Genomic DNA, 72089 nt, shown 5'->3' on the forward strand with positions numbered 1-72089 from the left:
CACCTTTCGGGCGAATTTAGAAGGATTCCCGGACCTGCCAGGATGGCTACGTTACACTCAGCGCACTCCCTGGCACATGGCTTATCTCTACGGATGCCCGACAGAGCCTGGCAGACAGGTTATAGAGGTAATGAGACAGGCATGTGTCACTCTTTGAGATATCAGGGATGGCATCCACTGGAGCACCGTTTTGTTTTCTCAGGTGACTGCCTACAATAGATACACTTTTGAGACTGTGAGGGAGAGGATCATCTTTAATATTCGTCTTGGAACAGGTAAATTACTCCCAGATATAATCTGAAAGGAACAGGGCATTATGGATTGGATCCGTTTAGAAGGAAAATTTGGGGCAGAAGGGAAGGAGAGGCCTCCTGGAATTGGGGATGGGCTATGGGTGGAACATCAAGTAATTAAAAATTTGCCAGCAAATACATTGATGCTAATTATGAAATACCAGCCCCGGCCTTGGATGGTATTTTACCGGCTAGGATAGTAAAATATTTGGCAGGTAGCAATCCTAACCTGGACCTGTCCATCTATGACATTACCTGTATGGGTGGGGTGGTATATACGTAAATAAACATAGACAGAAAGGAGGAATCAGGTGAATAATGAAATATATCTTAGAATTACATTTTCTTTCATTACTAAAAGTTTTATATTTGGGTTTACAAAGCCTTTAAATTATACCTAGAAGTTTTTTGCCCCATGCATTGGACCAAATGTGCCTTGCATCCACATTATAATGATTTCATTTTCCCTTCACTATGAAGATTTCCAGACACCATATCAAGCTGAACTCCTGATCCGGGATTGGGACGTTGAAGAGCTTTTACCCTCCAAAACTCAGTTTGATGTCAAGGCACCTCTTCAGGACGAGTGGGGTTCCCAGAGACTGACTGTCATTAACATCTCATCAGCTCTGGATAAAGGGGGCCGAGTGCCGCTTCCACTGCCGGGGCGTAAAGAAGGGTGTGTGTTTTGTATTCATTTTCAATAACAATGTGTGAACTGGTTTCAGTAGAGGTTGCCTTCTACGTCTTTTTCTCTTTGCTTTTATTAGTAGGCAAAGACAATGGGAAGAAGGCAGCAAAAATGCACCCCCTGCTACTTGCTGGGTCAGTTCATTGCAGCCCTATTATTATAAATCATATAGGAAGAGACAGGAGAGGGAGAGACAGAATAATCTGAGACTCATTGGGATTGTGGGCACAAAGTGATTCAGAGATTTTGCCCTTGACATCAAGAAAGGGGGTCATTCAGAACTGTCGATATAAAGAGTGCTGAACGGTAATCCCTCTCTTTCCCCAGATATGATCTATTAAGAGCTGATTCTATTAAGATTAGTCACTGTAATCTGCTAAAGTGGAAATCATGGTAAATGTTGCAAATAATACACAGTCATGTTTATTGTATCCCCCCCATTAGTTAACCGCAGCAGAAACCTGACTCAATTGCCCCCCACTGAGCTTCTAACGATTCAGTTAGAACACATTCTGCCCTCTAGCTATCGGCCACAGCAGCAGCAGCAGAACATTTGGCTTTTCCCTCACTAATTCTCATTTATCAGGATTTCTGCAGAACAGTGAGACCCAGGCCTACCGAATTTACATATGGTATAGTACATACTGCCATAGTATATCTGGAGTAACATTGTAATAATATACTGGCGGTTTTAATCCATAACACAGGGTCACAATGCCCTAATATACTGGGAGACACTGGGCTCATTTATCAACACTGGGCAAATTTGCCCATGGATAGTTACCTATAGCAACCAATCAGCGATTAGCTTTTTAAAACCAGCTGCAAGTAGAACAATAAATGCAGAAATCTGATTGGGTGCCATGGGTTACTGCCCAGTGTTGATAAATGACCCCCACTGTGCCCCAATATGCTATAAGTAAGGTTGCCACCTGGCCAGTATTTTATCAGCATGGCCAGTAAAAATTATGGTTGATCCCAATGTTATTAATAGGGGAAAAAGGATAAATATATAGGAAGGTCAGTGATCCCAATGTTATTAATAGGGAATAAAGATAAATATATAGGAAGGTCAGTGATCCCAATGTTATTAATAGGGAATAAAGATAAATATATAGGAAGGTCAGTGATCCCAATGTTATTAATAGGGAATAAAGATAAATATATAGGAAGGTCAGTGATCCCAATGTTATTAATAGGGAATAAAGATAAATATATAGGAAGGTCAGTGATCCCAATGTTATTAATAGGGAATAAAGATAAATATATAGGAAGGTCAGTGATCCCAATGTTATTAATAGGAATAAAGATAAATATATAGGAAGGTCAGTGATCCCAATGTTATTAATAGGGAATAAAGATAAATATATAGGAAGGCCGGTATTTGTTTCCAGAAAAGGTGGCAACCCTAGCTGTAAGACACTTGTTCATAGAACATCACTGCACCATAATACACATATTAAATATAGCCCCAAGAATCAGTATTAACAATTATTTCCAAACCTAATATTTACCTACCCAGCCATTAAAATCCTTACTCTATGCTAGCTTTTCTTTCTAGGCTCATGGTTCTTTCCCTGTTTTACTTGCTAACCCAATAGGGTGTACATTAAGGTGGGCTCGGATGTCCCATTTCCACAGTGTCTGCTGGATTCCCAGAGCCCTCGGACCAGACAATATTGTAAGGAAGGACAGAGGCCACCCGTCCTATGCAACAGTCGCCTGAGAGACTTTCAGATAGATTGGTGCAACATCAGCCTGGTGAGTAGCCATTGCTGGTCTTTATTTATCCACTAGAGGGAACCTGAAGCCCATGTTGTACTACAGGGACGCATATAGTCTGCAGATCTGTATACAATGATAAAAATTACTCATTTTGTTTAGAAATGTGTTGAAATACATATAATGGAAATAGAATACATTTACAGATTATTATATATACTGTACCCTGGCTTGTGTAACTGAATACTATAGATCAGTGATCCCCGACCAGTGGCTCATGAGCAACAAGTTGCTCTCCAACCTCTTGGATGTTGCTCCCAGTGGCCTCAAAGCTGAGTGGCCTCAAAGTTTTAGTTGCATAAAAACCAGATGTACGGCCCAACAGAACTTCTTATATGCTGTCAGTCCACACAGGGGCTACCAAATAGTCTATCACAGCCCTTATTTGGCACCCCTGGGACTTTTTTTCATGCTTCTGTAGCTCCCCAACTATTTTTTTTTTTTTTTTTAATATTATTTTTTATTTTCATGAGAAAAAAAAAGACAAATCATACACAGAAATGGTGTCAAGACTGCAAGTACTGGGAATGTCCCAGCTCGCAGGATGAAAATGCAAAGATAATGTTCAGTATTGCCTTGAACCATTTAACAACAACAATAAACAATGAACATTAATATCACAGCCTATGAGTTTACTGTCATTCGTGCATTGCATTGATGTAAACCGTAAATTTGGGTATAGGGTAGGTCGCAAGGTGGGTAATTGGTGGGAGCATATACAATAAAAGCCCATAACAAAAACTATCATACACTCCATGTCATTCCCGTTCTGAATAAGGAAGGAGTTATCACCTGGGTGTCACATTTCCATAGGCCATCCATGGGGACCAAATTTTATTGAACTGCTTTTGAGAGTTTGTTTTGAAACTGGTCATTTTTTCCAAGACTAATACATTGTCCAGTTTGACTTTTACCTTCTGAAAGTCTAGTAATTGGTGATTTCCAAGAAGATGCAATGTCCCCAACTATTTTTTACATTTGAATGTGGCTCATGGGTATTAAAGGTTGGGGACCCCTGCTGTAGATAAAGGGCCCTCACATAGATTAATGTTCCCACTGCCCCAACTGGACCCAACCCTGCCCCACTGTTATACATTGTACATAAGGAACCACAACAAGGCAAGTGACACCAAGTTGTCCTAATGGTTAATCTTCTTGGTTTGATCAGCTTCGCAAGAGTTTGGTTTGTTAGGTATAAAACAGGGTTGTAACTCAAGGTTACTAGGTCCAAATCCAATTAAACTTCATGAATAAGACAATAACTCTTAGGCAATTACATAGTCATCTTCCACTATAGTTGAGGACTATAGAGTACAAACCAAGTACTACAGAGAAAGAGAGAGACGAGACTGAAAAAACTTTTTTTTTTTTGTAGAAAAACCAAATGTACAAGGCAAGACATGGAAGCTGCAGGTTCTGTCAGTGATAATTACTGAACCATCAAAAGAACTAAATTACAGGGCTATAAACCTCATGGAGGAACACTGTAATTCACTTAAATAAACAACATGCAGGAGGGAGGCCAGTTCTGGGAATGGAGTAGGCAAAGGCACACAGAAAATATGACCTAACATTCAAAACATATACTAAAGCAAAGGGGACATTTCCCTTGTTATGAATATACACAGGTTAGAGAGTGTGTCTGATTGAAACCGGAGTCTGCTATTTTTCTTACATATTCATGTTATTAAATCTTAAAATGAATAATTTGGTCACTTGCAGTACTATGTATCACCTGTTGGCGGCTGCATATACATTGCATAGGAAGCAACAGTTAAGTTTAACCATTGGGCAGGTTGAGGACGTTATAAATCAGATGGAGGGTCCTATTTAAGTTTTAGGGTTTCATTAGGGTTGACCCCTTTCTTGTTAAAATTTAGGCTGCATCAATAGGGGAGGGGGGCATGGCCATGAGAGTCAGTGTGATAATGGGAGTGGATTGGTGATGTGATGGCGGTAGATCAGACCAACTGGACAAAAAAGTTGTCAGAAGTTGGAAGCTGTATTGGAAGCTGGGTGCCTGTACATGTTTTACTCTATAATAGGGAAAGTCACCACGTTGGGGGACTTTTTGGGTTTGAGACCTTTAGTGGCCAAATTAGGTCAGTGCTTTCCTACTTCAAAGTTAAAAATAATGTTGCATGAGTCATCATACAATTGATAGAATTCACCTCAAGTCTCAGCCTACTTTGCCTTCACGTATCCACTGCTTTGGGTCCCTCTTAAAGTTAGAGAACCCCTAACTAGGTGGGACTGGCACAAGAAATGTTATAGAATTCACCTTAAGTCACAGCCTACCTGACCTTCAGGTAGCCACTGCTTTGGGCCCCTCTCAAAGTTAGAGAACCCCTAACTAGGTGGGACTGGCACAAGAAATGTTATAGAATTCACCTTAAGTCTCAGCCTACCTGACCTTCAGGTATCCACTGCTTTGGGTCCCTCTTAAAGTTAGAGAACCCCTAACTAGGTGGGACTGGCACAAGAAATGTTATAGAATTCACCTTAAGTCTCAGCCTACCTGACCTTCAGGTATCCACTGCTTTGGGCCCCTCTCAAAGTTAGAGAACCCCTAACTAGGTGGGACTGGCACAAGAAATGTTAGCCCTCATAACAAACGAGTGTGCAATTACTCATAGTGCTCTTCTGATCAATTTTGCAATTTACATTCATTACTTTTTCCAGTTTTCAAGATATGAGCAGTTTTGATTGAGATGATTCTTCTCTGTTGTTATCTAAGCAGGGCAACGTTGGAAGACGTTCCTTCTTCTTATGACCAGCAGATGGTGCTGTTGTTTCAGTTTTATTACATGACCAGTGTAAATACTGCTTACATTTTAAAAACTGGCAAAAAGAACTCAGAAGTGCACCCTGAGCAATTTTCCATAAAGTTGTATAAATTTATTTTTTTATTCACAAACAGCTGGATGGTATAATGGAAATAGAAATTGTAGAACTGTGATTTTTTTAAAAAAAGTTTTGTATACTTACAGACTGATGGCTCTGGAACACCGATTCCTGTGCCTCCGGAACGGGGTTCCGGAATTTTGAAGGGAGAAGGTGAATTTAACCCCCCATCAGAGACCCTGGAAGAAAAGAACTACCTCCCAGATTACCTGCTCACCCTTCTGCTTCCCAGCTTACTGGCTCTGCTGCTGTTTGTGCTGCTCTGCTACATCATGTGCTGCCGCAGGGAAGGAGTGTAAGTAGTGCCCAGCCAGGCCCGGACTGGCAATCTGTGAGTTCTGGCAAATGCCAGAGGGGCTGCTGTAAGATGCCATATACAGTCACTATGGAGTGGGCTGGTGGGGAGCTGGCTGGGCCTCTGTGTACTTGAAATGCCAGGGCCTATTTTGACTCCTTTGGGTACTCACATAAAGGGATGGTTCACCTTTAAGTTAACTTTTCGTATGTTATAGAATTATAGAATTATTATCTCCATTTTTAAAAATAGTTTTTGCATTATTTGCCTTACTTTTCTGCCTCTTTCCAGATTTCAGAATGGGGTCACTGACCCTGGCAGCCAAATGAACTATTGCTTTGCTAGGCAACAATTTTATTGTTTTTAGTTATCCTTCTATTCAGGGCCTCTCCTACTCACATTCCTATCTCTTATTCACACCACTGCCTGGTTGCAAGGGTAGACTGGACAAAGGAAACCAGATAGCTGCTGAGCCGCTGAACCAAAAAGCGAAATCATTTAAAAACCATGAAAAATGAAGACCAATTTCAAATTGTCTCAAAATATCACTGTCTACATCAGACCAAAAGTTCTTTTAAAGGTGAACTATCCCTTTAAAGGGCACCTGCTGTCAAAAAAAACAAAGGTGCGAGCCTGCACTCCAGTTGGGGGTTACAAAAAAAAATTGCCCCCACCAGCACTAGGACAATCGCAACGGGAGGGAGCTCCTGGTGCGAGCAGCCATGTTGGTAAGAGTGCACACGCATGTGCAGAATGAGCCAGTTGTGACATTCACTCATTATGTGCATGTGTGTGCCCCAACTTGGCCGCTAGCAACGTGAGCTCCCTCCCAGTGTGGATGGCCTAGCGCTGGCAGGGGACAATTTAAAGAAAAAAACTACTGTTATCCACAACCAGAGTATGGGCTCGATTAGCCCGCCCCTATGGTTGGGGATAATATTTTTTGGCACCAGGTACCCTTTAAAGGAGAAGGAAAGTTGTTTCACACTTGGGGTGCCAAATGTTAGCCACCCCCAAGTGAAAGTATTGACTTACCTGAAACCCCAGGTGGTGCTCCTATCAGCAGAAAACTGCACCGGCCCGGGGTTATTCCAGAGAGCACCATGGAGCGATCCTGCTTCTTCTTTCTTCAAATTTCCCGGGGCAGACGTATGCGCAGAAGAATGAAATGGCCAACTTTTTAGTTAAAGTTCGGCTTTTCGCTCTAATTTCGCATGTGCAGCCACGAGAAGCAAGAGGAAGACGGAAGAGGATCGATCCGTGGTGTTCGCTAGTATAACCCCGGGCAGTTTTCTGCTGATAGGAGCACCGGCACAGGGTTTCAGGTAAGTCAATACATTCACTTGGGGATGCCCAACATTTGGCACCCCCCAAGTGTGAAACCACTTTCCTACTCCTTTAATAACAGTGGTCAGATTTTGACTATCATTGTTCTACCTACAGTTGGCTAAAATCCCTAAACACTGATTTGCTTTGTTTGCTGTGGGTTAGTACTTAGGTGTAGGTTTGCCCTCTCTAGATTAATGGCAATTACAATCTCTTTCCTTGCCAGTATCTTGCTTTTATATTCAGCCCCTCTATCCCCTACCCCTGACACCATCTCCCTAACACTATCTCACCGTTATAGCTCATTCCTCTGGCACCATTTTTCCTTTTTATACACAATATTTTATAATGCTTTTCCACAAGCAGAAACACAGTGTTAGAGGATATGGGCAACATGGCCGCTACCCCTGTGTGTGTAGGTACCGGGCAAGAACGGCCCGACTGTGACAGCAAAGAAAACATTATGTGTGTCTGACATTAACCCTCCTCTACCATCTTGCCCCACTATACAGTTTTTTTAAAGATTTCTGCTGAGGGCGACAAATAGTATAATGTGTGTAGCAGCAGAGAGAGAGAGAGGGTTCATATGTGCCAGTGTTTATATATGTGCTGGTGTGTGTATATGCATTTGTGTGAATGTCCAGTTGTGTTGGTGTATGTATGTGGGTGTGTATATGCTTGTGTGTATATGTGCAGGTGTGTGAATGCACAGTTGTGTTGGTGTTTGTGTGGGTGTCTATATGCTTGTGTGTGTAAATGTGTGGGTGTTTATGCATTTGTGTGTATATGTGCTGTTGTGTGAATGTCCAGTTGTGTTGGCGTTTGTGTGTGGGTGTGTATATGCTTGTGTGTGTATATGTGTGGGTGTGTATATGCTTGTGTGTGTATATATGCAGGTGTGTTTATGCATTTGTGTTGGTGTGCGGCTGTGCAGTTGTACATACACTACAGGGAAGGACAAGACTCACTGCAGTTTTAACTGTTTTTACATTTTTTTCTATTTCAGGGAGAAGAGAGATGAAGTCACTACAGAGTAAGTCAACGTGTGGGGCCCCTGTATATATAGATATATGCTCTTTGCTACTTTATGGCCATTAAGAGTTTATAAGACTCAGGTGCCATGAGCAGAATTATTATCCTCATCTAAAACAATGAGTAACACCATATGTGTGCGTCTGTGTGTGCAGCTCTTCTGTCCCTCACACAACTGAAGCCTGTCAGAGGACTTCCTCTTCCTGTTTCATATGTACTTCCTGGAAAGAAACTTTATTAGTCACACGGAAACAGAAACAAAACAAATTAAGGGCACGGGGCCAAAAACAAAACAACACATTTGTTTAACTCACTTCACCAGCGATGGGTAACTTATTTCTTAGCGTATTAATATATTTTAGCTGTGTGATGGGTGGTGCCAAAATGATTTTATTAGCAGTTCATTCATACGAATGGGAGCAGATTTGATTGCCCAGGAGACTGTAATGAAATAGTGCCCCCTTTGTTATTCATTCTGTAGCTTTTTATTCATACAATGCCGTCAGTGTACAGCAATTACTCATAATGAGTGTGTTACAGAAATATACACACGCAGAAGAACCCCTGCCCAAGAGCTTACAGTCTGATTACAATTATACACACGCAGAAGAACCCCTGCCCAAGAGCTTACAGTCTGATTACAATTATACACACGCAGAAGAACCCCTGCCCAAGAGCTTACAGTCTGATTACTATTATACACACGCAGAAGAACCCCTGCCCAAAAGCTTACAGTCTGATTACAATTATACACACGCAGAAGAACCCCTGCCCAAGAGCTTACAGTCTGATTACAATTATACACACGCAGAAGAACCCCTGCCCAAGAGCTTACAGTCTGATTACAATTATACACACGCAGAAGAACCCCTGCCCAAGAGCTTACAGTCTGATTACAATGAGGGATACAGTTCCTGAACCATTTGAAAACATGATTTGTTTTGTACACATATTTGCACTTTACATTCTGTATTCCTGGGCTCCCTGGCTTCCACAGAGTCTGCTGTCTGTTATTTATTATTTTATGCACCAGCAGATACAGTAGAAAGTTATAAGAAAGGGTCGGGTGCCCTTGAGCAAGGGAAGAACAGACAAGATTACTGGTTACTGATTTGCTTTCTCTTATACTTGTGTCTTGCAGCATCCAGCTTGTTCATCATCAGACAGTCTTCAACAACACGGAAGAGCTGCGCCAAATGGCCTCCAACAGGGATGTTCCCAGGCCTCTCTCTACTCTGCCCATGTTTAATGTGCGCACTGGGCAAAGAGCGCCCCCCATGCAGCTCTCAGAGGACAGCGCTCATGTTCCCCTTATCCTATCACAGCAGTGAGTGTTACTGATTCGTGGCTTGGGCAAAACATGTACTTTGGGCTGACTCGGGCAATCTCCAGTTTTTGTTTTGTTATTGGTGGATTAAAGGGGAAACTCCATGTCACTTGCCTTGTTCTCTAAGACCCCCCTTCTTTTTCTCTCCCAGGTAATCAGAAAGTCAGGAGACATCGGCCAGGGGACATGCGGTGCAGCCAGAGATCCCTGCTTTTTATAGGATTGTTGGTTGTAAGGGCAATAAGACCTCATTGGATGGAAGCCCTTAATTTAGATTCAGATATATAGTAAATGGCACATTTTCCCCCATTAATATTTTGTCTGCAAAGGATTCTATTATTCTCGGTGTTCTTTGTAACACTGCCTCTTGTATTTCCCTATTGCTGTCTCTCTCTCTTCCAATATGAGTCTCTCAGACTCACTCTCCCTTCACTCCCCCCATTCCTTTTTTGTTTCACCGTCATGCCTTGTGCTCCTCAAACATGACTCTCTCAGACTCCCTCTCCCTTCAGCCACTCACAAGCACTCTCCCTCACAATCATATAGCACAACCCTCTCATTCTACCTTCTCTCTTCCCAACATAACTATCTCAGACTCCACCACCCTTCAGCACTCTCCCCGTTAACCCAACAAAACCCTCTTGTTCCACCATGTCTCTCCCCAACATAACTCTCTCAGACTCACTCTCCCATCAGCTTCTCACAAGCACTTTCCTCGTTAACTCAAACAAACCCCCCTTGTTCCACCATGTCTCTCCCCAACACGACTCTCTCGCTCTCTCTCTCCTCCATGTTCTCAGTACACCCCTATTGCTCCACTGTCACTCACCCCTTCATTCTCTCTCTGTGGTGCATTGGCAGATGACATTTTCAAACCTTTGTTTTTCTCTTTAATCTGCCCCTTTCTGTGCTTCCTAGTTCTTCTGCCATTGCTGTCTCTTTAAGTTCCTCTCTGCATCTCATATTCCTTCTATCCCTTTTAATCCTTATATTTTACTCTGCTCCACTCCCCCCCATTCCCAGTCTCACTGGCTCACTCACCTTTCTCCTAGCCTCTGTTAATCCCTCCTACGGCTTGGCCAAAGGTTTAAAAATTACTTTATTATAATAAAATAAATACAAGTTAGTTGTATATTATAGTTACATTAGGATCTAGACATGAATCCCAAGCTCTTGCAGTACTACAACTCCCAGCTTACCTAGCCAGCAAGCAGACCCGGATTTATGGGGAGGCCACCAAGGCCCAGGCCTAGGGTGGCAGGTTTTTTGGGAGGCGACATGCTGCCCCAACACACCCACATTGATTCAGAAACACTGGGGATATGATAGCTTTTAAAACATCCAGTTCACCAATCCCCATTGCTCCGGTCCTGATGATAAAAATTGGACCAAAGAAAACAGAGGGGATGGGGCGACAACGACCGTGGCCCTAAGGGTGCCCACTATGTAAATGCGGCCCTGCCAGCAAGTGATTGCTAATGAATACAGACATTTTAGCAAGTATGATACAAATGAGGAGCAGTGTGAAAACACCATGGCCATGGATAGACCTTAGACATGTCTAGAGGCAATCTGATCCAAGCTGATGTATTTTGTCTATTGGGAAGTGCCCCTGAGGGGCCCGAATGCCATTTTCCAATGATTTTAGCACAAAGCACCCCAGAAGGCTCCACCTAGTGGCAGAATGGGCAATATGTAAATCAAAAAAAATGTTTAGTATAAAGGTACATAGATATGCTAACAATGGGCACAATATCCAATTAAATACAAAATATTAATCAAAAAAGAAGAAACAGTAGACACACTTTATTGTAATAGGGAAATTGTTCTGGTTCTGCTGGTACTGGGTCTTAAGTTTCCCAAGGTGAATTTCAAGCATCCAATATTGTCTTTCTGAAATGGTAACACCTTGTTCAGGGCTTTTAACCACCCAGTTGCCCTACATGAAAATAAATGTAGGTCCCCTAAACCCTCAGGAGCTGATCTGCAAACATAGACACTGAGGGCCTGACTGGACCCTCTTTACTCCTGGGTCCCCAGTGGTCACATGGTCCGCTTCCCCATATTGTTACAACCCTATTAGCCCTGTATAAGATTAGTTTATTATAATAATAATAATAATTTATAATATAACATTAGAAGGTAAAAATCTAATCATCCCTGAGATTGGGGCTCCCACATCTCTAATTTTGGCCAAGCTGAGGATGCTGGGATTTGTAGTATCAGCTAAAGCCATAGAATGGTTATCCTTGACCAACAGTTGGTTAAGATTCAGTCTCAGTGTCCCCCGGCCCCCCACCTCAGTCTCCTTTCCTGTTTATATAAGGGCCCACTCTCCCCAGCACAATACACACTCTGTTTTATATACAAAAAGCCCATTTTGTTTGCAGTGTGAGAAATCAGAAGGCGACATAGTGAGTGTGTAAGCTCATATCCTGAATGCAGCCACACGGAGCGTGGGGTCAGCAGACCCCTATTCTTTTCATCCTTCCCCAGCCAAAGGCAACAGCAGCTCCAGTGTGCCAATAAACATTTTAAAGGGAAAGTGACTATTTTCTTTATATGCAGGTTTACTTTAGACTATGGACATGGATACATAGCAGGATTTATTCCTATGCTCCGGGAGCTGCCATACTGGTTACTCTGTTGCAGTTAAATGAGAAAGGTTTTTATTTTTAAATCAAGAATGAGTGTCCCTTGTATACAGATCACAGTGACACAAGCATTTAGATAAACTTAAACACTCACACATACATTGAGATACATGTACACACTCATTGATACACAGGCACACTCACAAGAAAGGCTTGCACACTCGCTCATACAATCACAGATACTCTGACACACTAACCTATAAACTTACACATTCGTTAATACACTCCCAGAAAGACTTACACGCTCCTAGATACCCTTTCACTTTCACAAATAAACTTACACACTCACAGATACAACACAAACTAACACATACTCTGACACACACACACACAAGCTCACAGATACACTGACACACTCACGGGTACACTGACACACTCACAAATACACTGCCACACTCATATATACACTGACACACTCATAGATAGAATGACACACTCACAGGTACACTAATACACTCACAGATACACTGATACACTCACAGATACAATGACACACTCACAAATACACTGACACACTCATAGATACACTGACACACTCATAGATACACTGACACACTCATAGATACACTGACACACTCACAGGTACACTGACACACTCATAGATACACTAACACACTCACAGGTACACTGATACACTCACATATATACTTACACACTCACAAATACACTGACACACTCACAAGTACACTGACACACTCATAGATACAATGGCACACTCACAGATACACTGACACACTCATAGATACACTGACACACTCACAGGTACACTGACACACTCATAGATACAATGGCACACTCACAGATACACTGATACACTCACAGGTACACTGACACACTCATAGATACACTAACACACTCACAGGTACACTGATACACTCACATATATACTTAAACACTCACAAATACACTGACACACTCACAGGTACACTGACACACTCATAGATACACTGACACACTCATAGATACACTGACACACTCACAGGTACACTGACACACTCATAGATACACTAACACACTCACAGGTACACTGATACACTCACATATATACTTACACACTCACAAATACACTGACACACTCACAAGTACACTGACACACTCATAGATACAATGGCACACTCACAGATACACTGACACACTCATAGATACACTGACACACTCACAGGTACACTGACACACTCATAGATACACTGACACACTCACAGGTACACTGACACACTCATAGATACAATGGCACACTCACAGATACACTGACACACTCATAGATACACTGACACACTCATAGATACACTGACACACTCATAGATACACTAACACACTCACAGGTACACTGATACACTCACATATATACTTACACACTCACAAATACACTGACACACTCACAGGTACACTGACACACTCATAGATACAATGGCACACTCATAGATACACTGACACACTCACAGGTACACTGATACACTCACATATATACTGGGACACTCACAAATACACTGACACACTCATAGATACACTGACACACTCATAGATACAATGACACACTCATAGATACAATGACACACTCACAGGCACACTGATACTCACACATATACACGGATACACTCACATAATCACTCATAATACTCATACACATAAGAAATATCCATGTGCCGAGCAGATAATTGATATGTGGGTTCACCGTTACATAAATCTGCCCAGTGTTCAAATGAAATGTGTAGATCTCTTTCCATCCTCCTGCTTCAATATCAGAGGCCAATTGAGACATAATACTTGTGACCTCTTACTAAAACAACCTTTGCATTGGACATACCAATTATTTTTTCTTCTGTTCCAATAAATTTGGCCCAAAAAAACCCATCTCCAGATCTTCCACCAGAAGCTCACTGCAATTCTTCATCCCCCTCTGTAGTACTGTAGGTGGTATAATCCATAGGAATTGCTGAAAACAACTATGTAGCACCGACGCAAAGCACTGTGGGAAACTGTCTGTAAGAGCAGTGCTTCCTAAATCAGAGCAGAGGGGTGGGAACGTATCTCCATCAGATTATGGAAGATGAAGGTCCAACAGCCATCCAATAGAAAATGCCATGAATCCAGCATACAGTAGAATGGTTTAGCCTTCATTTGTTGATTTGTCAAAATCATAGGACAGCCTCCCATAATAGGTGCTTTGTGTGTATTTATATATATATATATATATATATATATATATATATTGCACCCTGTTGGCCCCCAACAACATTCACTGCATGTGATGTGCCTTGTATCTCAATGCTTTTTTCATAATAACTCCTGGAATTTACTCCATGACGTAGGGGCTGTGACTGCCTTTCTCTGTTCTGTGCCTTATGGGTGGGTTTCTTGAGACCCCCTTCCTCTGTCCTTGCCCCATGCATTTTCTTTGGTGAAAGCTTTCCCTGTATTTGCCCTCAGGTAAGATCTTACTCTGCAAAGTGAGAGCTGCCACCATCTTTCCCCGAAGATTTAGATAAGATTAAACTCCAGTGGAAAGCCTTCTGCTTCTGGTGGGTAGGCTCCCCAAACAAAAATGGCACCCACCTCCACTTGCACCTTTCCCACTGTTGTGTGTGGGTAGGTGCCTTGCTCCCCTGCAATGGGTCCTACGAGTACCTTCCCCTATATTGTGTAATGTGGGTAGGCGCAGAGCAGAATTGTGGTTGCCTTTACCCATTCCCAGGCTGTTGTGATGCTTGTCCCAGTATGGAGTCCTATGGATGATTTCTCCATTCACCAGCATCAAAGGGTCCTGTGGGGGCTTTGCTCCATGTAGTCGTTGTTCCTCAAGTTAAGACCCTTTGACTTTTCATGGGACTTTTTCAGCCTTCATATTCCATCTTGAACTGGAGCTGTGGGATGTGACGGAGCCTGTGTCCCTTACCCAGCTGAATTTCACGTAATTTTCCATTCCTGTGGGTTACTCTGGCTGTACAGACGGAACCTTCTCTTCTTCTCTCCTCACACTCCCATGCTGGCACTGGCTTCTCAGATGTGCTCAATCTGAGCATTTTTCACCTTCTTCTGATGTCATGACGAGGGGTGGAGTCCAGGCCACAATGCCCCCATTATAACGTGTATCTGAGTCCATGTGTGTTTGTGTATTGACACTGTATATATTATGACTGCTAATCTATGGGTCTCCTCTATACAATCTCTGAAGATCACACAGAGGCCACATTGTTCTCACCATATGGGGAAGTTCATAGGTCACAGACTTAACCCATACCAGCCTGTCCTTAAACATTTCAGGCTGCAAAATGATTTTAAACAAAGAGTTGTCAGCACATTCTACCCCATTTGGTAGTGACTTTAGTTGTGAAATCAACCCAATATCACAGCCTAATGAATTCATTCTGCAATCTGTCCCAGTCTGGAAGAGGCAAGGAAATAAGAGAGAAGGAGAGTATGGAGCAGACGGAGACTCAGGCTTAAGATTTACAGAATACTTTGCTTGACCAAGCTGAGATTATTAAGGCTCTCGCACAAGAAATAAACCTGGATTTACAGCAGGACACGTCACAAATCCCAAACCTACACGCCTATATTGAAATTGCTCAGCCAAAATGACTTCCCACCTCTAAAGATGGAGATAACTTTGTGCGTGCCACATTTCCGCACTTAAGAAAGCAACAGTGTATCTTGGAGAAGTGAAGTCTGGGAATGGAATAGTCTCCCTACAATGGATTCCATTGACCTCATAAATGGGTCAGAATTTTAAAAACTGCCCAACTCTGGTAAAACCCTTACCAGAACACAATTGTCACAATGCAGAAAGAAGATCAAGATGGTGACGTATATAGCTCCCTGCCAACCTGTGTCCTTTTAGCTATTATCATACAGCCCCAGAGGAATGGCTGAATTTGATTTTCACCACCCTGGGCGCATTTAACTGATGGTGCCCCTTCAATTCTGCTACAAGATCGGAGCATGTGCATTACCGACAGGCCTGGACTGGGAGTCAAAATAGGCCCTGCCATTCCAAGTATGCCGAGGCCCAAACAGCCCCCTACCAGCCCAAACAGCCCCCAACCAGCCCACTCTATGGTAACTTTCTATGGAACCATACAGCAGCCCTTCTGGCATTTGCCAGAACCCACAGATTGCCAGTCCGGGCCTGATTACCGACAATGTACAGCTCATATACCAGTCCGAAGAGATGGTCTGCAAGATATTTCCCAGATTTTGCTTCAAGTGTTTGGCAGGGTGCAGAGAGTGTGCATTTAGGAGCAATTAAACATTTTGCCTTCTAGCCCCTTCCCTTGAAACTGCAACTGCCCAATGAGTATTTATACAGTAGATAGAGAGTCAAATCTTAAAGACAGTTTTCTCTGTAATCTTTGCTTCCTGGTCTTGTAATACATACCGTTTAAGGACAATGATGTCCCCCATCATGCATGGTTATAGATCTCTAATATTAGCCTATGACCCTTATGTTGAAATTGAATATCAACTAAACACCACTATGCCTTCTACATATCTGGAATGCCCAACAGCCACTGTGTCTGGTGCCCTAATTGCTTCACCCATCACCATACGGGTGCACTGGCAGATACCTTACATTAACTTTAGTAACTCAAGTCTATTGTAAGTTGATTATTTGGCTGCTTTTGGCCAATCACAGTGAACCACCAGGGATACCATAATGTCACAGGAATTCTCTGCTGGCCCACCCTGGATGTTTATTTGTTTATGTTATGAACAGTTTTTTTCTACACCTGTATATTTTGGAGATGAAATTCAGGATACCACTTTGCACTATGTCAACTCTAGAGAAGGACCACCGACCACATTGACTGTTTTGGACCATGTCACATGCTTTATTTCAGCAATCAAAATAATTAAAAACATCTCAAATTATTATACAATTACAAAACAGGTACAGATCCTCGGTTTCAGTTCAAACCCCATGGTATTGCTGTCAACTTTTGGGTTGGATGAAGTTGAAGGATAGAGACAGGAAAAAAAGAAAGGAGGAAGAGGAGGAGTGAATCGAGAGAAAGGGGCAAAGAAGAATGGAACATGAAGAGAGAAAGAAGCAAAACAAGAAATGGAAATGCTACCAAACACAAGACAAGACCTTATAACGTATGTTCACGGGAATGGGGGGGTTATATGGGTTGAGATAAATGGAACGAGAGGGAGGGATTTTAAATAGTAGCACCTTAAAAATCTCAAGTGTCACGTTGGGACATACACATGGCAAGGAGATCCCTTCTAGTGTTGAGTTTAGCACCAATTCTTATAGCTTTGAAGTTCATATGTAAAAGCAGTAAAACATTAGCACCAATGGAAGGGGACAAGACAGTGAGGTAGCCTCAGGAAAATGAAACAATGAATTTTCTACACTGCACTACAGAGAAAGCCATTGAAAAATGACCCTTTTCATGCTGGAGAAAACTGTTACTCAATGAAGTGGAGAGACTCCAGAATAAAAAGAATGGCGACCAATTCAGAAGAAAATGGTCTTCAAAAGTTGATGAAATAGTAAGTGAGATCTAACACTAACACCCAAAGGGCAACCCCAACTCTTTCATGATTCCAAAATACTCTGAACACACTCTCAATTTTATTTTTTTTACATATTTATTTTTTTGCCACCTGAACAAATGAAAACAAAAATAAAAAATAAAGGTGCATTACATGAAATGATTTGGTTTGCTCCTCTTCTTCTCTGGGGAACTTGACTGGGGTCATTGATCCCACATTCTAGTCATTTCAAATCCAGGAACAGTATGTTTAAGTATATCCCATTGTTCTTCTTAGGGATTGTCCCATTTTGTCTTCAAGGTCCTAGGAAGGCCAATTCATGTATGCAGGGGCGTGGCTGATCTGATGGGTGGAACTCTCCCTCCCGTGAACACAAACACATACACACACACACACACACACACACACATGGGCGTGGTCTGTCCTTTGAGAGATGTTCTTCAAAGCATGACTATCGGTTCTCTTTTTCGTGTAATGCTTACGGAAACAAGAAAAGCTTTAGAGATGAGAGGAACAACAATTTCAAGTCCACATGAGATAATCTCTTGTCCTTGTATTTGTTTTGTGTGTTTTGTTTTACACGAAGCAGACTGGTCCGATGTCAATTCCGAATTCCTGATCTGGGGCTCCAATATCCATGGGTGCCACATCGGTAATGGGCAGGCGTGATGTCTTTGTTGTCTTGTAGTCAATTACTGTCTTGCCCCATTCTCCTGTGTGTTGCTGTGGAAGAAAAAGAGAACTACAATTAGGTTGTGCAGGAGCATTCAAGGTAATCCTAGCATACCCCCTTCTATCACTCACTTATTCAACTTACAGTTCAGAAATGTTATACATTAGAATATTATCCCATTAGCCTTTTATCCTCTAACCCTAAAGACCCCTTCTTCAGTAATATCGACTACAATAGGAAAATGAAGAGTCACGTACCGTGCAACCATCCTCTACAACACTGTATGTGAATCGGCTGTTGCCCTCTGCTCTAATCTCGATTTCATTGGAGCCTTGCAGGAGCAGGGCCTTCTTCAGGTTGCCTGTAGCTTGGTCCATGTAAGCAATGCTGTTCTTGCAGTGGTAAGTGATGTTCTGAGAGGCTTCAGTGGCCATGAGACGCAGGAAGGTAAGTTGAATGGCAACATCAGCTGGGTCAGATCCTTCACTGCCATATTCGAACTGAGATAATGAAAAGCCAGGTCAGTCATCAGAATCATCTCATCTTTATATCTAAGCTCATCTATTTCATAGAGCATTTATGATACATTTTACTTTAAAATCTATTTTACCGTAATACTTAACAGTGTAAGATGATTTTGAAACCTTAATTTAGGCTATATTTATTAGGGTATGAAAACAATTCCTCCATCCTTACCTGGAATCCATCACTCATTGCCTCGCCGAACCAGACATGCTTCTTCTCACGTAGGTTCTTGCTAGTGTACCAGTTCTTCTGTGGAATGCTGCTCTGGGTTGGTGAGACACAAGTATGTCCAGTCTCCATGTTACAATGGACCTTGATGGCATCAAGGATGCTGCCTTGGTTGGGATCAATCCAGTATTCACCTATGAGCAAAAAGCCTTATTAAGAAAACTGGAGGAAAACATTTTTTGCTTGGCCCACTAAGGCAAAGCACGATTAGTTCTATAACGTAAATAGAAATGTAGAGGAAACTTAATTTTCCAGTTCTTTTTACCACTTACCACTCTTCCAGTCAGAATGGCACATCTTCAGGTCACGGCAGGTACGGGCTGGGTTCTTTTTGGTACCCTCTGGGCTGCGGATGTTTTCAATCTGTTTGCTCAGACTCTTGAGGGTGGAGTCAACTTCCAGGTCACGGTCGCGCATTACATTGGCATCATCAGCACGGAAGAAGCGGCCATCGTGGGATTTCTCCTGAGGTGGCTGAGGCATGAAGCTGAAGTCGAATCCACCACCTGATTGGCCAGGAGGACCAGGGGGACCAGGAGGTCCAGGGGGACCCTAAAATGTGTGAGGATCAAAATTCAGGTTACATTTGTCCAAAGTATTGACTAATCACTGGATTATACTATCAACGGATGCAATAGAATGGTATTAATTTGGAAACAGTTTTTAAAAAATGAACTTACAGCAGGGCCAACATCACCAGTACGACCACGTGGACCAGGGGGACCAATAGGACCGGGCAGACCATTAGCACCATCTTTACCAGGATTGCCAGAAGATCCAGGGGGACCCTAAAATGGCAAATCATACAATTTGTTTTGAAAGTGGCACATAAACATGATGTGTATAATAACTTTATAGCGTCCTATATCTGAAAAATGGACAGATAAAATGTTAGGCACCCAAATGATGACTTGGTAGTTCTTTATTGATATAGTAAAGTGACTTAGAATACCATCAGGTAATTACTGATCTGATAAATTGCCAGTTTACTGTACACTGTTCTAAACCTAAAGGTGCATAAAACTGTAAAGCAGCCCTGTCATGTGTATTTTTAGGGGAGGGAAAAGAGTAACAATTCATTTGCAAAAACATTCAGTAACAACTAGTAACAACTTTTTCGGTTTATGCATCAGCTATTGCTGTTGGATGATATTTGGAGTTATCGTTCATCAACAGCTGTAGGATATGACACACCTGGTTTAGGTTTTTTACCCCACTTTTAAGTAGGCCCAGTCTCTGTAGGGCTTGGGTTCCTCTCTTCTCTTCTCTAAAGCCCCTTAGTACCACTGCCTCAGCTATTTTATGGAAAGTATCAAAAGTCATTGTATAGGGGTCACTTTTTGGGATACACAGTCTCCCTTAATTTGTTTTAACTCACCAACTAATTTTTTTATCAATGTTTTCTCTAATTTCTCAAAGACTTCTTCTGATCCATAGATTAATGAGAGAATAACATGAACTTACTCTGGGACCAGCAGGACCAGAAGCACCAGATGGACCTTGTTCACCAGAGGAGCCCTGCAACAAACAAACAAACAGTTTATCAACAGTTTGGAGAAAGAGAATAATAGCATATGATTAGAAGGATAACGCTCCTCAATAAGGAAGCACTATATAATTAGTTAAGCTGCAAAAAGAAAAAGCAAATAAAGAGGTTCTAACAATGGATAGTTCTCCACTGGTTTTTAAGAGGAGAATACTTACAGGGGGGCCGGGTGGTCCAGAGGGTCCGTTGAATCCTCGGTGTCCCTTCATTCCCCTTTCACCTTGTTCTCCAGCTTCACCCTTGTCACCACGTTGTCCTTGAGGACCCTAATGGAGAGATATATGGTCAATATATGTATATATACTATATAGTTAAGAGGTATAAGGTATTGCTTAACAAACCAAGCAATAGTAATACTTACAGCGGGACCACGAGCACCAGCAACACCAGCGGGACCAGCAGGGCCAGAAGGACCCTAAAAAATTGATAGAGAGAAACCAATTATGAAATATTTTCACACAAATGTGTTTATGTACTACATTCTTAACTTTCAAGAATTAGTTAATTTCTAGCAGTGTAGTCAATATTAGTGTGGCCTGATAAAGCAACAGAAGGCTCAATGCAGATTATTTTCTGCATGTTCAGAAATGTATATGGTGTCATTCTGATTCATTAAGCCAGAGCCCCTATTTACCCTGAAGCAGCCCTGATATATCTGACATAATGTCATAAAGCCACCAAGGCCTTCTGAGAAGTTAGGCATCATCAAAACTCATCCTCAAGCCTGACAAGTCTTTTTTTTATGAAGTGAGGATAAACACAATTGGTACTGCAAAAATAGCCCAAACTTGACAAACTTATTAGGAATTGGATTGTAGGAGGGCCAGAAGAGTCATCTGAGACCAATGATAGGGTAATAACTGAGGAAGTAGACAAATCATTGTCTTCCACTGGGATTCTTCAACATCTATTTCCAACACTTATGGTCAAGTCTTGGTTTTAAGGCATTCTCAGTGAAGCAGCAAAAAATACTGAAACTAATGCTGTTTCATAGTCAGGTTCAATGATTCCCTTACTGTGTGTTCCTGGAGCCAAAATGGAACCAAATGGTTGACAAATGTTATATAAAAACTATTATATTTCCCTCATGATAATGGGAAATACACTACTACAAACTATAGATCTCTCTTCTGCATATAGGTTCAGTTATAATGACTATGAAGATTTTCATTCATCCAGGTCATGGTATATCTAGTATAGGTAAATCTAAAAACACTTACAGTCTCACCACGATCTCCACTCTTTCCAGAAGGACCAACTGGGCCAGGAGCACCAGGGGCACCGGGAGCACCAGGAGGACCAGCAGGTCCACCCTCACCACGGTCACCCTACAGGAGAGATAATTGTTGTGATGAGAAAACTTAAAGTATTTTAAGAAGTATAAAGTGAGTCAAACAAGTTTAAAAATGTGACTTACCTTTGGTCCAACAGCACCATCACGACCAGGAGCACCTTCACTGCCAGGAGCACCCTAAACACAGAAGTCAGGGTTAGCAACTGATATTAACTCAATTTACATGATGTAGTCTGTCAGGTTTCTTGCCATCTAGAATCACAAGCACTACATATACAGAAGTATAAAGGCTTTGCATAAACAATTTTACATATTATAGATCATACTATACTTCACAACTCATGGAAGATTCTACCATCTTCATTGCCTCTCTCAGTAGACATGGTAGAGAGATACACAAGCCACTGCATTTCCGCTGCTGTTTGGACTACAACTACCAACCGAATTATCAATTTTTAATCAACTGGACTTTATTGCCTCAGTATACATTGTCGCACCACTAAATACAACAGTCCTTTCCAGAAAAAAACATCTAGTCTACCACTTCTCATTTCAAATAACCCCATGATCAGAACCAACAATATTCCTGTGACCATACATTTACAGGAGTTTCTCAAGTTGCTTACCTCACGACCAGATTCACCAGGAGGTCCACCCAAGCCGGGGGGGCCAGAAGGACCAGGTGGACCACGTTCACCACTGGGGCCAGAAGGACCTTGTTTGCCAGGTTCACCCTGAAAATGTAGAAAACAACTAATGAGCAAAGTAAGAAGTTTTAAAATATAAAAAAATATGGGGGTGGGTAGGAATTTTCTGGATAAATATCTCTCTGCTTTTGGTGGGATGGTGATTTCATATCTTAGATGAATGTAATCCAATGGTGACAGGTGGTTTTTGGCCCCCCAAAAAACTTGAATGTGTTTTTTTGGGGATGTCAAGATTGGAGGTCAAGGTGGTTTCTATTTATCTGAATAATAGGTGTTGTAGTCCAATGCTATAGACCAAATGTGGGCCTAGAAATGTATAAGGACTGGTGACATCACCGTCATTGTAACAACTGAGCTCCTTTACATTAAAGTACAAATATTGTTATGTTTCTATGCTTTCTAAATTCTCTTTCTTCTCCCTAGTCAGTCGAGTTAGCTCAAACTGAGACAATAGGCTCTGTATAAACAACCTCCTGCCTTACCCACTGTGTCTGCTCTGGTGTATAGATAAGGAGAAGTCCATTGTGCAGGGGGCTTATATGTACACCCTATTAACTACTGTCTTCTCTTCCCTGTTCCTGGTTTGCAAGAACCAGGAACCAGAATACTAATACACCTTTCATTTTCTTTGCTTCTCCCATTTAGCCCAGGAATTAAAAATTATAGATTTTTCTTAATTAAAACAACAGGCTAAATATATGTTCAGCCTACGTTCTATTTGGTAAACTCATGTTTCTTCAAAGAAGAAAAGGGGATACTTACAACTGGTCCGGGAAGACCAGAGAAGCCTCTTTCTCCTCTCATTCCTGGAAGACCAACAGTACCACGAGATCCAGCAACACCCTGAGGTCCAGGAATACCTGGGGCACCCTGTATTAGACAAAAGCAACTGTTAGAATCAGACTCCAGACTGCCTTATATATGATATTTTAATCCAGTGGTCTTGTTATTAGTAAAATATGGGGAAAAAGAATCAATAGTATAGGAAACATGTTTTCAAATATAGATGTTTAGAAGGTGACTAAATATATTCCTATACTATTATATTTTACCACCCAAACATGTTTTGAGATACTTACAGCAGGGCCATCGCTACCAGGGGAACCTTTCTCTCCAGGAGGTCCTGGGGGTCCAGCAGCACCAGGTTCACCAGAACGACCAGCTGGGCCAGTCTCACCACGAGGTCCCTTTGCTCCTTCCTTTCCAGCAGGGCCAGATGGGCCAGGAGGTCCAGAATTGCCCTAAGAGAAGATGTCAATGAACATCAGTTAAATCCACACAAATGTCTATGTGCTCATGGTTAGAATCTGGTAGTGCGGTAATGGCGTTTATAAAGTATTTAGCCAGGATGCTTAACGATGACATTGTAAACAGGAGCACTATTATCGAACCCCAATTCACAAATGGCTAGCTTTAATTTGGGAGATAATGTTAATGTATGTCTGTTGCTGAAAAATACTCCATTCAGTAGTTATAGTCAGTAGTTTAACTGAAGGTGGGTGCCATTTTTTAATCACTCAGAGGACTGGAGTCACCTGGACAACAATATAGCAACTGTTACAATGTAAAAATACAAATAAATAATGCTTTGAGAATCAAGGTAGAAGCTCCCAATGGGGCCCAGCCACTATCTTGTGGCTCAATGATGTCCATAGATGTTGACTGAACTTTTTCTGTAGGTTTCTTATGTTCCTTCCCTAGATACAAGTACTCGTACCTTAAAGCCTATTTAAGGAACCCCTTTCTGTAACTTAGGTTTCCCTTTAAAAGACTATGAACAATGATTTATTTTTTAAGAATTAAGTCATTACATATGAATAATCTGGCTAGTGAGAACATTTACTTACAGCAGGGCCAGGAGGTCCAACTCTTCCAGAAGCACCAGGGAAACCAGTTGCACCCTGTGAATAAGAGATGTACTAATTAGCCACCACTCTGTTTAATAGAAGTTGATCAGTTCTACATTTGCTAGTTTGACATAACGCTACTTGAGGATGAAACTTTTACAGAGAGGTTGGTGCATCCCCAAAATATCACCACCCAGTATTTATGTATTTACCACCCTTCTATTTTAACAACCTGAAACGTTCGAAAACTGATGATGGAACTGTATACTTACAGGGGGTCCAGGAGCACCACGAGAACCTTTGGGTCCAGGAGCTCCAAGAGCACCCTATAAAACAAAACAGGTGCTTAGCATCATTATTGTACTATATAAACATGGAAGAGGAAGGGAAAATAGTGAACATGGTCACTCACAGCAGGTCCAGGAGCACCAGTGGGGCCAGCAGCGCCTGGAGGACCAGCATCACCTTTAGCACCAGCATCTCCTTGTTCTCCCTTAGCTCCAGGTTGTCCATCAGCACCCTATATGTGTAGAGAAAGAAGTTATCAATGACCAGTCTGCCTTTAAAATTCAAGTCAGCTTTAATCCTCCTTTGATTTCCAAAATATATATCATTAACTCCCTGATTTGGATTTGCTATGTAAAAACAGTTATCAAAAATATACCAAAGGGGATTTGGATTGAGACTGAGCCACATAGTCTAACGATGTTCAAAAATCTTCATTATTATGGTCATAAAAGTAATGATATTGGTTTACTAATGATGTCATACAGGAATTATATTATAAAGTAGGTCATGTAATGCTCTAGGTTCATATGGGTTCTAGAGTAATATAGTGTTGATTATTAAGGTAATAATCACTAAGCGCAAATCAGGGGTGTCCTCCAAGAGATTATTATGATTCGCAAGATTACTCAGGAGCTTCACTGACCTCTTTGGTTGACATTATGACTTTATTATTGTCTACAGTCTGCCCCCCCAAACATGCCGTATAGTGATTAAGGGGACCACTATTTGGACAAAGTGGACAGAACTGACATATATGAATAGGATGCCAATGGAGTGGTGGGCAACCACAAATATTTTGTAGAAATCAACATGGACTGGAGAAGTATACTCACAGGGGGACCAGCAAATCCAGCAGGGCCAGGGGGACCAGATTCACCACGCTCACCCTATAGGACAAAAAAGAAGAGAAACTTGTAGTACTCATCAGGTGAACAACACCAGAAAATGTAATAGGTAATATGACAGGATACTTACGGGAGCACCACGAGCACCAGTTGGGCCAGAAGGACCAGCAGGACCAGCTTCACCCTGTTGAGAAAGAGGCAAGAAGTTTCATCTCAGAAGTTTTAATATCTAAAGATCGAAAATGATAGAAACTTGGGTTTGCATCTTCAATTGTTCTGGAAATAATGTTCTTATTAGAGAAACTAATAATGGGGACCATTTATGTAACAGGTGGCTATGAAACTTTACAACAAACAATATCATTATAGATGTTCACTGCATGAAATTCAAGATAAAAGTTTGGAGGACAACCCTTACAGCCCATACAGCCCTGTAGTGTATTGCCGGTCCTAGTGCATACTGAATATGTTGCTATTGCACCATCACATACATAAATGGGTGAAGCTCCATTCTGTAAACCCAAAGAGCTGTGTTTGTGCACAAATCCAGGTAAAGTAAACTGTAAAGTGCAAACAAAAGATGCCCTGCACCTGCTGTAGTGCACCTTGCACCCCCTCCAACTCCCAGTTGTAAATGAATCCTAGTGACTATAGCTTTGGGTCAAGCAGAGTTCCTAACCTCTAAGCCAGCTCTTCCATTCCTAGGTCTATATTAGAGTATTAGTGATCTCACTATAAGGTCTACATTAGAGCATTAGTAACCTCAATATAAGTTACAATAACATATACAAACGTATAAAGGAAGTGGGAAAAATCTGGTGTGTTTTTACCTTGTCACCAGGAGCACCACCTGGACCAGGTGGACCAATTGGACCAGTCAAACCTCTGACACCATCTTTGCCAGGTGCACCATCACTGCCTTTAACTCCTTGGTCACCCTGTTAATAGAAGAGCGCAGATGAGAAACTTCACACATATAAAAGAAAAGGCACCTAGAAGAGATGGGGTTTACAGGGAGGATTAAAATATTAATAAATGGAAAGTTATACAAATGACAACACTCACTCTGTCACCCTTTGCACCAGGAAGTCCAGAAGAACCGCGTTCACCGGGCATTCCTTGAAGACCGGGAGGTCCTTGACCACCAGGGGCACCAGAAGCACCAGCTTCACCCTAATAATGAATGGAAAATTGTAAAGATTAAGTACAATACAAACTTCAGAAATCCAAAGAATAGATACCCATCATTTGTATCTATTTTTATTATGGCAGAACAGACTTCATGCTATCACTTAGCCTGGGAGGACTACTTTTATCAACTAAGGCGTCTCAGGGTACCAGTTTGTCAGAAGTATATACAAGTATTTGAAAACCTACCATTGCTGTTTTGGGTACAAACTTAGCGTACTTAAGTTTAATAGGCCTAAACAACAGTAACCTCTAGTTTGTTTGTTTTTTTAACTCAGCAGACATTGCTGGTTTAGATAAAAAGGTGACCACAACAGGTGGCTTCATGAAGCTGCTTTAAATGATGGGGCACTACAAGTAAGTTTCTGCATACCGAGTCTTCCTAAAACCCCTATGATTCAGTGATTCATGGGCCATAATGATATTACTTTGTATTAAAAAAAATGCAAATTAACAGTGTCTCTTTAATTCACCCTAAGCTATCCAAGCATTAATGCTCCTTGGGGCCTATTTTAACACATTCCTTACATGCAGTATACTATAACTCCTTAATTTCTTTCAACAGATCTTTTGATTCACTAGTTGGTTTCTAACGGTTACTGGACTAAATGACCATTACAGGTGTCTGTATGTTCTTTAAACACCTATGTATAGCTGTCTAGTTCTCTGTTTGTTCTCCAAGTCCCCCTCCTGCTCTATACAGAGATACCTACACATTTGTGGGGAGAGTGGAACAATTTTTAGTGTTAATAGGACATGAAAATCTATGGTCACAGCTACATTTCTTTCCTTAAACTTTCTGTGGTTTCATGCTCTGCAGTCTTTGTCCTGTTTTCTATGTTTAATGTTAACCTAGAACCAACTCTTTCTACTCTCTATGGTTTATGTCCTCAAGGTCTTCTTTATGCCCCTCTCTTTGGTTTAATGCATCCTCTATTATTTGATCTGTTCTGTATTTTGATTCCTATATCTATGCTGCTCTCTGTTATTCTGTTACCTGTTACTCTGTTAGTACCTGCTGCTTAGAGAAAGGTGCCCATCTACACATAACTTTATTTGTCCTTATCTGTTATAATCTCCCCAGCTCCACCATCAATCTTTTTAATTCATCATCTACCTTCTAATAGTGATCAAAAGAAAAAGAACCCACCTTAGCACCATCGTTACCAGGAGCACCATTAGAACCACGTGCTCCCTGAGGGCCAGGGGGACCTTGAGCACCACGTTCACCAGGGAAACCTCTTTCGCCCTATGAAATAGGTAGAAGAAATAGATAATGAAAATAACCACCATGTAGCAGATAATATGCAACCAAAAAACTCATTGATTCTCAATCTTTCTGAAAATGTTGACCATCTAAATACTTCTGCTCCATTTCTACAGATTATATTATGCTATATTAATATCTTCTGATCCTGAAACATATAAATCTTAATTTCTCATGCTGAGCCAAGATGCCCACATTCTTCAATGTATCTACATATACTTCACAATAAATTCTATACCTTTCTATGATGCTCTCAATATAATTAAGACTTTACCTTGTTATGCCAATAGAATAACAATTAAGACCCTACATTGCTATAATAATACCATAGCAATTTAGACTCTTCCTTTGCTATGATACTATCCTAACATTTAGGACATCAACCTGACCACAACACTGCCTAAATATCAAGGTTCTAGCTTGCTATTTAATAATTATAAGGCATATAACAGAGGAAGGCAATAAGGGTAATATGAGTTGTTGCTTACTCTTGCACCAGCAGGACCAGAAGGACCGACGTCACCAGGAACACCCTGAAAAGGAAAAAAAAAAGTTTCAACAACATAACAAACAGCCAAGAAGCATTTGGGTCGATACCAGATGTTTAGAGTCATATTCTAACTGTAGATCAGAGACCCAACCTAAAATGTATTTGCTTCTTTTAATACTCTCACCTGTTCACCGGGTTTGCCACTCTCACCAGCAGGACCTGGGGGACCAGGAAGACCCTACAAGAGAATGATTTGATTTAGAAGACATATTGAATAAAATACAACCATGGCAGCTTTTGCCATATCTAAGGTGGACATGTACTCACTTGGAATCCAGGACCACCAGCGGGACCTTGTTCGCCTCTCTCACCAGCTGGACCCTGCAATGAAGCATGAAGGTGTTTTATTGGCATTTGCAAATCAATAAACCAAGAGCAACCAACATTTAAACTGACAGAGAAGACAGCAACAAACATTTCAATAATTTTACTTACAGCAGGGCCAGGGGGACCTTGAGCACCAGCATCACCATCTTTGCCAGGAAGACCCTGATAAGTGAGAAAATAAGAATTAATGGGGGTCAAATCAGTAAGTGTTCCCTTACAAAGTATGACATGGGATAAAATCAACATTTCCAGTGGGTTACTGGCATACATAGGATTTCTGTGTGGTGTTTATTTCTGTGTAAAGCTGACCACCTACAGAAATGGAGTCTAATATACTTAGATATGTAGACATTAAGAGGGTACATACAAATATCTGTCAACCCAAGGAGCCATTTTATCTGGGATGAAACCTGATTTTTGGAGGTAAGTCTAACATCTAGAAAAGCATTGTTTAGCAACGTAACTTCTTAAGCTCTCTTTAGTGAATTTTGGTTGGGATACTGATGAAAATCAGACATGATAATTGATCAAATAAGTCATGCTCAGGAAATAAGGTACTGGGATAATATTTGTAATATTTTAATTATGCTTCTGGGCCTTCTTGTAAGTGCAATGCATATAGGTTTATTGCTATTTAAAGGAAATAAAAATTATTGAAAGCCTATTATCATGGAATAAATCACATCTTCCTCCTCCATCAGCCCCATCCCTTATTGCTCACATTGAGCATTCCATTATAAATTTAATTCCTTCTCACTAGGCACAAAACAGTCCAGAATCAAAGTCTGCCTTCTAAACCTAAGTAATTGGGTAAGAGCTAACGTGCACAGGCCATATATTTGAGTACTTACAACAGCACCAGGAGGACCAGCAACACCTCTCTCACCAGACTTTCCGGGTTCACCCTGCAGAGAGAGAAAAGTCAGATTTTATTCTAAAATATACCAAGGGCACAGCCACATTTACACTTGATTACTGTACTATGTTAGGATAAATTAGCAAATTTGTGTAGAAATTGATACTTACAGCAGCTCCTTTAGGTCCAGGGAATCCCATTACTCCAGACTGTCCTCTTGCACCTGGTGGTCCAGGAGCTCCAGCACGGCCATCTTGACCAGGGGCACCCTGGGTAGTAAAAGGTAGTGATTGAGGACCACTTATAAGTGAAACAGAAGGGATGTAAATAATAATATTTTGATGCAAAAGAATGGCAACTTACAGCAGGTCCAGTTTTGCCATCAGGACCAGGGCTGCCAGGGCTACCAGTCAGACCCTACATGGAAGGACAAAATAGAAATTACTCATCATACTGAACCTCATAATTGGGCTATAAAATAACCAAATTAAAGAATATCAGATGAATGATTCTGGAGATTCTTCTCACCTTAGCACCGGGAAGACCAGGCTCACCAGGGCGGCCAGATTCACCAGTAGATCCTTTGGGACCAGCAGGGCCAACAGAACCACGTTCACCAGGAGCACCCTGATGAAAGACAATCAATGTATTATATAAAGCAGAGAAGTTTAAAAAAACATTGACCCCATTGTGTACTTTCACTGTTCTGTCCATTGGTTCACAATATATATATTAAGCCAATATGTATTCATATAAAACAAACGAATCCCTAATGTACTAGAGTCTGCCATTGAGTCCATACTATTGTAATAAAACATACAACTCTAATGCAGGTGTCCATAGAGTGGGCCTTTCAAGGAATATAATATACCTATGCATTAAAGTCATCGGTAGGGATGTAGGCCAAGGTATGGGCCTGGTCTGTTGTTTGGTTGGGGCTGTTGTCTTCTTAATTGCTTTATTCTAACTCTATCACTTCTAGTCCATGATTATATTTATCCGTATGATGCTCTATCCTTATTGAGGGAAATATGGTACTCTAGTCATATTGGGTGATGAAGGATTTATGATGACATTTATAAAATGATATTTTATCCCTGCTGCGTGAGTTATGGTCAGTGATATAATTTAACTATAGGATACTCTACTCTACTCTATCTGAGTAAAGAAGACCCTGTGATGTCATTTATTTTTTATAAAAAGACATCTATGATGTTATTTAGATATACATTCCTGTCATGTCACATAAAAGTGTTGATATTGCTCTTACCTTGGGTCCAGATGCACCATCAGATCCAGGGAAACCACGGCTTCCAGGGCCACCCTGTTCAAAAAGAAGCAAAATATTGTAGAATTAAAAGATTGGAGCAATACAGAATAAGTGGGTAGGAAAATGATGAGGAAAGGTTAGCAAGTGTCTTCTACAGAGGATCCTACTACCGGGGTCACAGGCTGCCTTTGAACCTAGACTAAGGTCTCTATGGTCCTAGCCTAAAGCTTACATAGAGATTAGTTTTATAAGGAGTTTAGGTTGTCAGGTACATCTATAAAAATGTAGTGAAAATCGTGAAGAACTAGTTACAGGAAAGAGGTGGACAAATGTGTCTTAAATGCTACATTAAGGTAGCAATATTATTTGTTAAACATAGAAGGCCTTAATTAAATGTGTCCAGTCTGTTTATTTGTGCCTTAGATGCAAGCATAAGTCCCTCTTGATGGATTTAGGCTTGCAATCCTAGTTTAAGATACTTACACGTTCACCAGCAGGTCCGGGAGGTCCAGCAGGTCCGGGCTCACCACGGGATCCTCTCTTTCCTTCTTCACCAGAAGGTCCTGGGGGGCCTTGAACACCAGCAGAGCCCTGTAGAGTAACAGGTGGGTAAGTGACAATGCTTTCCTATCATGATTTGTTCTGCATTGAAACTGTGAGTATACAGAAGTTTACTTACAGGTTCTCCCTTAGCACCAGGCTCACCCTTGTTTCCTTGAGTACCAGGTTCACCCTAGAAAGAGAGAAGCACAAAGATATTAAGTCAACTCTTATTAATGATCTGGACCATCTTTAAGAGTTAGCCGTTGGTTCTGTAGTACAAATAAATCCCTCAAAGCTTTAAATTCCAGTGTTCTTACCCTATATGCTTAGCAGCTACAGAGGAGAAGTGGCTCAGCAGGTAAAATTGCTATCTTGAACCAGTAGTGTTGGACTGGGTCTCCTATGGCCTATCATAGTACCTGGAATCCAGGGCCCACTCTTACATGAGTTAGATGTATATACTGTTAAATATTATTGGTGCTACATAGGCCTGTTGTAAAGATAAGAAAGGGCATGCAACAATTGTCCTTGGCTGGGTCACCATGGGATCATCTGGTACTGTCAGGCTAATTCTTCTCTGTGAAGCAGGCTAGTCAAGTTGTGACTCTTGTTTGCACATATTTAGTCCAACTGTGTGCTGTCTGAAGGTCAAGTTGACAAACAGACGTGAAAACTTGAGTTATATAAGGTATAGTTTATACCTTAGGGACAAGCCCTAATGTGCATTAAAGCACCACTGGATCCTTATTAAAATAAGATGCTAATTGCATCACAGAAGTCTTAGGTGCTACACTGATGGACATTCATTTTTAGAATCCCCATAAAAAACTGTAGATAGGGAGAAATTCCACAAATAATACATTTTTACAGTTTCCATGGATACTTACATTGTTACCCTTGGGGCCAGGAGAACCTCCAGGGCCTTGAGGTCCAGGAGCACCACGAGCACCTGGGAAGCCAGGAGCACCAGCAATACCAGGAGCACCCTGTTGGGGGCAAAGGGAATACGTTTATTAGTGGTAGCACGAAGATTATAGGGCAAAAGGGTCTCATGAGGACATCTAGTGAGAAAAGTGAGGTATAGAATAGGAACAGAGTAGAAAATGTGACTACACAAGTAAATGGTATCATTATAGAGAATCAAAGGGGTACCATTTCACATAATAACGGAAAAAGTAAAAGAATTGTATACTTACATTGGCACCCTTACCACCAGCTTGACCATCACTACCAGGGTTTCCCTGTTGTGCAAAAGGAAAAAAAATCAGTTAGTGGTATTGCTCAGATAATGGTTTCAGTTGTACAGGTGAGAGAGAGACTGGCTTTAAAACCTACAGAAGGACCAGCAGCACCAGCTTGACCAGGGGCACCAGGTTCACCACGAGCACCTTGGGGACCATCAGAACCACGAGATCCTTGGGGACCAGCATCACCCTGTTGGAGTGAATAAAAGTGAGTTTAGAGGAAGTCATTGCATCTCCTATTTTAAGTATAAGGATAATAAGGCCCTTAACAACTAGTTCTCCACAAGTCAGTTCCTTTCCCAGGAATCAAAACTGATTCACTTATGTTCTGGGGCACAAAAATAGGTATCAATGATATTTAGGTTAGGTCTCCATGATTACCATGAATTCCTACAATAGGATAATAGGTTTAAATTCATTCCTGCTTCCAGAGGATATATGGGTTTGGGTAGAGTTAAATAACCCTGCCCGGGAATACTCTTTCCCTACTATAGCAGGTGTAAGATCCTTAACTCTATGGGAAATCCTTATCTACAATAAGAATGACATGGACAGGAAAAAGGCATCTCTAAGGTACCCTGAAAGTCAGAGACGCACCATAATGCACTCACCTGTCCTAGCACCCAGTTTCATTTGCTTTTGTGGGGAAACACCAATTTTTAAATAAATGTATAAAATCTTACCTTGGCACCAACACCTCCTGGGAAGCCAGGGGGTCCAGCTGGGCCGGTGGGACCCTAGATCAAGAAAAGGAATGAAGAAATGTATAAATAACAAATACTAATGATCTGACACTTTAGAGTATGTTTTTAAAAGAAAGCACCTTGTCTACACGAGCTTTCATTTTCTTTATAAAGAACCGAGGTTAAACTTTTTTTTTATCTCAGCAGACTTTTGAAGCCATGGGTGTAACAATATTTATTGCTGATAGGGCCCATAAGTATAAGGGGCATAGTGGGGTACCAGACTGATATGTATCCTGTACCAAAGGGTTTTGGTCATGTGTGGAGAGCCTTCAGAATAGCTGAGAGGCCCAGTAACTTGGTATTACAACACTAGCTCAAACCTTCCCTTCTTGTGTGTAATTGAGAATCATGTATACTTACAGGGGGGCCAGCAGAGCCAGGAGCACCATCGTTACCACGGGCACCCTAAAAGGAGAAAGAGTCTCAGTCAGTATTTGTAGGGTACTCAGTAGGCTAGCTTCTCAGAAGGTCACTCAACCCATGATTTGAAGGCCATTTAGGAAGTGTACTCACAGCAGGGCCAGATGGACCAGGGCGACCTCTCTCACCAGGGAGACCACGGGGACCCTAAAAAAGAAGGTTGGTATGTTGAGTAACAATAAATTTGAGGGCCTAGGAACACAATATTTTCTTTGGCCTACCATTCACACTTTTAGTGTGTTTTTAGTCATATATGTGATTGACTATATATTCATGCATCTATACTAGATACAGGGCATATGCTTTATACAGTAGTGTCCTTTATTTATTACCTATATATTTATCAACTTAAGTCTGTCTGAACTGATAGCTTGCATTTACTGTTCTATTATGTTAATACACATAAGCAAGACAATGGGTGGCTTCTCTCTAATTTTGTGAGAGTATCTTTATTTTGCTGGGCCTAGGTTTGTTCCCTTCTTGTCTGCCTTATACCAATAAAGTTTTCTTTATTCTATAGAATTCATATTTACTGTTTAAGCATGAAATGCCATACAATTGTTAGATTGGATAACAATCTCTTTAGGAATTAAAAATGCTTAGTACATTTGGACGAAGCACAAGGAAGAGTGTTGTTAACTTACCACTTGTCCGGGAGCACCATTCTCACCAGGGGAACCAGGCTCACCCTATCAAAGACAAAAACAAGACATGAGCAGAAGGTTCAGGATATGAAGTGATTGGGCATTGTAGCTACAGTACCTCCCTATGTAACACATACCTTGGGTCCAGCAGGACCAGAGTCACCCTTTGCACCATCAAGACCGTTGAAACCCTGGGGAGAGCAAAGGAGAGGAATATCAATGAGACATTGGTGCTTTGCTATCAGTGGTTCAATACCAGTGAAAGACAAGGATGGTGCATGGCACTCACTCTGTGACCCTTCATGCCTGGAAGGCCAGCAGTTCCTGGAAGACCACGGGCACCCTGAAATGAGCAAAAAAAAAAAATCATAATATTAAGAACACTCAATAATCTGCAGAAAACATCACAAATCTCTACAAAGATACGCAATTGCTCAAACATTTCAAAAGATATCTGGTCCCATTAACTACCAAAGGGCCAATTTGCAGTAACCAGTACCAACCAATCAACAATTAGCTTTGATCAATCTACTGCTAGTAGAATCTTGAAAGCTGATTGGTTGCCTGGACAAATTCAACCTGCATCAGCATGTGAGCTCTACTGAGCTCTATACTGTATAGGCTTTTATCAATTAAGATATGGAGTTCGTTATGGTCATATTTAGGTGTGGTGGGCTCAAATATGAACATAACTACCCCAAACAGATTTAAAGATTTCATCGCCTGTGAGCTAGACAACAGATTTAACCAGCATGGTGTCCATTACTAACTTTTATTACAGCATATCACAGTAGGCCAGCTCTATATCTATGGAGTGACTCGGAGAGGCATAGGTTGAAACCCCACACCAACTACTGTATACTTTTCTTTGCTTTATTGTAAGCTATTTGGCTCTCTGTGCTAGAATAATTATGTGTATATAATTAGCAATGCTATAATGATAAAAATAATACACTTATTTTTGGGGTCTCTGAAACACTGGCAATATCTCTGATGAGTACAAGATAGTTTGCAAAATAAATATTCAATATCAGTATAAACTGATGCTCTCTTACCTGGGGTCCTGGGGGTCCACGCTCACCGGGGCGGCCTGGTTTGCCAGCTTCACCCTTTGATTGAGATGAGATGGGACATGTTGATTATCATTGTTTTCAAATTTGAGAAATGCAATAAAATTCAGAAACAGCACAGTATAAAGGACACATGCTACCCAGGCTTTACCTATAATGTTATTCCAAGAGAAATATATAACATGAAGAAATCATCCATGACCTTGTGATCTTAAGCCAAAGTTCATAGAGTGTTTTTAAGGAATTTTTGGCTGCAAGAGAGGAACCACTGTTTGTGCACAAGGGCCCAACTAGTTCCAAGTATCCAGTACTGAGACTGTAGGTGATTAGAGATAGTGGGGCCCTACATTATTCTCCTGCATTAGGACCCTCCATGGTGTGATTCCTCCACTGGCAAGACATGGCAGTGGTACAATCCATAATGTAGTTGTTATCATGCACACCTATTCTTACAAGCGAATGTGTATTATATTGAATGACCCATTAATAGTCAATATGTCATCATAACTTTTAATCTAAATCCATTGTTGATTGGTGTGCTTAGCGGAACATTTGGTTGTAGTCTACAAGAATAAGTCAACAAGGGGATGACTTGTTTTTTGTAATGGCTGGCAGTGGGCATGGCATTGTGGGTCTCAGATTCCCACATGCATGTAAAATGGCCCAGGTGGAGGTGTATCTCTTAACATTATTTTGTACTGTCTGGTATCTCGAACAATTAACTGCTTTTTCACATTAATCTCTATGAAAAGGTTGACGGGGAGGTCCCTTGGCCTTTGCTTTGATCTCATGGGGATTGTTTCGTATTGTAACTGTATTGGCATCATGGGATGAATAGCTATCCAATTAATATGGCTTATGTGAAGCAGATATCTTGGCATGGAGGATAGCTTATACAGTCCCACGTGTACATGATGAACCACTGAAAAATGTTACTACATGCACTGGTCTACAGGAGACATTGGGTATGTAAAATGGTATAAATATGGCATAATTCATTTTGTTGTATACTTACATCTTCACCGTTCTTTCCAGGAGGTCCTGCTGCACCACGGGGTCCCATTGCACCCTAGAAAAACAACAGAAAACATTATTTTGTAAGTCTTTTGCAGCTTCTACCCCATAGTGCATTGTACAGGCATAGAAAATGGGTTCATAGATATATATTGGCCAAGCATGTGCCAAACTGTCTTATCCATTCAGCTTCAGTAATTAGGATACATATTGACAAATGGGTCATCCCCTAGAAATCAAAATTACTCTTTTACAATATATTAATATGCATTGGATATTGGTTATATCTAAACTATTAGTAGAATTAAGGAAGGAAGATTTAAGTTGTAGTAAAGGCCTAAGCCAGTTGGTGCTTTGGTTGCGTCGCATGGAGTGCTATTTACAATTAGTATATCAGGCTACTTTTGGAATATGCATTTTCCTACAAAGACCCTACAGTGAAACAGTCCCCAACAAACAAGTAAGAACAAAATACTTACAGAAGAACCGGGTTCACCGGGTTCACCAGGGGGTCCTTGGAAACCTTGGGGTCCCTGAAGGATGAAAGGTTACATGATCAGGTCATTCCACATGTCCCTCAGTATAGTAAGTCAATTTATTAAAAAGAGTAATCTCCTAATGAGGGTACTTACAGGTGATCCAGATGGGCCAGGAGGACCACGGGGACCCATTGGGCCCTAGTAGAAGAAAAGAGAACCATTAGTATAATTAATACATTTAGTGATATAAAAACCTTGTAGTTTTTGCAACTGTTATATGGTCGTAACCATTTGCCTCGGTACCAGCAATTATTCATTTGCTTGTCTTCTGACATTATGAGTTGTTTTGAGCTACAAGCAAAGAAACGGTATGCTTCCCCCATCTGAAATTGACGGTATGCTAATGAAAACAACAACTAAATACTACAAAGTGATTTATATCCTCCATCTTTACTCTTTGAGTTGGAAACATCTGACAGATATCATGAATAATAAAAATGACTCTCGTTTAAGTTATTTGTGACCCAGATTTAAATGAGAAATTAAAACCAACAAACTGTGTTCCCCCATTAAGCAGAAGTTCCAAAAACGGTGGCAACTGCTCTCAAAGGTAGTCAATCTAAAGAAAATATTTTGGGAGCATGCTCAATGGCTGTTCTGAATTGTATGTCTAATGCAGTCTTATAATGAACTAAGGAGGACCTGAATAATTTTTGGACCTCAAATAGGGACCTGAACTCTAAAAGTTTGAAAACTACTGTAGAGTGTCAAGCTTGGAGATTTTAGTTGATCATTTATCATAAATATTTCACTTTAAAATGAGCTACAGAAGAGACAGAGAATCAGAATATATTCATAACGGTTGCTTTGGAGACTTTGGCTTTAATAAAATAAACTTTGTTCCCCAACAGAATATATTCATAACGGTTGCTTTGGAAACTTTGGCTTTAATAAAATAAACTTTGTTCCCCAACACCCCTTGAGCTTAATACAACTATAAAATAAACAGTATTGTTTTAAAGATATAGGTTATAAGTTCCTGAATGTACTGAATGTATAGCTTATGTCTAGTTTTTTAATAGTTGCCTATAGACTGGGTGGAATTATCTATGTGAATGGACAGGTAAACTCACCATGGGACCAGGCATGGAAGAACCACCAGATTTCTCATCGTATCCGTAAGACATTTGAGGAGCAAAGTTCTGTTAAGAAAAAGAGAAGGAATGAATATGGCAAATTGATTTCACAGTCACAACATTGTTACGCTAGAGCTTATATCATGCAATCAAGAACTAAAAATGAATACGTACTCCGCCAAGGCCAGGTGGACCAGGTGGGCCTGGAGGTCCAGGAATTCCAGGTTGTCCGGGAATGCCATCTCTGCCAGGTGGGCCAGCAAGTCCCTGGAGAGAAAACAGATTTAGATTTTTAATAAAGTCTGATGAGATCAAATAAACAACTAATCAGGTTGTAGCACACATACATTTTTTCAACTGTAACCAAAAACATTCAGGAAGAGCTGAACATGGAGATCCTAGGCCGATGTCCAACAGTACTGTGCAATGTACATCCTAGATTGTCATGTATATAGAAGATGGAGGCCCATGATCAACCTCCTTGAACCTCTCTTTTATGTATCACTAGGCTGTGCCCAACTTGATACCCTCAACCTGATGTGAAACTACAACTTCCATGCCCAAAAGCCAATGCCTTCATAGGGATACGTGGCATTTATGAACTAAAGTTGACCTATTTGCAAACTTCATATGCTTTCCACAGGCAAATATTGAATCATATAATGATGCGGAAAACCAGAAAACTCCAAAGAGAGAAGTACAGTAGTAGAATCTAGGGTGCCTGGAATATGTTAATTTTATATAGGTACTGTAGATTCTACATTTGGTGGCACTACAAGGGTTATACACCCAACAGAAGCATACTTTTAACAGAAAAACTAAGTTTTCTGAGGCAAAATCTTTGTCACAGGGCCTAATAATACATCAGAGTCTGCACAATTAATAATTACGGAGAAGATGCCAGGCATTCTTATAACTACACAAAAAATGAAGCCAAAACTTACTCGGTCTCCCTTGGGACCAACGTCTCCCCTGGGGCCCTATGAAAAGACAAGAAAGTAAGGTAAGATGAGAGATGAGGACATTGACAAAACAAGACCCCTCATATCTACCATCTTAAGGGAAGGTTTGTGTTACAGGCTCCTCACCTCCACTCCAGTGACTTCGGAATACTGAGCATCTGAAAATGATGAAAAAAGATTTGTTAAGACATATGTGCAATATTTTTATGTCCTATACCTGCAGCAAACAGGGCAGCAACTTTATAGGTGCAAAATGTCTTACCATAAGGCCCCAGGCATTACCAGTACGTTAATGTATTTACAAGGAATTACTATTTTGCAGACACCAGTGATGGTGCGATCAGTCGGAGAGGTTCCTACTGTCCATAGTATCCCCTATGTTTAATGAGTTATGCCTCCCCTTACCATTGTCAGTGCAGATGGGGCAGCATTCGCCTGGTACAATCTCGGGGTTGGGGCAGTCGGCATCTTCGCACATCACTTCGTCGCAAAGGATGTTTCCATTGTCGCACACGCAGATCTGGCAGTCTTCGGGTTTCCATACTTCTTTGTTGTTATACCTGATTCCGTCCTGGACGCAGTCGGAAGTTTGAACTGGACATAAAAATAATAAAAAGGTGTCAGGGGCAAACAATTACAGTGTATACAGTAAGGGTGGGGAAATAAAATACATAATTACAATGCACTAATTAGTGTAAGCAGTATAAAGGTGGCATACCAGCATTTCCAGGCCTGAACACATATAATGCAAATGACTACATGCATATAAATAAGCTGTCCATAGATGTACAGATCTAAGGATTTCTGGCAGTAGTTGTTTAATGGTCTCTGTGTGTTTAAGTGCAATTCTTAAAAAAAAAAAAAAAAAGCTACAAAAGGGTTAAGTGCTTAAAGAGCAGTCACAGCTGCTTTTTTCCTCGTTTTTCCATCAACATCTGGTTTAAAGGAGAGAAAAGAGAGAGGGAGAGGGAGATCATCTGGTTCCCATCATAGACAAGGGGAAAAGCTGCCAAAATCCTCAAGGAGGGAGGGGAGAAGGAGGGAAAAAAAGAGTGAAATATTTTGGAACTTAGTGTTCAAGGGTTTCCAGCCCAGAGTCAATTCCAAGTCCATGTTCATCAAGAGGGACAAAAGGGGAAAGCAGAAGTGATGTGGAGGGCGGAGAAGAGAGAGGAGGAGAAGGAATTTGAGATGGTGAAAATGTTCAAGGTGGGAGTGAAAGGTGGTGGTGAAGTGCTAGGGAGAAAGAGGAGGAGGAGATGGTGGAGGGAAGAGGAGGAACTTAGGGTCTTTGCACTTGGAGGTGTTCAAGATGAAACTTGCTCAGGTGCAAGCGGAATGTTAAGGTGGGAAAGAGTCTTCTTTCACATCTATTGATTGTGCCTTTAGCCACGTATAACCTTTAGCAATGGCATCAAAAAGGATGGATGAAAAAAAAAACCCTTTACGTACACTTAAGAAAATAATAATAGAATTTCGTTTTGGAAATCCTTTTATAAAAAATGTATACAGGTGTTTAATTGAGAGTGTCCTTTTAATTGCACGGTTCTTCCATATTAAGTCATTCAAATGAAAATAAAAAGACAATAGGCATTGTTAGCAACGCCCATACACTTTATGGCAGTACCCCAAGGTACCACTAGTTGCAGCGTGCATATGGAATAGGTTAAAGACAAAAACCAGATGGGAAAAAAAACAGCATTTTCCTGTAAAACATTCCGATTTTCTGCTGTAATGTAAAATAAATAGGCACTAATTCATTAACGCTAATTGCTTAACCCCCATAGCTGTAGTCGGAACTGGTTACTTTTGCACTGTAACTGCAGGTTCACTAGTGGCCGCCAGGTGGCAGTGATGTAGAGCTCAAATGGACCAATATGTTAAGTGAGCATCTCAAAGCTTGGAGTTCATAAATTATGTCTAGACATTTTTTTTAATCTGGAGGTTCTTAAACATTTTCCCTATGAATCACCACTTAGTATTTTATTATTCAACCCCCCCCCCCTCCAGCCACCCCCACCTGATGGCTTTAGCAGATTGTAATGAAATCCACATGAACACTGCACCCACTGTGTAACCAGAGTTTCCCAATGCAACAATGAAATAATAGGTTTTATGGAAAACAGGTAGATATAAATTATGCATGGCGGGGGGGGGGGGGTTATGCATCCCATTCCTCTTTCTTAACCTCCTCCTTCCAATTCTATCTTCATCCCCTACCAACATTCTGCAGTACCTACCATCCTTATTAAAAACTAGCAGCATGCACAACCAATACAACCATATGCAGATATCCAACACCCAACAGAAGCAACGAGAGTCAACAATCAATCAATACAAGCCCTAGGAACCATCCATGTACCAAAGGCATCAAGAACTTTCATGCTTTATGGGAGATCCAATCTATGTTTTTAGCCTTAGGCCAATTGTCATCTGGCCATATCTAAGCCAGAATCGCTGTCCAAATAAGTCAGGTAGGACTAAGCTAGTTTCTTACACAAAAGGAGGTCTACATACCGTCATCTTCTCCTTGACATCTTGCTACTAGGATTGTTGCTGCTATAAGTAGCAGAGTCCGTGTATCCACAAAGCTGAACATGTCTATATAGACATGTAGACTCTCTGTGGCCCTTTCTGGTTTCTTCTCAGTTCCTAGTCATACAGGGGTAGGTTTAGTGGTATATATCCCAGTGCAGACCCCAGCAGAAACTTCCTACTGTGTCCCAGCTGGATGGGATGCCCTTTTATATCCATTTTTACCACTCCAGAGAGGTGGGGTCCTTAGATCTTTTTTTTTTCTCTCTCTCTCCCTCTTTTTTTAAGGCTGGAACAACACTGGTCCAGCCCTTCAACCAATTCTAAAACTCATACAGAGCCGAGGAGCAAAGAAAAAAAAAAATTGCCTTAAACAAAGCCAGCCCCTCCCTGTACAGAAGAGTTCTCAACGCTCTCAGATCACTTTGTGCAGACCATAAGCGAAGACATTCCTCATTGTCATAAAACTTCCCTGAATTTTCCTAGAGTTTCCCTGCTGTTGGACATAGACTTTATATATATATTTATATATATACCGACAGCTTAAAATGTTTTAAGGCAACGATTTTTATGTCCGTTACGTTCTAGTGACTCATTCCTAGGCTTCTAGAGAAGAAAGTGAATCCCCTCCTAATTCCTAGGGTGCTGACATTTTAAATTCAGGGCATTTTCAACAGAAAAAAAACCTACAGAAAGGTGTGTTTTAATATCCAAATAGTAATAAAAAACAATACAAAAAGAATTATTAATTAGAAACACAGAGAGGATTCTTGGCTAATACAGTAAATGTTTGATGAAAATATAAAAGTTTAATTGAAAATCCCGAATCGGTTTGTGGAAAATTCAATTGCATTGAAATTGCATTTCATTTTTGATAACATTTTTTTTATTAAAATCTTTCTATATATCTTTATATTTATTAAATCCGTTTATTGAGATAATTAAAACTTTAAAATCCAATGAAAATAGAGCAGCACACTATGAAATTATTCCTTTCTCTCTCTGCTTTGGCAATAATCCATATTTGTTTCTGTTTTAAAAGCCACGTTGGAGGATGCGAATGATATATGAAATATGTAATTTGGAAATCTGCAAGCGGCAATTATACACAACAGTATATGTTTAGCAAACTTTGGCACGGTGGCTCCTGGACTGTATTTAAATCAGGGACAATGATATAGAATTAAGATCCATTTCAGATAAATAAATACATATAGGTGGGGTTTTTTAAAAAAAAATATATGATAAAAAATGAAAAAAAATTTAGTTTATTTGAATGCAAATTTTTGTGTTTGTGGGATTAGGGTCAAAATACAAGTGGTGTCCTACGAACAGTAGATTGTAAGCAGGTAAGGTCAAGTTAACAGCAAGTTTCCCACTCTGAAATCCACAGTATAGTCTGCATTGAATCTTATTTTAGAATGGCCAAACCACCTGTGGTTTGCTTGGTCTTAAAGGGGTGAGGTGGCAACCCCAAATGAGACAACAGACATAAATGGCGACTATGGATGGCTAGGAATGATCTCTTGTGATGGAACATGTCTAGCTCTGGTTCCTCTGGTAGCTCAGAGGTTTACATTTGTTATATCCCAATAAATTCACCTTGGAGAGGCAACTGTGGATACTTTTCAACTCAGGTTGAAAAGATGTAATGATTTTGGGTTACCACCTCAATACAAAACTCACCAGCTAATCACCAGTAGCGCCTACCCATAAAATGAATTGATCTGCATCTCACTTTCAAGTGGTGGGCCACAAGCCTGAAATGTGATATTCATATGGGTGTCCTGGAAGTTAATGCAATGACACAACCCATAGCAACCAATCAGCAGGTACTATTTACTGATCAGTTTGAACCAATAGGTGGTTGCTATGGGTTACTACACCTGGTGTAAACTTTTATTATATCCTTAGTTTTCTTTAGGGAAAAAAAATTGAACTGATAGTCTTATCCACTGGTTGACCAGTTGGGATGTTCTATGGGGCACTTGTCACCCGGAAGAAGCAAAGTCACATGATCCAGTGCCCCCACAATAATATGGGCACGCATACATTTTTATCAGAAAGCATTTTAGTATGTGCTACAAGGAACATTAATTAACCCTGTGACACAAAGGCAGATCCCAATAAAGCCTAAATGGAAACATTTTTTCTCAAGGAGTGTGGTGCCAGGAAGTTATTGACATATACAGCAAGTGTTTTCTTACAAATATGACTTGGTCCGAACCACCTGCCCACAGTGTTGGGCACAGAGGCCGTATAAAGCTGCACACATACATATTTCTATGGAATGGGAGGCAGAGAGATACAGAGGGTTTGCTACAATGATAGCATAGAGGTTTTAAAATAATAAAACCAAAAATAATGCCAAAAATATTGCACTTGCACTGTGTATAATAGAGATAAGAGTGAGGCACTGAATCCAATATGTTGGTTCTGCCAAACACCAAATCCTCCATGGATAATTAAAACCAATACCAAACTGAATCCAAACCCTAATTTGTGTAGTCATGTTTGAGCTCAATCCACTCAATAAAGTGGCCTTTTTGGCTGAAGAAATAACTATTTAGAACAAGTCAAATTGAAAGAAAGAAAGAAAGAAAGAAAGAGAGAAAGAAAGAAAGAAAGAAAGAAAGAAAGAAAGAAAGAAAGAAAGAAAGAAAGAGAGAAAGAAAGAAAGAAAGAAAGAAAGAAAGAAAGAAAGAAAGAAAGAAAGAAAGAAAGAAAGAAAGAAAGAAAGAAAAAGAAAATTCTGCATATAATACATAGATATTTAGATATATAAACAGATTGATGAATAGAATAAGGTTCCCTATGGATAGATCGACAGATAGATAGATAATAGATAGAGAGAGTGAAGTAGATTTATAAATAGATAAATAATAGATAGATAGATAGATAGGCCCCTAAATCATCTAATTAGCACTAATATCTTATAGGTTGCCAAAAATATAGACATAGGAGTGAGGCACTGAATCCAATATGTTGGTTCTGCCAAACACCAAATCCTCCATAAATGATTAAAACCAATACCGAATTGAATCCAAACCCTAATTTGTGTAGTCCACTCAATAAAGTGGCCTTTTTGGCTGAAAAATAACTATTTCGAACAAGTCCAATAGAAAGTAAGAAAAAAAGAAAGAAAGAAAGAAAAAGAAAGAGAAAGAAAATGCTGCATATAATACATAGAAATATAGATATATAAACAGATTGATGAATAGATTAAGGTTCCCTATGGATAGATAAATAGATAATGGATAGAGAGTGAAATAGATAGATAGACAGATAGATAGATAGATAGATAGATAGATAGATAGATAGATAGATAGATACAGAGATAGATAGATAGATAGAGAAATAAATAGATAGATAGATAGATAGATAGATAGATAGATAGTTCCTGTGTCTCTGACACGTTGGATGGGGGGGTGGGGGGCTCCCACTTGGGGTTATGAGATATACAAAGTGTTATCAGAAGCACAGAACTGTCCAGAGAATCCCATCCAGAACTGGGTCCAGCCCCACACACACACACACATCCACGTTGCACCATCATTTTCCCTGGATTTTTTTTCAGGCCTGGAAGCTGTCCAGCCCAGAGATGTGTCTTTAATTTCTGAAGCATGACAGAAAAGAAAAGAATGCATTTTTTTTCTATATGTAGAAGCAGAAAACAGACGTTGCCACCTCAGCACTTGGAACCGCTCTGTGTGGGGAAGAACAGGGAAATGTTCTAAATGTCTTTCTGTTCTCTATCTATCCATTTATCTATCTATTATCTATCTGTTCATCATTCTATCTTTATATAATGTATCTATCTATCTATCTATCTATCAACTTTCTATTTTTCTTTCTCTATCTATCTATTTACCATTCTATCTTTATATAATATATCTATCTATTTACATACAATGTATCTATCTATCTATCTATCTATCTATCTATCTATCTATCTATCTATCTATCTATTTATATACAATGTATCTATCTATCTATCTATCTATCTATCTATCTATCTATCTATCATTTCTCTAACTATCTATTTATCATTCTAGCTATATATAATATATTTATCTATCTATCTATCTATCTATCTATCTATCTATCTATCTATCTATCTATCTCTCTCTCTCTGTCTATCTATTCTCTCTCTCTGTATCTATATAATTATATAATATATCTATATATCATGTATCTATTTATATATCTATCATCTATCTACAGTGTCATGTATCTATCTATCTATCTATCTATCTATCTATCTATCTATCTATCTATCTATCTATCTATCTCTATATCTATCTATCTATCTATCTATCTATCTATCTATCTATCTCTCTCTATATCTATCATCTATCTATATCTATCTATCTATCATCTATCTCTATCTATCTATCTATCTATCTATCTATCTATCTATCTATCTATCTATCTATCTATCTATCATCTATCTATCTATCTATCTATCTATCTATCTATCTATCTATCTATCTATCTATCTATCTATCTCTATATCTATCTATCTATCTATCTATCTATCTATCTATCTATCTATCTATCTATCTATCTATCTATCTATCTATCTATCTATCTATCTATCTATCTATCTATCTATCTATCTATCTATCTATCTATCTATCTATCTATCTCTCTCTATATCTATCATCTATCTCTATCTATCTATCTATCTATCTATCTATCTATCTATCTATCTATCTATCTATCTATCTATCTATCTATCTATCTATCTCTCTCTCTCTCTCTCTCTCTCTCTCTCTCTCTCTCTCTCTCTCTCTTTCTCTCAATCAATCAATCAATCAATCTATCTATCTATCTATCTATCTATCTATCATCTATCATCTATCATACACATGGTAAAGTGTCCTTCCTTTCTGGTACAAAACAGCAGTTCTGCCCTGCCTTATGGCCGAGAGTGCAGCTATCTGTGTAACTAACTAAGTGTTCAGACCACAGCTGTCCGAGATCCTATCTGAAACCTATTGTTTACATCACTGCAGGATTCCGAGCCTTTAGAATAACTATAAGATGAATGCTCAGCAAGGCAAGTGAAACAACACCCCTGCAATTTTAAAATCCAACATGTTAAATCAAATATAAATATTTAGTAATAGAAAAGTACTCAGCGCTAGGAAAGCAGGATAAGAATATTTGGGATAAACGTAATCCCTTAATTAACCCCACATTAAACGACACCTATCAAAGAGTCAAAATGGTGATACATAATAAATGCCAAATATTCAAGGAATTTCAAAAGCATTGTGAGGAATGCCTATATTTGAAGATCCTTAAGCAGGAAGGCTGGAGATTTATGAGCAATAACACAAAGTGCTGTTTTCTGGTAGAGGTAGTAGATACATGGCTCAGCCTCCCAGGAGAAGTGGAAATGGCTACTGGAGGAGAATTCAGGAAACCCAGTAAATGGTGCCAAGGAAAGCCTAAAGGGTATGGCTGGTGTAGCCTGACTGTTATCAGATTTTGTTCTGAGACATGTGACGTGGGCAAATATTCTGAGTACAGGACAAGAGCATTTCAGGAGCTGTTGGTTCTTATGTCACTGGAGAGGCAGAAAAGAACAGGAGCAATTGACATGAATGAGGAATTCTCCTGAGGCGAGTTAAACCCATTCACTGCTGGGTTCTCTCTGAAGCTTCCCTCTGACAGGGAGAAAAGAAAAGAAATCGGACACTCACCTGTTGCACAAGCCTAGCCCTCACTCTGTGCAGAGAGTGGGAAGAATATGGATTTATAATCCTTCATATACTCAATGGAAATAGGAATCCAGCTCTTCTGTAAAGGTATGGAACCTGTTATCCAGAATGCTGTTTTCTGGATAAGGGATCTTTCTATAATTTGGATACCACAGCTCTACTAAAAAATCATTAAATAAACCAAAAACACTGGTTTTGCCTCCAATAAGGATTAATTATATCTTTGTTACAAGCTATTGTTTTATTATTACACAGAAAAAGGAAATTATTTTTAAAAATGTTAATTATTTCATTAAAATGGAGTCTATGGGAGACGGCCTTCCCGTAATTCGGAGCTTTCTGGATAACGGGTTTCCGGGTAATGGATCCCAACCCTGTAATATATAAAAATGCTGACAAATGTGGAAAGAGAAAACAATTATTTGAGAATATTTGTTAAGCACACATTAGTTACCAATCATTGATTCTTTAGATAAACTGAAATAACCCCAGTCAGATGAACTGAAATCTTAATATAAGGAATAATTTACCCCCTATTATAAAATATAAGGATTAAGACAAAGAGGAGTTCCATGAACATGAGACGGATGACCAAGTGCTTTTATACAGGTCATGGAACTCTAAGGTACATTATTTTTTTTTATAATACCGGAATGGCATCCGTTATCCAGGAAGCGGTTATCCAGAAAGCTCAGAATTACAGAAAAGATAGAAAATAGAGAAAAACTCCATTTTCCAAATAATCAAAATTTTTAAAACTGATTTCCTTTTTCTCTGTAAGGGTTAGTTCCCACGAGGAGAAATTGGCGGAAATTTGTCGCCTGACGACTAATCGCCTCTTCTTCTGGGCGACAATCTCCCCGAACTGCCTTTGCGTGTCTTCCCATCCGCTATAATAAAAAGTCGCCTGCGCTAAAGCACACACGGTGCTGTGTTTTCCGAAGTTGCTTCATGAGGAAACTTTGGGCGACTTCGGAAAATGCAGTGACGCGTGTGCTTTAGCGCAGGCGACTTTTTATTATAGCGGATGTGAAGAAGAGACGATTAGTCGCCAGGTGAGAAAATCTCCCCCAATCTCCTCGTGTGAACTAATAATAAAACTTGATCCCAACTAAGATATAATTAATCCTTATTGGAGGCAAAACCAGCCTGTTGGGTTTATTTAATGTTTACGTGATTTTCTAGTAGACTTAAGGTATATAGATCAAAATTAGGAAAGATCCGTTATCTGGAAAATCTCAGGTCCTGAGCATTCTGGATAACAGGTCCCATACCTATACACAAGTTTCTCTCAGTCATGTGACAGTAATAGCTGATGACATCACTAAGCACCATTATAAGCACAATTTATTAGGATATTCAAGGCTCTGGTGTAATATACTAAAATGTTTTTATTTTTTTCCCCTATGTTCTCACTGGTCTAAAATGGTCTACACGGCATAAAGGGGAATGACTGTTCTGATCTGCACTCTGGTATTTTTTTTTTTGCCACTTTTGTTAAATGTTTTTATAAAACCCTGGAAAAGGAACAGTAGATTTGTGGGCACTGAGCCAGCAGAATTTATAAGATTTCAAAACTCCAAAGGATTTTTTCTCAGGAGGCTCAGATTGTCATTGAATTAGTTTCACAGTCCCAAAATGTATTCAAAATCTTGTTTTAATCATTTTTTGTTGCTGAAGAATTGCTGCTTCATGCTTTTCTTATCTGATTGCTCGATTGAATATATTTGTGTGATATATACACATACAAATGCTCACACTAGGACACACAGACATGGACACACACACACACCACATATACACACAGTACCATGTTCTGCTTTCACCATTCGCCCTGTTGTTTTCTTTTCCAGAAACATATTCACGGCACACTGTAAAATCTTAAGCCACAACCTGACCACACCCAGGCTATTCTGGGTTACCGGACCAGCCTTGCCATTCATTCTCAAACCAGTGCTCATTATAGGACCTATTTCTAGAAGGCAAAAGAGCAGGGCTGGGATTAGTCTACAGAGGAGATCCCAGGGAACAAATATTGAAGAAGGACTTAACATAATGCTTAACCATGAAATTATAGTCGGGGGCAGGATGCAAGTTTCAGGGACTTTGTGTCTCAACAGTAACCCTGACACATACCAAGTACTGTACCCCTATATTTGAAGAGATATTTGCACATAGGTCTCCTCTTTTGTAGAACTGTATGCCATTACTGCTTTGTGTACACTGATCATGGCAGCCTTCAAGGGATCACATCATTGATCATGACATGAAAATGTACAGTACATTCAGTATATATCAGAAGGTCCCAAATATAAAACTTGTACTAGCATGAAAAACATTGGCTTCTGGCAGTGGGATCAAGTCAATATCTTGTCCTGTAGGTCAGCAGATTTCAAACTTATATAGTTCAAGTCAAACGTTTGCTCTGAAATTTCTTCCATTCGTTTATAGCCCCAATAACACCTAACACTTAATAATAATTGTCCACTGCAGATCTCACCCTACTTAACCTTCAAGCTGGGCTAACAGGCCAACAGGCAAACCACTCAATTCTTTCTCTAAAATGCCTTTCAGGCTGGACCATCTAAGGGAGGTCAACCCACAGTATGAAAAAGCTTCTCTCTAGGTCTTTGTAATTCTCACATTCCTCATGCCAAACCATTAGACCTGACATGTTTTTTGTACTGTAAAACTTCCAAAACATAGGCAAGAAGCCATCAGCCAATGAAGACCACTCAACTCCCACACTGCTAAGGTTGTTTCTTGCTAAAGAATAATTAATATTGTGCTAAAACTTTCCAATTTTTCTAACAGGAAAGCAAGTTTCAATGTCGGTGTTGTAAGTTAAGTCTTTTTTCCAAGAGTTTATATAAACCTCTGTAGGGACTTACATGGGTTGGGACTGGTGTGAATGCAGAGTTGGATTGGCCCACCAAGGGCCCCGCCACCTACCCACAAGCCAGATGCCCCAGTCACAACCGCAAGCCAGTTGCCCCCAGTCGGACTGGGGTACCCAAAGGCCCCCCGGGTACCCCAGTCTGGCTCTGTGTGAATGATAATATCTGTTAAGAGCTACATAGTATTATAACAAGAAGGATAATAATAATCATTAACTCTTATTCAGGGGTTATTAAGCTACAGGGCTCTCAAGGCAATGGACATTGAGGTCAGCCTTTGGGGTGCTTGCTCTGCAATATTAAGGCATCTCTGAAGAACATGAGTGTTGAAATTCACCTCTTTTACAAAACAATGACTTACTACTAAAGTCATTCTTAGTGGGTCCAATCTAATGGCACTCTAATACACCAGCCAAATCTCTGCTCCACTAGTTCACAGGTATGAGGATAAATGGTAGTTCCTACCTTACCTCTGAGGAGTTCTTGAGTCCCACTTGGCAACCAGCACCTGCGCTGCGCTCTGCCAGATGTTGTGCTAACAAGATACAGATGTGCACTGCTCTGTTTATTTACCTAGAGAAGGGAGAACGAGGCCATTACTTATTTGAGATACTCATGGGATATGGGAAATTACTCTTTGCAATAACCATTGGCACACCCTCTTGCTCTCAGTATGCATCAGGGAGAACTTAGTTTGCAGCAGGAGAGAGGGTTTAGAGTGTTTTTTTGTATTTTGTCTATATATCTGTATTAGTGTGTCTGTGTTTTGCACTGTTAGCCATTGTACTTCCCTGTAGGGATGTCCAGTCTGCACCCATACAGGTTATATAGGCAGTAGACCAATCAGCAACTTGTGACCCTATGAGTTTAAACGGCTGATGCACAGTTTCGGTACATAGAAGGGAAATAGATTGTATGTCCTTAAGGTCATGTCACTATAAAGATTTTGTTGTTCAAACTAGTCCATGTACAGATTCCATCTGTTCTTGACTTGCAAATGACGGAAGAGAGCCAAATGGTTGATTGGTAATGCTAGAGACCTCTTTAGGGATTTGAAAATTAGGGCCACCACACCAGATACCCCAATAATGAGGCCTTACGTTGTAGACAAAAAGACTGGGGAAAAGTGAAATAATGCTCCCCAAAATTGTATCTTGATGGTTCAGGTAGTTGCTGTACGGTAAAGGTCTGGTGGGGGAGGTTTTAACCAACTCCTGACAATAGTGAAAAACCCACCCAGGGAAGGATAAAGCTTTATTTTATTTAAATAATGCTGCCACAGGAAGTATTATTTTTCCTGGGCCTAAACATAATTATAGATGGCTCTACAGCTTTTATTCTGTAAAGAAGATTGTGAAGATACCAATATACCTAGATGTCAACCATGGAAGATCTTGAGGCATCCATTCCATCCTACTAAATGATTGCTCGGCTCAGCTACTTCCCTGGATAGACACAACTTGCCTGTCTGGTGTTGCAATTCTTCAGCATCCTAGACCTGCTGTATCTCCCTCCAAATCCAGTAGCCTTAAATTATGAAATCATTTAAATTAATGGATACATTTTAACCAAGGCATGAGGTTTCATTTTAGGATGCAATTGCAGGGAAATGAATTCGGAATCAATCTTTGCTATTGGTCGAGAATCACATAAAGACATTATAGCAGCCAAACAGTGAATGTTAAACCTGGGTTTCCTCTTGTTCTGCAGGGCAGCTTGTAGATGTTCAATTAGAACCAGTTGTAAGAATGGTTATGCCTTAAGGCCATGACACAAGTAATATTCCAGCTGTGAGAAATAAAATAAAATCCAAAGGTTCTGCAGTTCACTCCCTTTGCCGGTAAAAGATCTGTTCTCCCTCAGATCAACCACAATAAAAAACCTTTCCTTCATGCGAAGAGATACCAGCGCTGCAAGCTTAGGGATAGACACCAAGAAAACAAAAAATCAATATAGTGTAGGTAAAGGAAAGAACTGGGTTTCCAACTGGAAACCCAGTTCTTTCCTTTTCTTGGCGCTATGTGCAACTGCACTGATGCTCTTCAGAGCATTTGTTGGTAAAGCGACCCAAAGCTTGAGAAATGTTAAATTTTTAAGACTTCAGATCACTAACCTGCCACTTTTTGTGTATTCGGATCATTTCCTTAACTAAAAGCACAGGGTCAATGTATCTGGGCCCCCGAGAATACTGGTTAATTTGTTTAAATATATGTAGTTTCCCCATTTATCTTGTTGTTATAGGGTTCTCCTGGCACGTGCCAAACCCAGGCAAAGTCCAATGGTGTGACCTGTACACCACTCAAGCCAACACTTGGAATTGCACATTTCCTGTAATCACCACGAAACACCCATAATAGTGTTTGTTGCTAACATTTCTTCCTGAGACAGTAAGGAACTCAGAAGTGTGTGCTCCAACTGGAGATATCATTACATTAAGTCTTCGGCTACTTTTTTCTAAAAAAGTGTCTGGATACTTTTAGCCATTTACCTTCTAGAGAAGCCCTCTGCAGTATTTAGACTACCGAGTAAGCAAAGACAGTTAAGTTTTAGCTAACTAAAATATTATTCCCAGCATTCTCAGCTATCCTGTGTCCAAAAGGTCAGAGTTTAGTTCCCCTTTCTCTAGTGAATGGTCATGCTGCGTATTAGAGGATAGGATTGGTTAGTTGCCAAAGATTTGGATGCTTTTAGAGCCACATAATGAACTTTTGGCCCTCAGACAGGTCAGTCTTCATCTGTAAAAGGTCCTTGAGAAATCAAACCTGTGATTGGTTCTTATATCATATTCTCATGTTATTGGCATCATTTCTTATTGTTCTTCTACATCAGGTATGACCATTTGTTCAATTTCCTACCAGCTACAACTTAATCTGCTGGATGGTGCTGGAGGTTGTTCTCCAACAACAGGAAAATCCCACTACGACCAACCTCCCCCCTCCTGCAGAAGACTCTGCTATGTGGTCCCTGGTCAGAAAGACCAGCTATAGGGGGAAGACAGGGCTCCAACAAGGCTGTGGAAGTGCTTAAATACTAAGGGTTTAACATCACATTTTCCACTGTGTCTGACTTTCCAGATCCTTTAGGAGAGGAGAGAGAAGGGGGAGAAACATTGAGGGAGAAATGAGTTATAGACAGAAGGGGTTGAGGAGGGGGAGAAATGGGGGGAATGAGGGAGGAGAATGGAAAGAGACAAAAAAATAGAGAAAGAGAGAAGAACACAGGGAAAGAATAGATCAGGCCAAGAAGGCAAATGGCAAAATGAAGAGAAGATCTTGTATATAGGAGAGATCTCGTGAATAGGAGGGTTAAAGAGTTGGTCAAACAAATGTAATAGATGAAAGAAAAGGAGAAGGGACTGGGAGGAACAGACACTTAGAGGTAGGGGTGTACAGGATTGGAATTAAGGATGACTAAATTTAGATAGAGAACATTTAACTCCTTCCAGGGGTCTAACTTATTGTTTAAGTTATTTTGTCTGTTTGTCTCACTGTATTTAAACTGCTGTGTGCCTGGTGTATAACAGATAGCATTAAAGTTTGTAGCAGGTCTAGTAACCCAAAGCAACCTATAAGCTATTTTCTGGCCACCTCTTTTAAAGCAAACATCTGACTGGGTGTTATGGTTCATAGACCTGGAGCAAAATTTGTTAGTTTAATTACATTTCTCCACTGAAGTAACTATAGGGAGCAGACCCAGTGACCACAGGGTGGTCCCGAGGTTGCTCGTGGGTGGATTTGCAGGTTGGACCTCCAAATCTGCACATGAGGGAAGAGGCTTGAAATGTATATTCAGGTACAGGCTGTTATTTTACTTTTGTTTCTGGACAACTATAGGAGCTGTCATTATTTTCTTTCTTCTGCCAACTGAATCCTGGGGTGCCCAAAGAAACAGCATGTGGATACTGTACAAAGCTACAAGTGCTAGTGTTGTACACAACAGGGTATAATGTACATGTCACATTCGTTAGGCTTCCTTTCTTCCCAGAACAGCAGGATACACTTCCCTTATTTATAAAAGTGCAAGTGATTGCACAGCCCTACCCCAACTTAACACACAACTTTCTTGTGCTCAGCCATGAGTCTGTCTGACCCCTTCTACATATGGAGAAGTAATAATATGTCACTGCTCCAGCCGCCAGCAGGGAGATCGGGGAGGGTGGGGGGGGGGAGGTTACCCAGATTCCACATCATAGGAATTCTGGCTACAGAGTCCTGCTTTATAGATTACAGCTGTGATACAACATGTGGGCAGGAGGGGAGGGATGAAACCAAGGACGTGCGTAATGTTCAGGGAAAGAACATGAAGCTTTAGGATATACAGAGAGAGAGAGAAATGTAAGAGTGGTGGATTCATTGAATGGCATTCCAAGAGATGTGGTAGAGGCTGCATCGGTTTTAAAAAAAAAAAGGGGGCAAAATGCCTAATGCCTCTGGGCATGGGTACAGTTATCAAAACATAGTAACTGAGATTGAAAAACAATTCATCAAGTTTAATGTTCAGTTGCCAAAGTCTTAACTTCTAGTGTCCTCCAACTATACAAGTCATGCATGCAACCCTTACTTGAAACTAACTGCTGTATCTGCCTTCTAGACGTGGCATACCCTTGTGTCTTCTTTAAGGGTCCCTTGGTGCAGGAACAAGGACATTGCTCAACATTTGCAAGTGCACCAGATCACCTGTCCAAAGCCAAAGCATAAATTATTCGCTATATCAAATGCTTCACAAGTTGTTTCACCCATTGACCGGGCATATTGATATTATATATAATTTGCTGCATGAATGTGTCTGCAATATGTAAATAATGAATATTAATTTGTAAAATGTATTACATCATTGTGCAGCCTGAACCTCTTCAGATATTGAAGGACTAGGGCTCCCAACAGTCCCCAACAACATTAAAGTGGGGTACTGGAAGTTGCACTGTAATGTGGGTTTAAAATGTCCATTCTGACAACAAATGGATCTTCGAGTGGGCCTCAGACTAGGGTAATTCTCATCAGCCATTATTTCCAACATAAGTAGCAGTGTCTACATGTAATTAAGACTGGCTCAGGTCAGGTTCTCTCATGAGGCCCAGTCCGACACAATACTGGAGAACCCTGCTGATTGGCATACTGGCTGGTACAAATCAAGTAAAAATCTTACTTGTAGAGGGATTTTTTTCTTTTGTGTGCCTGGGGCAGAGTCTTTGGCACAAATGCGATGATGTATGGACTGTGTCTGTCAAAGGGTTTCATTAAAGTGTAGGTGCTGGGGTATGTTGCCCTCAGTCATGTTGCCCTGAGGTATGGGCAGGGCCGGATTTACATAGCAGCCGCCCCTAGGCCCACTGCCGTTCGTCGCCCCTGTTTCCTCCCCTTTATTTGTGCAAATTTTCATTATCGGAAGCAGAGCAATGGGGATTGGCGCACACGAAAGTTAAAAAATGATTGTATCTCCTGCACATCCCCAGTATTTTTTAACCAATGTGCCTGTGGTTGGTCACCATGCCGCCCCCTAAAATCCTGCCTCCCTAGGCCCGGGCCTTGGTGGCCTATCCACAAATCCAGGCCTTTGTATAGGAGGTGTCAAACAGAATGGAAGAAGCATGCAAGTACTTACTTAGTACTTTGTACAATGCTGTAATGTAATGAAAAGACACTGTATTTATTTCCAAAAATATATTTGGATAAAAAGCTGCACCTCCATGTCTATATATTGCGATACTATTTGTATATGCAATTATATATATATCACGTTATGGCCAAAGGGCCATGTGCTCCTGTCTTGCTGGAGCAAACTATTCTTTTTTGGCTTTCCTTTTGACTGAAAATATATGGACATCGCAGTGAGAACGCCTGAGAGGTGAATAAAAACTGCCGCTGTGCTTTGTGATTTGCTATATTCAGCCCACATGAATCCCTCACATCTCCTTCTGGCTGTTAATGGAGTCTGAGGAAGTGAAAGACTCCAAGGGGATTCTGGGTACCCATAAATCATCACTCCTTCCTCCTTAGTCCCTGACTAGGATTCCAAGGCTCCCTTCCCAAGTGAGAGCCGTCCAAAGCCTATTTTAATTCGCTCTATAAACATGTGCAGCAAACACATGATCGCCTGAGACGCTGCTAGAACATCTTTTTCCACTCTGCTCCTCATAAAAGGACCCTGAATTGTTAACAGATATAAAGATTCCCTGAAACACCAGTCGCCCCTGTTTTATTCTTATCAAAACCGTCATAGAATTTAACTGCCTGTGCTACTTTCAGCTGTTCCTTCATATTTCTGAATTTCTCTCAACAACTGCTGGTGCTGTTTAGAATGTAAACAAACAAAATGGCCGCCGCACAGCTGGCAAGAAACATACACCACATGTTTAATTGATCTTTTTTTCTTAATTCCTTTTTTCTTAGCAGTTGGTGATCCCTTTGATATTTACCCATGCACATGTAGGCAACTTGCTCAGGCAAGAGTTAGATTTGGCTGTGGAGGGGTCACGTAAATCCTACAGAGGGGTAGGGAATGGGGTTATGGTAATCACCTACAGAGAGGTGGGATACATACGCTCAGCCAGGGGTGTAGGGCTTTGAGTCCAGTCCCCAAGTGAAGACGGACACCAATAACATTTTATTTCTCTTGGGAGGTTGACACCTTTTCTGGAAAAAAAATCCCGGCCTTCCTATATATTTATCTTTTTTGCCTATTAAAGGAGAAGGAAAGGTGAAAACTAAATAAGCCTTATCAGAAAGGTCTATATAAATACACCAGTAAACCCTCAAAGTAATGTTGCTCTGAGTCCTCTGTCAAAATAAACACAGCATTTCTTTCCTACTATTGTGTACTCATGGGCTTCTGTATCAGACTTCTTGTTTTCAGCTTAAACCTCCAGGGCTAGGGCTTGAGCATGCTCAGTTTGCAGAGTCAAGGTGCTAATTACAGTGTTTTTATTTTAGTTTCCTACAAGATCCCTAAATACAGGAACCCTATAGAAAACAGCCTCTGGAAACAGCCTTGAGATATGAACTTCTCATATGCTCCCTGTGTCAAGAGTTCCGGCCACCTTGGCAAAGAGAGAAAAAAAAAGCTGTGGTGCTCTTTTAAGCTACTGGAAATTCTCTGTTATCCATCCTCAGGCCAAGGAGTACAAAAATGCTTAATATTTGCCCAATTTGAGTGCATACCTCCCCCTTTCCCTCACTTCATTCTCAGAGCCACGAGGACAGCTCTCTGATGGCCTGAAGGCTTTTTCAGGTTCTAGCTTGTCCCTGCCTTTTTTCCTACAACACAGAGGATAGAGAGGATTCCATCTCACTAGCAAAACATTAATCACGGACCTTTCCCTTACTCCACAAAGATTCAACAATAAGCTCTTCCACATATAGTAACCTTCTTGTCCATCAATAAAATGACTTAGGGCTCAGGACAGGATATAAAATGCAAAAAACAGGTGCAATCCATGTTTACACACTTAGGGAGTTATTTATTAAAGGTCAAGTTTTGAAATCTCAAAAAAAAGTTTTTTCACTTGAAAACTTGATTTTTTAGAGGACAAAAACTCAATTTACTATATATTACACCCCCATGTTGCAAAAAGCCCGGATCCGAATATGGGCCATCTCCTGTATAAGTCAATGGGAGAGACACCTATCCCAATTTGAAGTTATTGTGGGTTTAGTTATTGCTGGGTTTAGCCTGAAAATCCGACTTTTCGGGAAAATTCGGGAAAAAGCATTTTACTAAATTTTATTGTTTTTTCACAATGATTAAATCAAGTTTTTTTTATTAATAAAAAAGCTAAAATCGGGCTTGGGAGTTTGGTTGAGCTTTTTTTTTATTAATATTATGAGTTAAATTTGCATTTTACTAAATAAGCCCCAATTCCTAACCTGCTCTTCTCTAAATTTCTGCAGGGCTCTGTGCTCCAAACTGGGGCGCAGAGACCTGCGTTACCCCATGAATACAGCAATGCATGCTTTCAGAGGGTAAATGTGGGGAGGCAGGTAAGTATCCTACATTTTGCACCCACCCCACCCACCTTAACTTGCATGTCATCCAGACTCACAACTTAGGGAGCACCAGTGGGCACAGGCTGCAAAAGAGCAGGGCTGTATTGCACCTACCAGCGCAGTGCTTTGCATTACCCGCCAGGTTTCTATTCTCTGGACACAAGTGCATTTAGAATTAGCACTAAGGTTGCACTTTTGAGCTCCTTAGTGCTCTAGCACCAGATTCATAGAAACTCCTATCAGTGCAAAATTATGTTTTACAGGACAATGTTAGAGTGGATGTAAACCTTAAATATACTTTGGCCCAATGAAAGAAAATTTAATTCTAAGCAACTTTGCATTATACATTGATTATAAATGTTCAGTGTTTTTTAACTAATTTGTATGTTATTGCAACTGAATTTGAAATGCAACAGTATTTTTTCTGCCCTGCTGCATACCTCCCAACTGTCACTTTTTCGGAGGGACAGTCCCTCTTTTGACAGCTCAACCCGCAGTCCCTCATTTGTACTGGAAAGTCCCTCTTTTCTCTGCACTGAACAGCCAGAAAAAGATACAAAGTTTCTCACTTAATTGGCTTTTAGCAGAGAGCCCAGAACAGCTAACAGGTGCAAATAAGATACTTTGTAACAATTTTGAGACACAAAAACACAGTTTAGATAAGGAGAAACATTTTCAAACTTTCATAACCTGCCAAATTTTGTAAAACAAACATGGTAATTGGGGGGTGTGGCCACAGAAAGGGGTGTGGCCAAAAAATTGCTGCGCTACATGCGGAAAAAATTTTTTTGTCCCTCTTTTTACTTCCAAAATGTTGGGAGGTATGCTGCTGCCCCTTTCTGTTAATCATTTGGCTTTACAATTCAGGACCAATAGGGCAGAGGACAGGGCAGACAGATATTGCTTTCAGTAGCAGTTGTATTTGCAAATAAACTTTTAAACCACAGAGAATGTGTAATTATTATATAAATTTCATTAGCAAAATCTTTTTAAAGGTTTTAGGGCTTACATACAGGGACAGCATGCCAACATGTCTGCTGTTATGGGCTTAAAATCAGATTGTGATGTGATGACAAATACAGATTGGAACTATAACTGTTGTCTTACATTAGAATCTCAGCCATAAAGCATGGCTCAATGCTGATCCATGCCCTTCGATGATTTTTGAGGCCTATGGTTTTCTATGAAGGCCTTCTGGTTCTTCAAGGTAGAGAGAAGGATAGAATTACATTTTGACTGTTACTGTCTGTGTCAAAGCTGTGCCATAATACACATAATACACATCCATGAGATCCTACCAATCTGTCCCAAGCAGACACACAGCTTAATACATAGCACAACTTTTTTATCCCCATGTTTTCAGAACAACTATAAATTTTTTACTGTCTCCACGGGTCTAATGTACAAACCTGCTTCTTATTACCATGTTTTTTTTTAACATCTATAACACTGTACATGTTATGACGGAAGCATTTTCTGTGTCAAAAGAGTTTCGTTTATAAATATAGCAAGCCAAGCTAGGGAAGCATATGGATTCTGCGCTGAGGATGTTTTATTGCCCAAGTTCTATTACCATTTTATCATGGATCTTGTTGCCATATGCAGCCTTTAAAATGCATAGTGGATGTCCATGTTCTTACTGCATGGGCTGCAGCTGCAGTTCAGCTATAGAAAGCTGGAAAATCCATTGTATCAAGACTCAGTACTGAGTATTTACCAACAGCAACCAGCATGGTGTCATATTCCTATAACAAGTGTCCCGTGTTTTCCTGCAATACAAATCTGAAATTGCAAGTAAAATCACATTCTACTTCCTGTTCTTATAGTAATGGTAAAAATACATCGGCAGTCCTCCAAGAAGCCTCGATTTAAACAAACCCCACCCTTCCCCCAGCTGCAGCCTGTTAGGCTGTGAGATAAGAAGCAGCTTATTATACTGAAGTTTATACGTGAACTGTGTATTGATTGTGCGCGTAAGAACTTGGAAGTGCTTTAAAAGTAATTGGTTAACCATGACTAAACAGATTAAAAGTAATAGCCTAGCCCTAGTGACTTTATTTTCAGCCTAACTAAAGGTCCATTGCATTTCTTTTCAACATCAATATAATCCAGATCTTGCTCCTTCTCTTTCCTAGGGTCCCTTTTTTCAATAATGAATAAAGACACCCTGTTTCGGCCTTTTGATAACCCATCTTGTCCCAGACTAGGGGTTTCCATGTATGTTTAGGGATTCTCCTTAAGACCTGGCAGCCAGATTTCAAACTAGTGATCTACATGCAAAAATAGAATAAATCCAGAACCATATACTTGTAATTGGTTCTATGACAGTTGGCCTTAGTTTCTATTGTATTCACAATCTCCTTTTTTGTTTTTATTGTTCCTTCTATATGTGCACCTTTCCGATATTCATCTTTTTTGCCATCTAAACTGACCCTCAGGAAAATGACTTATCTTGTTCTAATTACATCCTTCTCTCTCTCTCTCTCTCTCTCTCTCTCTCTCTCTCTCTCTCTCTCTCTCAATCACTCTCTCGCTCTCTCTCTATCGCTCTCTCTCTATCGCTCTCTTACAGCTACATAGAGAAGCCTACTCTGCTGTGGGCTACAGCCGAGCTAATGCATGCACATGTCAGACATCCATCATTGTTCCTCCTCCCATAGGTACACTCTGTGTTTAGACTTGTACCTTGGAACCCCACCTGTGCATATTTGATATATTCCCTTTAGCCTATACCTGACCTGCCAGGATAATGCTGCAACGTAGTACTCAAGAACACTTTAATACTACAAGGGGATGTATGTATTGTACATGTATATTTAATGCACATGCAATTCAATGGAAATACATTCAGTTTTATTGCTCCCATCCAGCAATCCAGGAATGAGAACTATTAAAAATAACTTTCTCTTTAGGAATTTCTATATCATCGGGATTGTGCAAATGATAAATTATGGGGAGAGTATTGAACACATTGCATTTAAGAGTAACACCGCATTGTAGTAAAATTCTAACATTCCAAGAGCTGTAAACAGACATAATATCAAAGGCTATTGTGATACTAATCTCTATAGTTAGTATAGGTATGGGTATATAGAATTTAATTAAAAGTAGGGAGGGGTGTGTGTATGGGGCTGGGTTTTCATTTGGAGGGGTTGAACTTGATGGACTTTGTCTTTTTTCAACCCAATTGACTATTTAACTATGTAAACAGTCACCACCATAGAGAGGAAATATGAAGGGACTAATAGGAAATGAGTTAATTAGGTGATTAGGCGCTTATAAGAAATCACCGCATTCACGGCTGGAAATGTTAAAATTGCTCTGACAGCTACAAATACTTTTGCACTATAATATAGAGCGCTAAAGTACAACTAAAGCCCTAAGGTAAAATGATATGTATTGCATATACCAATGCAATAGACACACTATACCAATACATACAGGAGCCCATGAGTTATTGCCTCTTTCTAAAGGAGTAGTTTACATTTAAGTTTACTTTTAGTATATTAGAGAATTACCTTTAATGTGTTTTAGCAAATTAGTACAACTAGAAAATTCTAGTTGTTTCTGGAAAATTATTTTTATGGCCTGCAAAGATAAACTCTACTGAGTGCATGCATTGAAACTTCAGTACCCTGATTGTCTTCTACACTCCTGGAACCTTCAACAGTTGCAAGGTTTGCTGCATTGTTTTCACTTATCTGAGAGATATAATTCCCTTTAAAGGAGGTATCTTTCTGTATATATTATATCTGTTGTACAGTGCTGCGGAACATTTGATCGAAGACACTCTCCTGTTAATATAATGACACCCAGATGGCCATTTCTAGAAAGCTTACCCAAAAGAAGAACCCTCACCCATAAAGGCAAAAGGCTGAGGAATTAATGATGGCCATTGACTAAAAGTGAAAAAATTGCATTCACCTGTGCAGTCTGACACCTCCAAATAATCCAGTAATGATACCCCTGCAATTGCAGCTTCCAGCTGTCTACTTTAGATAAAACCTCAGTGTTAAGTCAAAATTTAGTGTAAGCAGCACAGAGGAAAAATCCAGTGCAACTACAACACAGTTGGTTGTTTTGATCAGGTGATTCTTGGTGAGCCCACTTAGTTGAGGAACCTGGTCAGTGTAGGGTCCTCAGCAGGGTTATTACCTGGCCAGGTAATAAACCAGCTGAAGACCCTACACTGACAGATCTAACTTTTAAATGTGAAACACACTCTAAACCTATTCTATATGGTATATGCAATAATAATGCCCAGGGCTTTGAAGATCTCATCCTTCCTTGACCCTACATGTTTACATTCACGGTATGGTGATAATGTTTTGCATAAGGTCTTCCCCGTGCTTAGCCTTGAAGCTAGATGCATAGATGGAGTGATCACTTTCACCTTGATGAATGCTCGTGTTGGAACTTGCTGGTGTCAGAATTGTAATAGCTTGCATTAACCTCCAGCTAATGATGCAGACGAGCAACAGGCAAGATCATGGACACATATTTCTCCTGAAAACACCTCTATATATATAATCTGGAATTGAATAAAGATATATGTTCTTGTTTAATTTATTCTGCACCCAGAACCAACATATATCCTGCGTCTATCCATCCATGAATCTCAATACCTCCCTCAACTGCAGAGATTCCATGCCGTGGATACAGATTTCTCCTAAAACACCTCTATAAATAGTCTATCTATCTAATCTATCTTTCAATGATGTCACAGTAAAAACAATTTTTGGAGACTTTAAAGCAATGTTTGCAACCCATATGTTTTTTACTCCATGATCGCTCTCTTAACTGCGGCATAACCTCTTACTGTCGAACCGTTGCCATTATTTTTGATCAGGAGAGTGCGGTTTCATAGCTACTGAGCAATTGTAAGTTAGCTACTGCAGCAAAGAGAGGGTTGTTGCATTTTGGTTTGCCATTCAAAAAACCCTGAATTCTACCCCTTATTCGTGGTATTAGCTGTAAGCCAACGGGATTCCAGATTAAGGACTTTTTGGGCAGGTATACATAACTATCTCTCTGCTAATATGGAGTAATATTAAACTACAATGAGTTCTTCACCTACAATAGAATGCAAAGATGCCCAATTGACCTATCTCAAACTTAACTGAATACTTAAGGATCTTATAGCTCAAACCTCTCATTCCATAGAGGATGATTTGGTGTAACACAAGGAAACCTTCTATTTTTTTAGTCTCCTATATTTATAGCCAAGCTTTGGGTATATTCCATGGTCAGGGTGCAAGAGAACATGCCTGAGGCATGGTCTGGTGATTCTGAGTGACATGGGTATGGCTAAAAACCTCTTGAAATTCATACGTAGGATGTTTCCATTACTGCAGTAGGTGCCATTTAAGGTGCACCTGCAAACAATTTGTATCAGTGCATGGGTTGTACCCTGTTTGGTGATCAGAAAATAAATATGTATTTGCATGTAGTACACATGTACACCCACTTAAGGCCAAAAAGTAGAATTACATGTGTTCAGTTGCCCAAAAAACCCTACGTTCTGTGTATGTCAACAGATCTGTGTGTTTTCTGCATGACAAATTTGTATGGATGTGTATGCTTATATGTACAGGTCACTGCTAGTATCTGAGACTGTGTACATAACTGTGTGCAGATACGTGTACAGGGTTAATCGGAGGAATCCGAGTATACTGCAGGCCTGGGTCTGTATGTCCTTTTATGGCAAATCCAGATGAGTTGGGCTTTAGGAATGCTAGTGGAGAGTCAGCCAGCTCTTTGTGTTGCTGTGTATATGTGTGTTTCTGTTTATGGATAACAGTGCGTGCTATAAGAATAGGAAAGTAAATACATGTATGTGACAAATCATATGCAAAATGAACACAAAAAAGTGCTATTCACTTGCTTCTACCCTTGACCCAACAGGTGTCTTTATTACAACATTAAATGATGGCTCTGTTTAGATCATAAAGCATATTGTGCAATTAGATGGCATCATGGCAAAACCTGGGCAGCATGATGGTTCACTACATCAAGATCAACTCATAGCCTGAGCTCCAGGCCATGCCTGAGATCCACCTAAGACACACCCAGTTATTCCCATGCCACATCCACTTCCACAAACCTCACCTATTTTATGGTTAATCCAAACACTGTTTTCATAAATCGTGCTTGATTATCTTGCTGAAGGATTTGAGAAGGACAATATATACCAAAAAATATGTGGACGCGAGACTGTCCATCCCATTCCCAAAGTTGTACTTCTCTTTGCTGTTCTGGGAAGGCTTTCCTCAAGATGTTGGAACATTGTTGGTGGGATTTACTTTCATTCATATGTAATAGAGAGTGGGCGTTGATGCTGGGTGACTTGGCTGGCTTTCACTTCAACCATCTCAATGTTGAATGTATTGGAATTATAACTACAAGCCCAGCCATGTAACCTAGTTGGGTTCATATGGGTTGAGGTCAAGGCTTTGGGCAGTACATGGGCATCATTGTGCTGAAACAGGATAGGACCTTCCCCAAAGCAGAAAACATGGGATTGTCAAGATTAGCCTTGTGTGATATAGTGTCACCTGGGCCTGCAATGATCAATGAGGCTTAATGAGCCAGTTCCAAAAATTAGAATGGGTGTCCACATACTTTTAGTTATATGGCTAGTATGAGGGCATGACAGTCCTCTTATTTAAAGCAATGAGAAGAACCATATAACTGGGCATCAGGGCCGCCATCAGGGGGGGCACAGGGGGTACTGCTGTACCGGGCCCGGGCCTCAAGGGGCTCTCAAGGGGGGCCTGGCTATTTTAAAAAGTGCAGCACAGCCGGACCCCCTTGACAGCGCTGAAGGCGCGCCGCTTCTCCCGAAGTCCGGAACAGCCAAAATGCGGAAGTGCCAAACAGCAGAAGCTTCAAAAAGACTCGAAGTCACGAAAACAGCCGAAATTGAAGTCCTGAAGTGGCAAAAAGACCCGAAGTCACGAAAACAGCCGAAATTGAAGTTCTGAAGCGGTGAAAAGACCTGAAGTCAATTCAAGAAATTGAAGTCCTGAAGCCACGAGTTCAATTCTACTGAAAACCAAAGTGTGTTTTTTTATTTTTGTTTAATCCCCTGGCCACCAATGTATCATTTTAATAATCTATAGGCTCCTGTTTTTTTAAAAAATATTTTCTGGGGCCCCAATTTTTTTTTAACTTGTAAGGGGTGCCCTGGCACCAATGTTTTTTTTTTTTAACCTTTGGGGAGCCCTGGTCACCAATTATTTTTTTTAATCACCAATTTTTATTAAAAAACCTTTTATGTTTTTTTTAACTTATTAGGGGGCCCTGACCATAAATAGTTTTTTTATAACTTGTGTGTGGGGGGTTACCTTTTTTAGCACTGCTGTCTGTGTGGTCTTTTAACTGTGGGGTGGAGTTGGCGGGATCTGGGGTGGGGCTTGCGGGCTGGGATGTGCGGGGCCCCGTGATTTCTAATGGCAGCCCTGCTGGGCATTATAATTTCCCTGAGTCTGTAACACTGCATGGATGCAGAATTTTAAGTACACGTTGCAAGGGACGCACAAGTGGTTGTGATCAGGTCCTAGTGTGTTAGTGCGTGTCTGTCTGACAGTGAAAGACTTCGTACATATGCTCTTTGTTAGGACTTGTTCGCCAGAGGAAGAATTCAGGAGAGAGTTAATAGTGAGCGATGCCGTGCACATAAGGCAATTGTACACCAGGCACAGGAACAGCTGGACTGTATGTATCAAAGAGAAATATTGATATTAATACATCCTGCACAGTGTGTGTGCTTCAGGGTGTGCGTTCACTTTGCTTGGGCCACGCAGTGTGAAAATACACACAGTGAGCGCTGCTACATAAGTTACACACACTATAGGAAAAGGAAAGCAATATCTAATTTGTATCTTTCTAGGAGACTTTCCGAAGAGTGCAAAAAGAAAACAGCTTCCCCATCGTATTTGCTAATATAGCATGGATTCTGCTGCGCACCTCTTTCATGCACTGGATGGGCGCGCTAGCTGAGGGATCCTGCAGAAATAGCTTTTATGGCACCTGCTCAAACTGGAAATCATGGCTCCATGAGTCCAGACCACAATGATCGGTTGGTTAGCAGTTGGAAAGAAAGCAAGGATATCCTACTAATTATATACTGCATACATACTTTTACATAGTTATATAGCAGTTGAGGGCAAAAAAAAGACACAGCCATCGAGTGCAAGCTTTTGCTCCTAAAATTACCAGCAAGTTATTAGTTGCAGTGTTGTGCAGCAGCGAGTGGATCATGCACTATCCCACTCCTTGGCACTAAATTCTAATAATAATACAATCCTGATGCAAAGATGTTAGTGAAGCCCTTCAATTAGCGCATCAGGCTTGCAGACCTCCAGCCCTGTACTGTAGGAAGATCACAAACCCCCCATTTGGCGCTCTCTTCAGTTTGCCTCAGAAAAAAACGGTCTTACTGTTTCTAGCACATCGGCCCATGTCTGACAGACTCTCACTTCAATAATCACTAGGGGTCAGTTAGCAAAGCAGCTCTCAGGGCAAAGTTGATAAACTCGCCTCAACAATAAGTTACTAGTCGCAGCAAAAAACTTCTGGTAATTTAAAGAGATGAAATTTCATTCTCTGCACTAGTGATGCAGGGCCCCTCAACTCACTCCGGCACAGAAAAGCTAAAGGGGGGGGGAATGGATCTAACATCCTGCTTGAATGCTGCATGAATTCAACTGCTTGCTTGAATGCTGCATGGATATAACTGCTTGCTTCAATGCTGCATGGATATAACTGCTTGCTTGAATCAGGGTCAGACTGGGGGCTTGGGGCCCACCGGGGATCTGGGCCCATCAGGTTTTTCCCAGTGTCCCTCCGACCCAGTCCAACACTGGCTTGAATGCTTCATGGCAAACAAGGGAAAGTTGTGCTCACCACTAATTTTTAAAACCATTAGGCAGGGGTGCAATGAGGCTACATATAGACAAATACAACAGTCCTCTGCACTCAACCCATTATCAATATATTTAAGACAGAGACATTTTGTGCTACTGCTACTGAAAAATGCCTTACCCTTGAAACAAAACAGGGATTGTTTGTCCATATATTGCAATATATGGACAATTCCAACTACGTATGCACAAAATATCTCTGTCTTAAATAAAATGATAATGAGTTGAGTACAGTGGACCTCTTGTATTTGAATGCTCCATGGATCCAACTGTTTGCTTGAATGTTGCATGGATCTAACTGCTTGCTTGAATGCTGCATGGATCTAAGTGCTTGCTTGAATGCTGCATGGATCTAACAGCTTGCTTGAACGCTGCATGGATCTAATTGCTTGCTTGAATGCTGCATGGATCTAAGTGCTTGCTTGAATGCTGCATGGATCTAACAGCTTGCTTGAATGCTGCATGGATCTAAGTGCTTGCTTGAATGCTGCATGGATCTAACATCTTGCTTGAATGCTGCATGGATCTAAATGCTTGCTTGAATGCTGCATGGATCTAAGTGCTTGAATGCTGCATGGATCTAACATCTTGCTTGAATGCTGCATGGATCTAAGTGCTTGCTTGAATGCTGCATGGATCTAATTGCTTGCTTGAATGCTGCATGGATCTAAGTGCTTGCTTGAATGCTGCAAGGATCTAACGACTTCCCTGAATACTGCATGGGCTGGTTGTTCAGATACTTTGTGTTTTCAGCCCATTAATGGCCACTGTTATTCAGTAGGACTAACACTTGTTATCAGAGGCCTCTTAATCTCATTTATTGTATCTATGGTTAAATGCTTGCCAACCCCTCCGATGTTACTTTCAGGAGCCTCAAAGCAGGTGCTTATTTTTGAATTCCAGGCTTGGAGGCAAGTGTTGGTTGTATAAAAAACAGTTGTACTGCCTCCTGTAGGTTGACGGTCCACGTAGGGTCTACTAAATGGCCAATCATAGCCCTTATTTGGCACCCCAGGGACTTTTTTCATGCTTGTGTTGCTCACCAACACTTTTTACATCTCAATGTTGCTCATGCTGTGCTCTGCAGGCGATACATGGATGAAGGATTCTATTTGTAGCCAGACATCAGGACCCCCAGCAATGCTCCCAGGGCATTCTTTCTGGAGGTCTATTTCACCGTCTCTTTGTTCTCTCAGGCCTGCTGTGATACCAAATGAGGCCAGCAGGATGCATGCACGAGCATTTAGGGTTAACACAGAGCGCTGGCCCTAATGTATGGCTGAATCTTAGAGGTAAGCGAGCGGCTTTGGCAGGGACTGTGGAAAATGTAAGTCAGACAAACAGCAGAAAATTAAAATGTGGAGAAAACATGACACTATCCCAGAGAAACAGATGGGGGGATGGAGGGCTGAGAATGAGAGAAATGTAGATACGTGGGATCCTGTATAAACACGAGGAAAGGAGAGGCAAGAGACAGGTACATGTAGGCAGGGAAAGGTAGGAATGAAGAACATCAGCATACAGGGGTGTAACTACAGAGGAAGCAGACCCTGTGGCTGCAGGGGGCCGAGGAGGTATAAGGGGCCCCATGAGGACCTAATTAATGAGCAATTTCCACATATATTGGTAAAACTAAATCTGCTGCAGGGCCCAGTAACATCTAGTTAAGCAACTGCTGCAATAGCCATGAGAAAGGGCAGGGGTAGGGGCCTGGGGGTAGTTTGCTGTAAGTCACCCCTGCAAATTGGACTGGCAATCTGCGGGTTCTGGCAAATGCCAGAGGGGTTGCTGTAAGATGCCATAGACATAGTCACTATTTAGTGGACTGGTAGGAGGTTGTTTGGGCCTCTGTGTACCTGAAATGGGGCCTATTTTGAATCCCAGTCCAGATCTGGGCAAATCCCAGGGAAATAGAACAGCCCAGTCTGTATCTGTGTATGTGACCATATAAACAGCCCCAGCCAATCTGCCTCAGGGTAGGCATGGGCCCGGCACTTATGGAATTCTTTGAGAAACACTGGTGTGACGCTCTGCGTGAGCTCATTTGTTTACACATTCATCACATTGCTTTTATGAGCCCTAAATGTTCTATGCCGCTATCTGTTGTCACTGCAACACAAATATTTCCAAATATTACCAATGAATCCTACTCATTAAATAACCCGACTGAACTTGTGGAAAATAAGAGGGACCAGAGGTCACAGCTGTATTAAACATGTAGAATATTAAGCCCCCTCTACCAAATGCGACAAGCCCCAAGAACACTAGGTCTCCTGGGCCTCCATTTAAAGAATTGCAGCCTTCTTGTGCTCTGTCTCTTTAAAACTCCCATTTAGCCCCAAAAACAGCTGAACATCAGGTAAATGTATATAAATGTATTTTACCTATATATAGGGCTGCCACCTTTTCGATTTGGCCCTACCGGCTGGTGATGTGGAGGCTGGGGGCGGACCAGAGAGGGGCGGGACTGTGCCATTCTGGGGGCGGGGTTATGGTTTTTCAGGGTGGAGTCACTGAGTTTCGACCAGGAAGGACTGCAGCCTTGGATTAGGTCAGTAGGGGAGAGAGGCGAATCTAAGGCAGGCCAGGGGCATAACAATAAGGATTACAAATTTACCAGCTAATAAATTGACAGTAAATTTGTATTACCACCCTGGCCTTGGCTGGTATTTTCCCGGCTAGGCCGATGAAATACCGGCCGGGTGGCAAACCCTACCTATATATGAAACACTGCAGGATGTAACATGGACTTCCACTCTTGGCATCATCCTTTTTGCATTTGTAAGTGATAATCACACTGAGTACCCCCTACTGTAAATGATAAGGATATTAGAAGTCACTGAGGGGTTGTTCTGTGACCATATAAAGGCACAAGGCTACAGGCTGAGTTATACAGGGAACTCTGAGTATCACTCATGTATTATAAGGGATAATGTACCCCCTACTGTAAATGATAAGGATATTGGAAGTCACTGAGGGGTTGTTCTGTGACCATATAAAGGCACAAGGCTGCAGGCTGAGTTATACAGGGAACTCTGAGTATCACTCATGTATTATAAGGGATAATGTACCCCCTACTGTAAATGATAAGGATATTAGAAGTCACTGAGGGGTTGTTCTGTGACCATATAAAGGCACAAGGCTGCAGGCTGAGTTATACAGGGAACTCTGAGTATCACTCATGTATTATAAGGGATAACGTACCCCCTACTGTAAATGATAAGGATATCAGAAGTCACTGAGGGGTTGTTCTGTGACCATATAAAGACACAAGGCTGCAGGATGAGTTATACAGGGAACTCTGAGTATCACTCATGTATTATAAGGGATAATGTACCCCCTACTGTAAATTAAAAATGAGAAATCACTGAGCAGTTCTGTGCCTATAAACCTGCAAAGTACCAGCTCTTTTGGGACTACAACTCCCAGGACCTATGTAAAACCAAAAAAACATTTAAATGATTTTGTTCCTCAACAGATCCACTCAAGGGAACTCTGCTGTTCTTAATCCACAGTCTCCCCTTTAAATATTTCCTTGGACTCATAACAATATCTGTGGGGTTTGGCACATTCAAGTAAATTCTATTGGCCTGAGAGTTTGGAAGGCCAAAGACAAAGGCCGTAAATACCCATTAATCTAACTGAGTTACAGGAACTACTGACAGGGACACAAAAAGTTGCAGTATTTGGTTATTTATTCTATGTAGCACTATGAAAGCTGATCTCCATCGTGTGACCACCAACCGATGTATAAACTCGTAAGACAAATTGTGAAACGCAGAATTTTTTTTAATGAACCCGACAAAAGTGGATCTGAGATATCAGAAATAGTGACCTGGTTAAGAATTAACTAAATTCTAAATACTTGATGGTGTATTCTATCAGGTATCAGGGCCTTGTTCACATTTACATTGCTTAAACATTTAATGGGGTTGTTCACCTTTAAATTAACTGTTAGTATGATGTAGAGAGTGATATTCTGAGACAATTTGCACTCGGTTTACATTTTTTTTATAATTTGTGGGTTTTGAGTTATTTAGCTTTTTGTTCATCAGTTCTACCATTTGCAATTTCAGCCATCTGGTTGCTAGGGTCCAAATTTCCCTAGCAACCATGGACTGTTTTGAATGAGAGACTGGAATATGAACAGGAGATGACCTGAATAGAAAGATGAGTGATAAAAAGTAACAATAACAATAAATTTGTATCCTTACAGAGCATTTTATTTTTTTAGATGGGGTCAGTGATCCCTGTTTGAAAGCTGCAATGGGTCAGAGGAAGAAGACAAATAATGAAAAAAATATAAAAAAAATAAAAATCAAAGCCATTTGAAAAGTTGCTTAGAATTAGCCATCCCATAACATACTAAAAGTTGACTTTAAGGTGAACCACCCCTTTAAGCATCAAATCAAATCCACAGCTAAGCCTTCTGTACTACTACAGAGTAGGCCCTGTAACACTGGCTCCTTTCTGTATATACCAAGGAAAATAAAACTCTGCTCTCTTTATAGTTGCGCACTGCAAGGAGATTACTGTACAGTCTTGGCTTT

At 40.6% G+C, this 72089-nt stretch overlaps 2 protein-coding genes across 3 annotated transcripts in view; one reads left to right on the forward strand and one right to left on the reverse strand.

The window, feature by feature from the left end:
• Positions 1 to 12189, forward strand: part of sgca.L (sarcoglycan alpha L homeolog) — a 17567-nt gene extending 5378 nt beyond the window's left edge. Inside the window, exons 3-10 of one of the 2 annotated variants that reach the window (XM_018234826.2) lie at positions 1 to 127; positions 203 to 275; positions 774 to 972; positions 2586 to 2745; positions 5757 to 5965; positions 8298 to 8324; positions 9465 to 9650; positions 9802 to 12189. The exon at positions 1 to 127 is cut by the window's left edge and continues 22 nt beyond it. In XM_018234826.2, coding sequence (XP_018090315.1) covers positions 1 to 127; positions 203 to 275; positions 774 to 972; positions 2586 to 2745; positions 5757 to 5965; positions 8298 to 8324; positions 9465 to 9650; positions 9802 to 9805 — 985 coding nt within the window. In that variant the 3' untranslated portion in view covers positions 9806 to 12189. Of the gene's footprint in view, positions 128 to 202; positions 276 to 773; positions 973 to 2585; positions 2746 to 5756; positions 5966 to 8297; positions 8325 to 9464; positions 9655 to 9801 lie in introns of those variants that run through there. The other variant, XM_018234827.2, reaches the window with a different exon arrangement.
• A 4921-nt stretch (positions 12190 to 17110) lies between these two features.
• col1a1.L (collagen, type I, alpha 1 L homeolog) lies at positions 17111 to 42202 on the reverse strand. Its single transcript, XM_018234828.2, has 51 exons — positions 41990 to 42202; positions 39878 to 40066; positions 39599 to 39630; positions 39455 to 39490; positions 38685 to 38777; positions 38508 to 38576; positions 37528 to 37572; positions 37375 to 37428; positions 36897 to 36950; positions 35867 to 35920; positions 35101 to 35154; positions 34949 to 35002; positions 34812 to 34856; positions 34261 to 34314; positions 34108 to 34152; positions 33685 to 33738; positions 33093 to 33191; positions 32954 to 32998; positions 32645 to 32743; positions 31894 to 31947; positions 31698 to 31805; positions 31215 to 31268; positions 30473 to 30571; positions 30308 to 30361; positions 30115 to 30213; positions 29940 to 29993; positions 29197 to 29250; positions 29029 to 29082; positions 28886 to 28939; positions 28700 to 28744; positions 28095 to 28193; positions 26822 to 26929; positions 26587 to 26694; positions 25887 to 25940; positions 25745 to 25798; positions 25036 to 25143; positions 24896 to 24949; positions 24624 to 24677; positions 23856 to 24017; positions 23539 to 23646; positions 22696 to 22803; positions 22193 to 22246; positions 21996 to 22103; positions 21137 to 21190; positions 20934 to 21041; positions 20694 to 20747; positions 19910 to 20017; positions 19502 to 19781; positions 19173 to 19363; positions 18734 to 18976; positions 17111 to 18526 (listed from the first exon to the last, which is right to left on the reverse strand). The coding sequence occupies exons 1-51, from the start codon at positions 42069 to 42071 to the stop codon at positions 18380 to 18382; spliced, it is 4350 nt and encodes a 1449-aa protein (XP_018090317.1). The 5' UTR covers positions 42072 to 42202; the 3' UTR covers positions 17111 to 18379.
• Positions 42203 to 72089: the final 29887 nt, after the last annotated feature.

This window comes from Xenopus laevis, chromosome 9_10L (genome assembly GCF_017654675.1).
Source record: "Xenopus laevis strain J_2021 chromosome 9_10L, Xenopus_laevis_v10.1, whole genome shotgun sequence".
Classification (NCBI taxonomy): Eukaryota; Metazoa; Chordata; class Amphibia; order Anura; family Pipidae; genus Xenopus; species Xenopus laevis.

Coding starts and splice junctions, on each gene's coding strand:
- col1a1.L (XM_018234828.2), bottom strand. CDS start 42,071: ATGTTCAGCTTTGTGGATACACGGACTCTGCTACTTATAGCAGCAACA. Junction 38,577..38,684: donor GTCCACCTGGCCTTGGCGGA/GTACGTATTCAT, acceptor TTTTCTTAACAG/AACTTTGCTCCTCAAATGTC. Junction 26,695..26,821: donor CTGGTGCAAAGGGTGACAGA/GTGAGTGTTGTC, acceptor TTCTATTAACAG/GGTGACCAAGGAGTTAAAGG.